The following is a 60,649-nucleotide window of genomic DNA, read 5'->3' on the forward strand; positions in this document are numbered from 1 at the left end:
CCAGTTTTACTTTTTCACAATATAGCAGTGTCTGAAATAATCTTGATTTTTGTGTATACAACATTTATAGTGCACCTACTACGTTCCAGGCATCGTGTGTATTGACCGTCGGATTGGCGCCTACATAAGGTAAGATCTTTAATTGTCCAGGTCATTTGCGTCTACACAGGACTCCCCAGCACTGGGACCCTCACACAGTAGGTACTTCTCTGTTCCGCGCTCCGCCCGGCCCGCCCCTCCCCCGTTCCAGGAAGTGAGGGGGTTCTGGCCGCCTGGCCTACCGCAATGCATTTTGGGAAAGCAGCAGCACCAGATCCAAGATGGCGGCCAGCAGGAGGCTGATGAAGGTAAAAGCCATTCTCTGGCGCTGGCCAGGCGGGGGGGCGTCGTCCCCGGGCCGGGACCCCCACGGCGGGCAGCGGCTCCTTGGGGCGTCGTCACCCTCCATCCCTCGTTGCGTGGCCCCGCAGTGCCGCTGTGCCGCGTGTGGAGGAGAGATGTAACGGGGCCGCCTAGGCCGCAGCCTGGGCGGGAGCGCAAGGCCGCGCCGGGAGCCGTCGCCGCCGCCGGCCCCTCGGATCAGCTCGGGCAGTTCTCGCGCTCCCTCCTTCCGGAGCGGAGCCGGGCCCTCCGTCGCAGCGGCCGCGGTCCGGGTCGAGGACGCCGTTGATGTGTGGGCCGGGCCTGGTGGCCCCAAGCTGGGCGTCCTCGGGGAAGAAAGCCGGAGCCCCGGCTGGGAGTCCGCGCCGCGGAGCCGCCCGGTCCTGGGCCGCGGTCGCCAGACTCTGAGCCCCTTTCCGCCAGCCCACAGCTCCGGGACCGGGAGGCTGCGAGGCCCGAGACGGGAAAGGAAGGAGGAGGGCAGGCGGCCAAAGTTAGGTCAGTTAGTTGGTGGTCTTTTGAAATTGTGTTGGGTCCTCGCAAACTATCGCCTTGTGACTGCAGAGTCACACAGCGGACAAGTTCCACCTCTAGGAAGGCTTGGGGTCGGCCCCCGTCGCAGCTAGGTTCTCCTTCCTATCCACCTCTTAGTCACCCTCATCTCCTTTCCCTGATGAAGCAAAGTGACATTTTTGACGTGGAGGTGGGGGTTGGCTTCTTTGGTTCGAATCAAAACCGGCCAAAGTTTACAAAAATAACTTGGAGTACGCACTTTGTATCTTGAATGTAGCGGACTGTCATCTCACTAAGTGGTTCCTTTGGTGAAGCACCCAGGTTCTAGGTTGATTTCTGTTTTTCACGGGTCCCTTTGCCGACATCCTCTGAAGACAACCCCGCCGGTGTTTGAGTGCTACCAGGTAGTGCGGCGGAGCTACCGCCTGACCGGAAATACAAAAGGCCCGGGGAGCTGGCTCCTGAGAACAGATAGCAGGGCCTCCTCCTTGCCTGCGTTGTATGTGGTTGATGGAGACGCTGGAAACAAAAGAAAACCGTTTGTTTGTTCACTGAAACCTAGAGAGAACATTGAACTAAGAGTAGAGTGGCAGTGGGCACGAAACTGCGATGATGAGCCCCCTCTCTGCCTTGCCAGTGATCCTCCCGTCATTTTCCTAAATAAAGGAGAGCTAATCGCTTCCGTGTTCAAGTCCCCCAAAGTTGCCGTCCCTCTAGTCTTATAGGTTTCAGTTTAGGAAGATAGGTGAATGATGCTGTTTCTCCTGATTTTATTGAAATTACTTTAATTCATCCACCCTCTCTCAGGTACCTTTTTAAATAACTTTTCTCTCACTACCTTTCATGAACTCCAGAGTTCCTTTCTCTAAAGCAAGTATTTAATTTTTTTATTCTGGTTAAAGTCCTCTATGGCCTTATCTGTAACAATTAATTCTAACTTCTTTAATTTTTTTTCACTTTTTATTTATTTATTTTTACTTTAAATTTTTTAAAAAATAATGTACTTATTTTTAATTTTATATGCATTGGTCTTTTGTCTATGTGTATGTCTGATCTGTGTGAAGGTGTTGGATATCCGGGATTGGAGTTACAGACATTTGTGAGCTGCCATGCTGGTGCTGGGAGTTGAACCAGGTCCTCTGGAAGAGCAGCCCAGTGTTCTTAACTGCTGAGCCATGTCTCCAGCTCCCCTAACTTCTTCAAAGTACCTTTCTTTCTTTCTTTCTTTCTTTCTTTCTTTCTTTCTTTCTTTCTTTCTTTTTCCTTCTTTTTCTTTCTTCCTTTTCTTTTCATTCATTCTTTTTTTTTTTTTTTGGACCCTGTCCTGGAACTCCCTTTGTAGACCAGGCTGGTCTCGAACTCACAGAGATCCGCCTGCCTCTGCCTCCGGAGTGCTGGGATTAAAGGCGTGCACCACCACCGCCAGGCCTCATTCTTTCTTTCTTGTGTGTGGATAATATGTTGTGCCACGGCATTCATGTAGAGATTAGAGTCCAGCTTGTCAGGCAGTTCTTCCACTGGATGGGAGCTACATGGTCCACTCAAGGGGGCAGGTTTACCCACTGAGCCATCTCATCACCCGATTCTGACTTTTTAGTGCCCATTACAGACTTTTCTGTTTTGTTTTGTTTTGAGACAAAGTTTTTCCATGAAAGAGAAAGCAGTCTCTTTGGTCTCACTGCCAACTTAAGAGGTTCTGGATGCTTTTGTACCTAATTATTGCAACAACTGCCATTTTTCCAGTTTTATTGTGTGCTTCATATTCATGATCATGTTTAGTCTTCCTTTTGATTTAGATATTATTCCAACTTTGTAGAGGAGAAAAAAGAATGCAAAGAGATTCTTTGGCTTGCCTCTGACTACCCTACAAAGGCTAAGATAATACGTGATTTAACACAGCTCCGTGAGTCCCAAACAAAGCTTAAGGATGGTATTCATTCTGTGCTCTGCCTTTGTATGTGTGTTTGCTTAGCCTGAGAAAAGCTATCTTCTCAATTCCCTTTTCTTAAGGGGAGTCTTTGGGTCACTACCTGTCCCTGGTCTGTGTGAGCCCCCCCCCCATAGCACTTCACATTCCTCTTTGTCACAGTCTGGTGCCTGTCCCATGCTGGGTTTGTGTTTCTGAAGAGCAGGAATTGGCTTTCTTCATTTTTTTATTTTTGCCTCTTATGTTTTGAGACAAAGGCCTTACTCTGCATCCCAGGCCGACTTCAAATAAATACAAAATGATTTTCCTGCTTCAGTCTCCTGACTGCTAGAATTACAGGAGTGAACCACCAGGACCAACTGACGTCATTTCATTCTGGTATCTCCATGGTCTGTCCCCATTAACCCAGTTTGGCATTCCCAGGCTGCCAGACATCTAGAAGGGGAATTACAGTTTTTAAATTGTTTTCTAAAATTTGAGCTCAGGAAAAAGTTTAAGTACTTACTAATTTAAGCTTATTTTACTTAAGTTTGTTTGGTTTTTTTTGTTTGTTTGTTTTCAACACTCAAAATTAGTCTATGGTCATCTTTATTTTTACAAATGAAGCAGTTTTGAGTTTCAATAGATTGGGAGAGTTATAACTATGGAGGAGTAGTAGACCATGGTGAGGTGGGATGATACGCTGAGTCTCCCTGGTTTCAAGTGTGAAATACTACATTCTTCGTCATATTGTCTCCATTTTTTCTCCATGTGGGAGGGGGGAAGAGAGAAGGAAATTGTGGATGGAGAGTCTTTCAGTTCAGGAGGGAAGTCCTTTTTTTTTTTTTTTTTTTTTTTTTTTTGGTTTTTCGAGACAGGGTTTCTCTGTGGTTTTGGAGCCTGTCCTGGAACTAGCTCTTGTAGACCAGGCTGGTCTCGAACTCACAGAGATCCGCCTGCCTCTGCCTCCCAAGTGCTGGGATTAAAGGTGTGTGCCACCACCTCTAGGGAAGTCCTTTTTTTTTTTTTTTCGAGACAGGGTTTCTCTGTGGCTTTGGAGCCTGTCCTGGAACTAGCTCTGTAGACCAGGCTGGTCTCGAACTCACAGAGATCCGCCTGCCTCTGCTTCCCGAGTGCTGGGATTAAAGGCGTGCGCCACCATCGCCCGGCTGGGAAGTCCTATTTTTATGTTGCTGATCATTGGGTTTGAGAGTTTAAGCCTGGTTAGTTGCAAAGCAAAAATTAAACCAGCTGGGCGAGGTAAGTAATCCTAGACTTGAGATGGAGACAAAGATCAGGAGTTTAAGGTTAGCCTCAGCTATATAATGAGTTTGAAGCTAGCCTGGGCTCCAGGAAATCCTGTCTTAAACAAACAAAAGAAAGAAAATGTCATTGCCCCTGGTTGGTCAATACTATCCCAGAGCCGGGCGGTGGTGGCGCACGCCTTTAATCCCAGCACTTGGGAGGCAGAGGCAGGCGGATCTCTGGGAGTTCGAGACCAGCCTGGTCTACAGAGCTAGTTCCAGGACAGGCTCCAAAACCACAGAGAAACCCTGCCTCAAAAAACCAAAAAAAAAAAAAAATACTATCCCAGTACTTCAGACAGAAATAAAGGAATTTCTGGTAGTGAAAAATTGAAACAGTTTGCTGTGTTTTTCTTGTTTGTTTGTTTGTTTTTGTTTTTTGTTTTATTTTTTGCTTTTTTTTTTTTTCTTGGTTTTTCGAGGCAGGGTTTCTCTGTAGCTTTGGTGCCTGTCCCGGAACTAGCTCTTGTAGACCAGGCTGGCCTCGAACTCAGAGATCCGCCTGCCTCTGCCTCCCAAGTGCTGGGATTAAAGGCGTGCGCCACCACCGCCCGGCTTTATTTTTTGCTTTTATGAAACAGGTTCTCACTATGTAGTCCTATCCTGGCTGTCCCGGAACTCACTCTGTAGGTCAGGCTGACCTGAAACTCACAGAGATCTGCCTGCCTCTGCCTCCCAAATGCTGGGATTAAAGGCTTGCACCTGGCTTTTGTTATTAGTGTTTTGCCTGGGTGTTTGTGTACCATGTGTCAGTGGAAGCCAAACTCATGGGACTAGAGTTGCAAACAGTTGTTGTTGTACCACCATGTGGGTTTGGGGAATTGAATTCAGATCCTTGGACTCTTTAACCAGTAAGCCATCTCTTTAGCCCTTTAGCTATTTCTTTAATACAACAGTAATAAAAAGCACAGTTTTGTCAGGCAGTGGTAGCACATGCCTTTAATTCCAGCATTTAGGCAGAAGTGGGTGGATCTCTGTAGGTTAGAGGCCAGCTTAGTATACAGAGTGAGTTTCAGGGCTACACAGAGAACTCTGGTTTCCAAAAAACCACCACCACCAACAAAAAATATATAGTTTCATATATCTTATTTATGTTTATACCTATGTATAAATATGACTGGAAAGTTATTTTAGGAAAAATGAATTTGAGAAAGCTTAGTAGTTGTTTATTTTTTAGATTTATTTTATGTGTAGGATTGTTTTGGATGCATGTATGTCTGTGTGTCATTTGTGTGACTGCTCCCCTCAGAGGTCAGAAGAAAGAGGGTATTGGAGCACTCTGGAGGCATAGGCAGGAGGATCTCTGTTTAAGGTCAGCTTAGTCTACACAGTGAGTTCCAGGACAGGCAGGGCTATGTAGAGACCCTGCCTTAAAAACAACAAATAAATAAAAAGAATATTGGATTTCCTGAAGCTGGAGTTGTGGGCGATTGTGAACTGTCATGTGGATGCTGGGAATTTAACCTGTGTCTTCTACAAGAACCAAATGCTCTTAATTTTTGAGTCATCTCAACAAAGGGGAGTTTTAAGAAAGTTTATCTTTTATTCCCCCAGACAGGGTTTCTCTATAGCTTTGGAACCTATCCTGGAACTCACTCTGTAGACCCTTCTGGCCTCAAACTCATATAGAGATCCCTAGTACTGGGATTAAAGGAGGAGTGAGCCGCCGCCACCACCACCACCACCTTGAAAGTTTTTTGGTTTTTTTTTTTTTTTTTTTTGGTTTTTCGAGACGGTTTCTCTGTGGTTTTGGAGCCTGTCCTGGAACTAGCTCTTGTAGACCAGGCTGGTCTCGAACTCACAGAGATCCGCCTGCCTCTGCCTCCAGAGTGCTGGGATTAAAGGCGTGGGCCACCACCGCCCGGCCCCACCTTGAAAGTTTTGAATTTCAACATTAGCAAAAAAGATTTACAATGTTAACAAAGCAATAAATACATTTTAATTTGCAAAGCCGCTAATTCAGTGTTCAAGGCAACACCTAGATTGTAACCATTGCTTTTGTCAGGAACAAGGAAATAGCTACAAAGCCCAAAGCAAAGACTGTAGAAATTGATTGCACTGGTCATGTGTTGTCCCCTCCCTACATGTTTTCCCTACGGCCCTCCCATTGAGTAGCTTCCCAAAGGGACTTTTCCCAAAGGGAACTTTGTGGATTTACAGGTGGGGAAAGTACATTTTATTAGTTATTATGGTATAATAGTTGAGCCAAGGCACTGAGATTTGTAGCATCTTTTTTTTTTACTGTAAACATTTTTTAAATTTTTTTTCCATGATATTTACTGAGTGCTACATTTTTCTCTGCTTCCCTCCCTGCCTCTCCCCTCCCCCCTTCAGTCCTCCCTCAAGGTCCCCATGTTCCCAATTTTCTCAGGAGACCTTGTCTTTTTCTACTTTCTACTTCCCATGTAATTAGATCTATGTAAGTCTATCTTAATGTCCGCATTGTTGTCTAAGTTCTCTGGGATTGTGGTTTGTAGGCTGGCTTTTTTGCTTTATGTTTAAAAACCACCTATGAGTGAGTACATGTGATAATTGTCTTTCTGAGTCTGGGTTACCTCACTCAAAATAATGTTTTCTAGCTCCATCCATTTTCCTGCAAAATTCAAGCTGTCGTTATTTTTTTTCTGCTGTGTAGTACTCCATTATGTAAATGTACCACATTTTTTTATCCATTCTTCGGTCGAGGGGCATTTAGGTTGTTTCCAGGTTCTGGTTATGACAAAAAAAGCTGCTATGAACATAGTTGAGCACATGTCCTTGTGGCACGATTGAGCATCCTTTGGATATATACCCAAAAGTGGTATTACTGGGTCTTGAGGAATGTTGTTTCCTAATTTTCTGAGAAATCGCCACACTGACATCCAAAGGGATTGTACCAGCTTGCATTCCCACCAGCAGTGCAGAAGTGTTCCCTTTTCCCCACAACCTCTCCAGCATAAGTTGTCATCAGTGTTTTTGATCTTGGCCATTCTTACAGGTATAAGATGGAATCTCAGAGTTGTTTTGATTTGCATTTCTCTGATGACTAAGGATGTTGAACATTTCCTTAAGTGTAGCCATTTTAGATTCCTCTATTGAGAATTCTCTGTTTAGGTCTGTACTCCATTTTTTTTTATTGGATTATGTGATCTTTTGGTGTCCAATTTCTTGAGTTCTTTGTATATTTTGGAGATCAGACCTCTCTGTCTGAAGCAGGATTAGTGAAGATCTTTTCCCATTCTGTAGGTTTTGTTCTGTCTTGTTGACTGTGTTCGATTTGTAGCATCTTTAGAGTGTTTTTGAAGTAGTGTTCACTTGGTGTACTTGCTCAGTCTCTAAGCGTAAGCGTATGCCAGGGAGCAGGAGTTATTCAGTAGCAGTTCATTCCTTGGAAGTAATTGTACTAAGCAATGACCAGTTTTGCTCTTGAATACAGGTTTATATCCTCCTAACTTGGTAATTAGCTATAGAGCATTGACATTGTCTTAAGAGGTGAGTGGGTGTGTTTATGTAGTTCTAGCTACTGAGGAGCTTGAGGCAGGAAGATCCCTTGGAGCTGGAAGTTCCAGGCTAACCTGGGCAACATAGTGTATGTGAGATTCTAGCTCAAAAAAATAGAAAGGTGGGGAGTGAGGCAAGTTTTTTTTTTTTTTTTTTTTTACATGATGTTATACATGGTAAGCCATTATCAATGACTTGAATCCATGGTGGGAATGGATTCTGGGGTTTTAAAATTGAGAAAAGGGCCGGGCGGTGGTGGCGCACACCTTTAATCCCAGCACTCGGGAGGCAGAGGCAGGCGGATCTCTGTGAGTTCGAGACCAGCCTGGTCTACAGAGCTAGTTCCAGGACAGGCTCCAAAAAAAAAAAAAGCTACAGAGAAACCCTGTCTCGAAAATCAAAAAAAAAAAAAATAATAATAAATAAATAAAATTGAGAAAAGTAGGGTCTGGAGAGATGGCTCAGTGGTTAAGAGCACTGACTGTTCTTCCAGGGGACCTGGGTTTAATTCCCAGCACCCACATGGCAATTCATGACTGGCTGTAACTCCAATTCCAGGGGATCTGACACCTTCACACAGACATATATGCAAGTGAAACACCAATGCACATAAAATAAAAATTATTTTTAAAAGTTGAGAAAAGTGTTTTTGTGTGTGATATGTTTGATTTAGTGATGCACACATGTAGAAATCAGAGAACAAGTTTTGGGAGTTGGTTCTCTTCCATTATGCGTTTGATGATCAAACTTACATCAGGCTTACATGGCAAACACTGTGTTGTGCCATCTTGTCAGGTCCTACCCTTGTTTAGTATTTGGTGCTGGTGTTGCTAGAGATTGAACATGAATGCTTAGGCTGGTGTGTTACATTGAGTTATACCTGTCAAATTTGCATTTTTTTTCTCCTAAGGTTATGTCTTCCAGTCAGTTGAGACTAATTCAACCATCCTTAATAATACTAGTGTGGGGGGATGCACGGGGAGGGGGGGTGCAAACGTGTGCAGGAGCACATGCATGCTGGATACCCTGGGTGCACAGTAGGTGAGCATTTTGCCATTTAACTATATGCCCACCCACCCCCTTTTTTTGTCATTTAACTTATCCGTTTGTCTATCTATCTCGTATTTTCAGAACAGGTTTTCTCTGTGTAGCCCTAGTTGTCCTAGAACTTGCTATGTAGACCAGATTGGTCTTGAACTCAAGCGAGTTGTTTGTTTCTGCTTCTAGAGTTCTGGGAGGATATTTGTTGTTTATTTGAACAGGGTTTTGATGTGTTTCTCAGAATAACTTTGAATTCACAATAAGCAGTTCTGCTTCAGCCTGCTATTAAGTGCTAGGGTTATGGAGGTAAGTCACCACCACCACTTTTTTTTTTTTTTAAAGACAGTATCTCCTAGCCAGGCTAGCCTCAAACTCACTGAGGATGACTTTGAATTTATGATCTTCCTGCCTCCAACCTGAATGCTTAGATCACAGATTGTTCCACAAACCTGGTTTATAATAAGCAATGCTGGGATCAAACCTAGGGCTTCATGCATGCTAGATAAGCACTCTACCAATTTAAGCTATATCGCTAGCCTCTACCTACGAGAGACTCTGCTGAGCTATGCCACGAGTTTCTCTTCTCTCCATCTTTGGTGGACCATCTGCACATTTCTAGGATTCCTTATCAGTCAGTCTTTCCTTTTATATACATTCCTGCCTAGCTATATGTTAAAGTAGTATGTGGTCGTGTGGAGTTTGAAAGGGTTTCAGGTGCCCAGGGGCAGCTCAGAGATTGAGATTGAAGGAAGGAAAGCAGGGATGAGGCTGGCACTCTGGTTTCATAAGTTTACATTCCTTCAATATCTGATTTCCCGCTTATCTGCTCCCCACTTGGCCATGGAATCCCCTAAACATAGCATGCTGTTCTCACTGGATTTATTTATTATTGTTGTTGGGTTTTTTGTTTTGTTTTTGTTGTTGTTGTTTTTTAATGATTTATTTAACTTTATTTTATGTGCATTGGTGTAAAGGTGTCAGATCTCGTGGAACTGCATTTTCAGACAGTTGTGAGCTGCCATATGGGTGCTGGGAATTGAACCCGGGTCCTCTGGAAGAGCAGTCAGTGCTCTTAACCGCTGAGCCATCTCTCCAGCCCCAAATACTCATAGATTTAAACAAATTTTTTTTTTTGATTTTTTTTTTTTTTTTTTTGAGGCAGGGTTTCTCCGTAGCTTTTGGTTCCTGTCCTGGAACTAGCTCTTGTAGACCAGGCTGACCTCGAACTCCCAGAGATCCGTCTGCCTCTGCCTCCTGAGTGATTAATGGCGTGCGCCACCACTGCCTGGCATGTTGTTGTTTTTTTGAGATAGGATTTCTCTGTGTAGCCCTGGCTGCCCTGAAACTCATTCTGTAGACGAGGCTGACCTTGAACTCAGAGATTATGTGTGCCCTGCCCCCACCTTTTCCCAGTGCTGGGATTAAGGGCATGCACCACCACTTCCCAGCTTCTCACTGGGTTTAAAATTCTTTAAATTTTATTTTATGTGTATACATGTTTTGCCTACATGTATATCTATCTATGTACTATGTGCATGCCTAGTACCCAAGAAGGCCAGAAGAGGGTGTTGGCTCTCCTGTCACTGGAGTTAAAGGTGGTTGTGAGCTGCCATGTGGGTACTGGGAATCAAACCTGGGTCTTCTGGACAATCAGCCAGTCTTCTTTTAACTGCCGAGTTATCCATCTCTCCAGTCCTTTCTAATTTTTATTTATTTGTTTATTTGCTTTTGCTGCTGTTTTTTTAGGGTTCCCTTTATGTAGTCTTGTCTGTACTAGAATTCGCTATGTAGAAGAGGCTATACCTCAGTTCCTTGTAATGCTATCCCTGAGCCATCTCACTGACCCCTAACTCCCCTTTTTGGTGTACAATAATCTGGGGCCCGGGGCTGGAGAGATGGCTCAGTGGTTAAGAGCACTGACTGCTCTTCCAGAGGTCCTGAGTTCAATTCCCAGCAACCACATGGTGGCTCACAACCATCTGTAAGGAGATCTGGTGCCCTCTTCTGGCATGCGGGTGAACATGGAGGCAGAATGTTGTATACATAATAAATAAATCTAAAAAAAAAAAAAGAATCTGGGGTATTAAGCAGTCAGGCAAGGCACTCTATTCCAGTGTGATGTGTCTATTTTCTCTATATTGAGTGATTTCTTATCCTTTGAGACTCTGCTTTAAGGGGTACCTTCTTTGGGCCCTGGTGAGTGAGTTATGAGAAATGGTATACATCTGTCTCTCAGAAATTCCATCTGGCCGGGCGGTGGTGGCGCACGCCTTTAATCCCAGCACTCGGGAGGCAGAGGCAGGCGGATCTCTGTGAGTTCGAGACCAGCCTGGTCTACAAGAGCTAGTTCCAGGATAGGCTCCAAAACCACAGAGAAACCCTGTCTCGAAAAACCAAAAAAAAAAAAAAGAAAAGAAATTCCATCTGTCCATTGAGTATCCCCCATGTCTGCCAACTCAGTGACACCCCAGCCCCCAACACTGAGGAATAGGTGACATATGGCTTATTCCTTTAAGAATTAAATAAAGTTTTAATAGTTGAAGAGAAAATCCTTGGGGGACTACAGATTTTTCTTCTAGCCAGCCTTGACCTGCCTAGAATATACACTGGTGAAGCTAAATCCTTCTTTTCCCATAGTTGTCATGGGCAGTGTCTCCAAGAGCCCCAGAAACTATCAGCTTCCCAAGCAGGCGGCCCATTTGTCATACTTAGATTTTATTTGGGCCAACCCATAGGTGCTTTCCAGAAGCACCAAGAACTAGCCTGATTTTACCCTTGGGTTGGCTATATAGCATGGGCGTGTCCTCTGCTCTTCTGGGGTGAGTCTTGGCAGGACCAACTTCTAGGCAGCCTCTGGAAGATATGTCACAGAAGGTGATGCTGGTGGACTTAATGACAGATAGCAGCAGATAGCAGAGCTGCCTCATAGCCTTTAGGTTTCAGTCACAGTCCTAGAAGTGCCTGGAGAGGGTGGGGGATAAGAGAGATTGATATTCTCCTTTTTGGACTCCTGAGAGCTAGACTTGGTGATTGGGAGCTTAAAATTCTTAGCCAAGTGGTCCTGAGGAAGGTAACTTCTCTGCCTTAAGTTACTTTTTTTTTTTTTTTTTTAATTTTATTTTCGAGACAGGTTTCTCTGTAGCTTTTGGTTCCTGTCCTGGAACTAGCTTTTGTAGACCAGACTGGCCTCGAACTCAGAGAGATCCGCCTGCCTCTGCCTCCCGAGTGCTGGGATTAAAGGCGGCGCCACCACTGCCCGGCCTTAAGTTACTTGATCTGTGTGTAGGTTAAGTAAGTTAAGATATATTAAGTACTTGGCAAGTGTTTGTCATATACTAAGATATTATAGATTTCATTAATCAACAAAGTGAAACAACACTGGGCATCGTGGTGCACTGTAGTCTCATTGTGTAGACCATGCTGGCCTCAAATCACAGGAATTTGCCTGCCTCTGCCTCTCAAGTACTGGGCACATTAAGTGTGAACTACCACACCCAACTGCTTGCCTTTTTTTGTTTTGTTTTTTGTTTTTTGTTTTTCAGGACAGGGTTTCTCTGTGTAACATCCCTAGTTGTCCTGAAACTAGCTTAATGGGTTTATTTATTTTTTTGTTATTGTTTTGTTTTGTTTTTTGTTTTTTTTTTTGGTTTTTCGAGGCAGGGTTTCTCTGTAGCTTTGGTGCCTGTCCCGGAACTAGCTCTTGTAGACCAGGCTGGCCTTGAACTCACAGAGATCTGCCTGCCTCTGCCTCCCGAGTGCTGGAATTAAAGGCGTGTGGCACCACAGCCTGGTGCCTTTTTTCTTTCTTTTTGTGTATGTGTGCAGTGTATACATGTGTGTTGGTGGTGTGTACACCCATGTACATGTGTATGGAGGCGAGAGATTGTGCATTGTCACTCTACAAGTTATCCCCGTGAGACAGGGTATCCCAGTGAATCTGAAGCTTGCTGCTGGCATGCTGGTCTACATAGAGTTCCAGGACAGCCCAGACTACACAGTGAGACCCTGTGCGCGCCGCCCCCCCCCCAAGAAAAGAAGATTCTCCCCTACACAGTTTCTTTGAAAAAAAAAATAAAGAGGGGCTGGAGAATTGGCTTAGTGGCTAAGAGCTCATCTTGCTCTTTCAGAGGACCCCGTACCCACATGGTGGTTCACATCCATCAGTCATCCTACCCAGGGATCCAACATGTGGTACACATACATGCATGAAGGCAAACAGAAATACAACATATAAAATATAACAGATTTTTTTTTTTTTTTTTTTTGGTTTTTCGAGACAGGGTTTCTCTGTGGCTTTGGAGCCTGTCCTGGAACTAGCTCTGTAGACCAGGCTGGTCTCGAACTCACAGAGATCCACCTGCCTCTGCCTCCCGAGTGCTGGGATTAAAGGCATGCGCCACCATTGCCCGGCTTTTTTTTTTTTTTTTTTTGGTTTTTCGAGACAGGGTTTCTCTGTGGCTTTGGAGCCTGTCCTGGAACTAGCTCTTGTAGACCAGGCTGGTCTCGAACTCACAGAGATCCGCCTGCTTCTGCCTCCCGAGTGCTGGGATTAAAGGCGTGCGCCACCACCGCCCGACTATAACAGATATTTTTAAATTAAATTTTTTTTTTTTTTTTTTTGGTTTTTCGAGACAAGGTTTCTCTGTGGTTTTGGAGTAAAAATTTTTTTTTAAGATTTATTTATGTGTATGAGTATTTTGCCTGCACATCTGGTGTCGTGCCTGAGGAGGTCAGAAGAGAGTGTCATATCCCTTGGGGCTGGAGTTACTGCTGGTTTTGAGCCTTTATGTCGGTGTTGGAAGCTGAACCCTGGTCCTCTGGCCCCACACAGTCTCTGAGGGCCCTTGGAGAGTAGATGCTGATGATGACTTTGATTTAAAGATAAGGTGAAAGTGAGCTTTGGAGTCAGACCTACTGTCTATCTGCCCTGCTCTTAGCACTCTGCTCCTGTTGGCCACTCTTGGGCTTAAAGGACAGGTGGTTTGGATTCATTCATTCTGTTTTCTTTTTAAACAGCTTTGGGAGTAACCCCATGGGTAATAGATAAGATTCTGAGCTACACACTAATTCTTGTGCTAATTTTGACAGCTCTAGGTCTGTATTGATTATTTTTGTTTTCTGTCCTTCATTATTATCTTGCCAGATTTTGCTTCTACCTTAGTAGTTCAGCAGCAGTTTTGGTAGCTGTTAGCCCAGCAGGCACACATTTAACCAGAACAGACACTAAAGCCAGTGCTTATTGGTAGGATTTGTATATTTCTGCAAGGGGATATTGCCTGCCCCTGTCACTAGTAGAGGAAGAAAGTATAACTCAGAAGGCTAATAGCCTCTGAGCTTTTTCTTTTCTTTTCTTTTCTTTTTTTTTTTTTCGTTTTTCGAGACAGGGTTTCTCTGTGGTTTTGGAACTTTTGTTTTTTTGAGACAGGGTTTCAGGATTTCTCTGTGTATCAGCCCTGGCTGTCCTGGAACTCACTTTGTAGCCCAGGTTGACCTTAAACTCACAGAGATTTGCCTGCCTCTGCCTCTCAAGTGCCCGGCTGAGCTTTTTCTAATGTGTTAACTGGCTGTTTTACATCAGTACCCCTTGTTATGAAAAAGTCAGCCTAAGCTTACAGAAGAAACCTGCTTCCTTCCCCTCCCCGCAGCACTACCACAGGCCTTCTTTTTCAACCCCTCACCATGTGTTTGATGTAGGTAGTTCCTGGTCTTCTTGTTCTGTGCCTCTAGGTCTGTTGTGGATAGACTTGAGGCTGGTGTCCCAATCCTTGAGCTCCCAGTTTAGTAGGGGTGCAGGACTCTCAAGTGTGTAATGTAGGTAGGTCAACAATGCCAGGCACACCCTTGTTCAGATGAAGACAAACATTCCAGGAGGTAGGCCTGTGAGAAACTGCCTGCCTGTGGAGCCAGGGTCCTGACTGGGCTTGCCCATGGGTTGTGTAGGCAGCATTTTCCTTTAAGCATGAGCTGTAGCTGTCTTCAGTTATATTCTTTTAGATTGACCCGAGGCCTAGCAGTATGCTGTGGTAGAGTAGCAGGGACCTATGTTTAAATGTTGTTTTCTGCTTTTAACTTGTTTGAATTGTTACTTTGAGACTTGGTGGGTATCCTCATAAAGAGGATAATGAAATGACCTCATAGATTGAGAAAGTAGTAGTATTATGTTAGTTGTAATAATAATTAAGTGTAAGCATACAGCTGATCCATGAGAAGCATGAGTCACTCCCTCCCTCCCCCATTGCTGAGAATTAAGTGAAATGAGATTTACGTTCAAGCATTCTGAAGGATTATGTTTAAATTTGCAGGATATATAATCATATTAAAATCATAATTTTATCGTCAAGCAGTTTCATTGTACACACTTGGAAAATTTCCACTAATGCTAAAATTAGAAATTTTAGTTTTTTTAATACTTATTTTGAGACAAGTCTCACTATGTAGTCTTGTCTACTTTTTTTTGTCAGCTTGGCTGTCCTTGAAGTCACTATTTGACCAGACTAATCTCAAACTCAGAGAGTTCAGCCTTTCTCTGCTGGGATTCAAGACATGAGCCAACACACTAAATTTTGTTTTTTTGTTTTTCTAGACACGGTTTCTCTTTGGAGCCTGTCCTGGAACTAGCTCTGTAGACCAGGCTGGTCTCGAACTCACAGAGATCCGCCTTCCTCTGCCTCCCGAGTGCTGGGATTAAAGGCATGCGCCACCACTGCCCGGCATAACACACTAAATTTTTATTAATTTTTAAAAGTATTTCATTTTTATTTGAAATTGTATACCTGTGTGCCAGTATGTGCATGTGAATACAGTGCTCTCTGAGGTCAGAAGAGGGGGCATTGGATCTCTTGGAGCTGGCGTTGCAGGGAGTTGTGAGCTACCTATCATGGGTGCTGGGAATTGAAATGTGGGTCCTCTGTCAAGAGCAGTATGTGCTTTTAGTTGTTGAGCCATCTTTCCAGCCCACTTTGATTTTATTCATTCATTCATTCCTTCATTCATTCATTCATTCATTCATTTGGTTTTTCGAGGCAGGGTTTCTCTGTGGCTTTGGAGCCTGTCCTGGAACTAGCTCTGTAGACCAGGCTGGTCTCGAACTCACAGAGATCCGCCTGCCTCTGCCTCCCGAGTGCTGGGATTAAAGGCGTGCGCCACCACCGCCCGGCTTTGATTTTATTTTTTGAGAAAGGGTTTCAGTATGTAGCCTTGTTGGCCTGGAACTCACAGAATTATCAGGCATATGCCACCATTCCTGGCAAATTTAGGCATTTTGATGGAGTAACACAAAATCGGGGAGGTGCTGTTTTACATTGTTAATGCTCTACCAGTTATGTTTGTGATGTTTGAACTCTTCTTACATATCCAATGCCAACCTGCTGGGTTTTGTTTTAACCAGTTAAGCGGTGCTTAAAGAAACAAACAAATTCATTATGCCTTCTTTCTCCCTGTATTCAGCCTGGCTTTCCTGCCTAGCTATATTCTGCCCTGCCATAGGCCACAGCAGCTTCTTTATTAACCATAAGAGGGGCTTCCCACATCAGGGCAATAGAGAATGCCTTTTTTGTTTTTCCTTTTTTGTTTTTCGAGACAGGGTTTCTCTGTGGTTTTGGAGCCTGTCCTGGAACTAGCTCTTGTAGACCAGGCTGGTCTCGAACTCACAGAGATCCGCCTGCCTTTGCCTCCCGAGTGCTGAGATTAAGGCGTGCGCCACCACTGGCTGGTTGAGGAGAATGCTTTAATCCCAACATTTGGGAAGCAGAGGCAGGTGGATCTCTGAGTTCAGGGCCAGCCTGGTGTAGAGTAAGTTCCAGGGTAGCCAGGGCTACACAGAGAAACTCTGTCTCAAAATAAAACAAACAAACAAAAAGTGTACACCACTACACCTAACTTCTTTTTCTAATTATTGTGCATGTGTATACACGTATTTACCACTCTCAGTGTGTGTGTGTGCCTCAGAGGACAATTTTGGGAAGTTGATTCTTCCTTCTGTCTTTGGGTTCCTGGTATGAAACTCAGGTCATCAGGTTTGGGTGACAAGTGCCTTTACCCATCTTGCTGACTCATGTTCTGTCCTTTTCTAATGGAAGCACAGCCTTGCCCAGTGCTATATATAGCCACAGTGACTGTGGAAGGGCTATCCTGGCCTTGGTCCAGCCCTGGACCTGCTGTATGAGAATTCTGTGACTTGGGCTTCTCTGAGCCTTTGCTTTTTACCTCTATAGAATGGGCCATTTGTGCCTGTTTTACTCTCATTCTGGTGTTTAAAGCTCTGATCACTGCCAGGTGTGTGATGCACACTTTTAAACCCAGCACTCAGGATGCAGAGGCAGGCCTGGTGTGCAGAGAGAATTTCAGGACAGCCAGGGCTGTTATACAGGGAAACACTGTCTTCGAAAAAACAAATGAACAGCTCTGGTCATAACTCATGTGCTGCATGTTGTAATAGTGTGGAGTGTTGTCAAGATTGTCTGTCCCCACCCCTGCCTGCCTTTCCCTTGGCATGTATTTCTGAATGTTGCTGCACTTTTGGATGATACTCTGAATTGATGCCTTTGATAGATAAATGTGGTAGTGATGGATTTTTTTTAATTGATTTTTATTGAGCTCTACATTTTTCTCTGCTTCCCTCCGTGCCTCTCTCCACCCCTTCAACCCTCTCCCAAGGTTCCCATGCTCCCAATTTACTCAGGAGATTGTCTTTTTCTACTTTCCATGTAGATTAGATTCATGTATGTCTCTCTTAGAGTGTGATGAGCTTTTAGCAAAAACCATCCCATACCTTGTGTTTCAGCTCATTTCAGAAAGTATTGTATTAATAACAATAACACCCTTAGTTTCCTTGTGATATGTTTTGGATAGTAGAAAATCTACATTGTTGAATTTTATATTTTAAGAAACAGGATATAGGGGGCTGGAGAGATGGCTCAGTGGTTAAGAGCACTGCTTGCTCTTTCAAAGGTCCTGAATTCAATTCCCAGCAACCACATGGTGGCTCACAACCATCTGTAAGGAGGTCTGGTGCCCTCTTCTGGCCTGCAGACATGCACACAGACAGAATATATATATATATATTTTTGGGTTTTCTTTTTTTTTTTTAATATTTATTTATTCATTATGTATACAGTATTCTGTCTGTGTTATGCCTGCAGGCCAGAAGAGGGCACCAGACCCCATTACAGATGGTTGTGAGCCACCATGTGGTTGCTGGGAATTGAACTCAGGACCTTTGGAAGAGCAGGCAATGCTCTTAACCTCTGAGCCATCTCTCCAGCCCCCTTTTTTGGTTTTTCGAAACAGGGTTTCTCTGTGGTTTTGGAGCCTGTCCTGGAACTAGCTCTTGTAGACCAGGCTGGTCTCGAACTCACAGAGATCCGCCTGCCTCTGCCTCCCGAGTGCTGGGATTAAAGGCGTGTGCCACCACCGCCCGGCTTCATAGACAGAATATTGTATACATAATAAATAAATTTAAAAAAAGAAACAGGATATAGTTAAGGAAAGAGAAGAAGTTAGTATACATGCTAAGTAGATAAAAAGCTTCCTGTAAGAAATAGAATTTTTTTTTTTTTTGGTAAGACAGTAGAATCTTCAGGTGAGGGTAACACTTGGGGGTAGGTCATATGCAAGCCTAGGCCTATTTGACTCTATAGGCATTGCTTCTTCCTATGAACACTGACAGTTTAGCAGCCAAATCAAAACATTACTTGCAAGTATGATTAAAAAAAGAAATTGATGCTGGAGCAGTTAACAGTGTTTACTGCCCTTGCAGAGATCCTGGGTTTGGGCTGGGAGATACTCAGCAGTTAAGAGCACTGACAAGTCTTCCAGAGGACCCAGATTTGATTCCTAGCACCCATGTGGCAGTTCACAATCAACTGTAGCTCTAGTTCCAGAGGATCTGAGTCTGCCATTGGTTTCTCTGAACATACGGTAAACATACTAATGTAGACTGACACATAAAAAAATCCTTTGAAGGAGAGCAGAGAAGGGTATATGGAAGGGAGAAATGTGATTAAATTATAATCTCAAATATAAAAGCAATTTAAATAAATCTTTATAAATTAGTATTGGAGTTAGTTTTAGTATAGAGATGCTCAGTGCTAAGAGGTGTTACTGCTAGTCAGGTTAAGAGGGCCTGACTTTGATTTCCAGCAGCTGTGTGAGATAGCTTACAACTAACTGCCTGCTGTGTGAGTTCCACCTCCAGGGGAGTGTTGATACCTCTGACTTCATGAATACTCACCTGCACACTCCTCCCCAACTCAGAATTAATACTGAAGAAAATGGTGGGGATTGGATACTCTCTTTTTTGGGGGGGCGGGGGGAGGTTCGAGACAGGGTTTCTCTGTAGCTTTGGAACCTGTCCTGGAACCAGGCTCTTGTAGACCAGGCTGGCCTCAACCTCGCAGAGATCTGCCTGCCTTTGCCTCCCGAGTGCTAGGATTAAAGGCATGCGCCACCGCTGCCCGGTCAGATGTTCTCATCTTATTGTCTGTAACAGTCTTCACAATTGGAGGACGTGCTACTGCCACAGAACGAGTGAGTGCTGAAATTTAGTATACAGGGCCTGGAGAGATGGTTCAGTAATTGAGAGCCCTGGCTGATTTTCCACAACCTGAATTAGTTTCTAAGCACCCACATGGTGGCTCATAACTGTCTGTAACTCCAGTTCCAGGGGAGTTTTTCTGACCTTTTTGGGCATCCGGTGTGACCATGCATACAGACACACACATATAGGCAAAAAATACATAAAGTAAAAAAAAAATTCGTCAGAGTATGTTGTGGAATATTAATTTAACTATGTAAAGGTGTGTTGCATTTGTTTACACTGCATTTGTTTAGCTATGTAAATATGTGTTGCATTTGTTTCACCTTGCCTGCCTAAGGTACCTGATTGGTCTAGTAAAAGGCTGAATGACAAATAGGCAGAGGGAGGATAGGTAGGTCTAGGTGGGCAGAGAGAAGTAGGAGAGAGAACAAGGGAGAGACCCAGAGCCAGTCAACACATGAAAGAGACAGGAAAAGTAGTTCATACAGAATGAAAGAAAGGTGAAAAGCCCCAAGGCAAAATGTAGAGAAACAGGTTAGATTATAAAAGTGGGACAAGCATAAGATAAGGCCAAACATTCATAACTAATAATAAGTCTCTGTGTCATAATTTGGGGGCTGGCAGTCCGAGAAAGCCTGCTACAAGATTTCTAGCTAGGTGGCTGGAGAGATGGCTCAGAGGAATAGAGCACTGGCTGCTCTTCCAGAGGTCTTGAGTTCAATTCCCAGCAACCACATGGTGGCTCACAGCCATCTGTAATAAGATCTGGTGTCCTCTTCTGGCCTGCAGGATACATGAAGGAAGAAACCTATATACATAATAAATAAAAATCTTTTTTTAAAAAAAAAAAAAGAAGCCGGGCGCTGGTGGCGCACGCTTTTAATCCCAGCACTCGGGAGGCAGAGGCAGGCGGATCTCTGGGAGTTCGAGGCCAGCCTGGTCTACAAGAGCTAGTTCCGGGACAGGCTCCAAAGCTACAGAGAAACCCTGTCTCGAAAAACAAAACAAAACAAAAAAAGAGTTCTAACCAGTTTGATGGCACAGAAAGTATTTATTGCTGAGCCTGATCTGAGTTTGGTCTCCAGAGTATGCGTGGTGAAGAGAGAAAATAAACTCCTTAAGGTCTTGTGATCTTTGTGTGTATACATACCTGTAAGTGAATAAAAATAATTGTATCACTATATTTTAAAGTCTTTAGTATAGGGCTAGGCATGTAGCTTGGTTGGTAGAGTACTTTTCTTTTATGCACAGAGCACTGGGTTTGATCCCCAGCACCATATAAAACTGGGTGTGCTGGTACACATCTGTAGTCATACATGGGCGGGGCAGGAGGATCAGAAATTCAAGATCCTCTTCAGGCTGCATAGTGAATTCACTCAGCCTGGAATACATGAGATCCTGTCTCACAAACAAAATCTTCGGAACAGCAGTGGAAAAAGAAATGAAAGTCATACTAATCCCCAACTCTCACCAGGGGTTCTCAGTGTAGCCCTGCTGCCCCGAACTCTCTTTGTAGACCATACTGGCCTTGATCTTGGAGATCTACCTGCTTCAGCCTTCTGAGTGCTGGGACTATATATAGGTGGACACCATTATGTGTCTAGCATAATAGTGTTTTTTAATTTTTACTTTTTGTTTTTGTTTGTTTTCCAGACAGGATTTCTCTGTGTAGCCCTGGCTGTCCTGGAACTAGCTTTGTAGACAAGGCTGGCCTTGAATTCACAAAGATCTGCTTGCCTCTGCCCCCTGAGTTCTGGGATTAAAGTCGTGCATCACCACCACCCGACTAATTTTTAAATTTGAATTGTATATGTGCATGATGTGGGTGTCATGGCATGTCAGAGGACAGCTTTCAGTGTTTGGTTTTCTCCTTTCATCATTTGGGCTCCAGGAATTGAACTAGGTCATCATCAGGCTTGTGCAGGTGCTGCACCTGCTGAGTCAATGAGGCGGCCCCATACTACTTTTTCTCTTTCCTTCCCCTTTCTCCTGCCCCTTCTTCCCTTTTCCCTCCTCCCCCGCTTCTTTTCCTTCCCAGGGGTTCCTGTGTGTTCCAGCTGGGGATACATAGCTTCCTAAGTGCTGGGATTAGTATTTATTAAATTAAAAGAATCAGAAAAATGACAGTTTCTCTGATCTCAGACTTATAGTCAAAGGTATTTTTTAATTTTCATTACTTCCATGTGGCTACTAGCTCAGTAAGTAAGTAGCACAGAACTCTAGTGCTACTTAGGATTCTCTAAGGAACAAAACAGGTAGAATGAAGTAATATCTGTGTATTAGTAAGATTTATTAGAGTGGCTTACAGGCTGTGGTTGGAGTAGTCTGATAACAACTGTCTCTTGACAGAAAGCCAAGGATCCTGTAGTTGTTCACTTCAGGAGACTGGGTGTTTGAGCAGTTCTGGTCTGGTGCTGATAGAGGTCCCCAAAGGTCCTGGAGAGCACCAGTTTTCAGTCTGTGTTGAACAACAGCCAAGGAGTGGGTCAGGATAGATGAACTTGCCTGTGAGAGTAAGGGCAGGCAGGCAGAGAGCACAAGTTTCATTCTTCTATGTTCTTTTATGTGGGCTGTCACCAGAAGTTGTGGCCCAGATTTGGGGTGGGTCTTCTGGCCTTCAAATGACCTGTTTTTATGGTGGATCTCCCACCTCAAGTGATCTAACCAAGAAAAATCCCTCACAGGTGTGTGCCCAGCTGCTTGGGTTTTAGTAAATTACAGATGTAGTCAAATTTGACAAACAAAATTAGCTATCACAGAAAATTTTGCTTTTTTTTAAAATTTAGGTTTAATTTTGGAATTCTTTTTTTCCCCCACCACTATACAAATGAGGAATTTTGGATTTCTTAAAGAGGATCTTGGTTACATATTATTCAAAAATCTCTGGCTCTTTATGGTTTCTTAGACCTGGCCTTGCCTGTAGATAGTACTGGGGAGGTTTTGAACACTGTATCTGTTTGCTTTTTCTGTCTTTATCTTTGCCCCCTTTTCTATGTATAGTCCAGCTAGCCTTGACCTCATGATGATGATCCTCCTGCTTCTACCTACTGAGTGCTGGTGTTGTAGGGATGCACTTAAACTACCAAAACCAATGTTTCATGATAGGACACAGTTTTCATACCCCCATCAAAACAACAACAAAACTTGGTGGGTTTTGTGTGTGAGTTCTGTCTCAAAACAAAACAAAACAAAAAAAAACCATAAGGTTGGCTGTGCAGGATAGTCTTTTATTTTCCCTAATCTTTTAAGGATTTGGGGAAATTGCTTCCTTTGAGAACCCAGATCCAGCTTTCCAATACTGCCAACTGTACTTGGCCTTGCAGTTGGCATGTGGCATTCAGTTTTCTGGTCCTACTTGAGAAATGGGCATTACCCCTTAAGTGGACTGTCTGTTGCTGTGATGAAGCGCCATGACTAAGGCAACTTATAAAAGGAAACATTATTTATTTATTCATTCATTTATTTATTTATTTTTGAGACAGGGTTTTTCAGTGTATCCCTGACTGTCCTGGAACTCACTGTGTAGATCAGGTTGGCCTCAAACTCAGAGACCCACCTGCCTTTGCCTTCTGATTGCTGGGATTAAAAGCATGCACCACCACCACCACCCTGCTAAAGGAAGCATTTAATTGAAGGCTTTCATCCAGTTTCAAAGGACTACTCTATTATCATGGTGGAGAGTATGGCAGCAGGCAGGCAGGCAGACATGGTGCTGGAGAAGTAGTTGAGAGCTCATTCACATCTGATCTTCAAGCTGCAAGCAAAGAGAGAGTGAGACTGGACCTGGTGTGGGCTTTTGAAACCTCAAAGCCCACCACCCCCAGTGACATACTTTCTCCGACAAGGCCACACTTCCTTTTTAAAAAATTAATCAAATCATTCATTCATTTTGGTTTCTCGAGACAGCGTTTCCCTGTGTAGCTTTGAAGCCTGTCCTAGAACTCGCTCTGTAGACCAGGTTGGCTTCGAATTTAGAGCAATCCACCTGCCTCTGCCTCCCATGTGCTGGGACTAAAGATGTGTGCTACCACTGCGTGACAAGGCCACACTTCCTAATCCTTCCCAAACAGTACCACAAACTAGGGCTAAGCATTCAAACCCCCATATGAGTGTATGGGGGTCATTCTCATTCAAACCACCACAGGCTATAATTTAGTGGTTGAGTGTTTGCTTGCCTAGCACGTTTGAGGCCCTGGAATTTCTTTGTGGTTTTTGTTTTTTGTTTTTTTTTGGTTGGTGTGTGTGTGTATTAAGAATAGAGTGTGTACTGCTACAGTTATTGAGGCCCTGGGTTTGATATCTAGCATCACCCAAAACAAAAACAAAACCCCCACAGAAACTGAGGAGTACCCTGTGTTTTTTCAGATTCCTTCTAAAGCTGGGAGCAGCTGGATTCAAAGAGGGACCTCTTTTGGGCTTTTCCCTGTGTGCTGCTTGCCCTCTTGCAGAAGGGACTAAGGAGTTGACTGGTTCTGCTTTCTTTTGGCTCATCTCTTGGCTGTCAGCATTGCACCATCAGCCCTGAGCAGCTGACCCCAGGTTGCTTTTGGCATTGAGCAGAACTGAAATAAATCTTTTGGGGAAGTGTATTCTGTAAGCGCATGCCATTCTTGCTTAGATCTTTCAGACTTTATTCTCTCTCTCTCTTTTTTTTTTTTTTTTTTTTTTTTTTTTGATTTTTCAAGACAGGGCTTCTCCGTAGCTTTTGGTTCCTGTCCTGGCACTAGCTCTTGTAGACCAGGCTGGACTCGAACTCACAGAGATCCGCCTGCCTCTGCCTCCCGAGTGCTGGGATTAAAGGCGTGCGCCACCACCACTTGGCCAGACTTTATTCTCAAAGAGCTGGACTGCTGCTGTATTCTTTTCACTTTAAAATTACGCTTTACTTACTATAATTTGTATGTGCCCGTGTGTGTGCACATGTGGGTACTCATGTCAAAGTGTGGACGTGGAGTTTAGAGGACAGTTAGCAGGAGTCTCTTTTCTGCTTTCACCCTGTGTATCTTGGGGATGGAATTCAGGCTGTCAGACCTCTATGGTAAGCACCTTTAACCTCTGAACTGTCTCATTAGCTTTTCTTAGTCAGTTCCTTTCCATTGTTATTAGTAATAAAGCCTTTGGACTTCAACCTCTGAGTTTACATGGGTTTCTTGAAATTCTTTACTAGGTTGTTGTTATCCAGACCATTCTTAGTTACAGTTGTGATTTTAGATATACCATCTTGAGAGTTTGTGTAATTTTCTCTCAGGTCTTTAGATAGAACCTCTGAATGAGCAGTTGGCTCTTCAGTTTGCTTTCCTCAGTGAAGGAGGAGGCAGCACTTGTCCTTAGAACCATCTTGGGCAATAATGGAATTCTAACATGCTAGCCATTCTTAGTGCTCATTGTTCTCAGCTAGGGCTGCAGAGGGTGTTAATCTCAATAGGACAGGGCCAGATGTCTGGCATCTGTTTTTTGTGTAGGACCCAGAATGCTGAGCTGCATGATTCTGTTTTGGATCCCATTGAGAACCGCTCTTCTAAAGGATACCCAGCATTCCCGGATGCCAGGGCTTATTTGTCTTGGCTCTCACTTCTGTCTTATAATGGGTTCTTTGGTTAGAACTGTTCGACAGGAAATTACCTTTCCTTCTTGGGTACCTTAACCTGACAGCAAAGAGAGTTTATCTGATCACTCTGTTTTGAACTTCCTGAGCCTCCAGCTCAGCACTCATTAGTGGCACCCTTCCTTCTGTGGCCGGAAGGCTTGGGGCTTTTTTTAATCTTTGTTCAGGTATCTGCTTGATAACTTGGCACTGAGGCACTTGCTGTCTTAGCACCTAGGAACAGAGCTTCATGGGTTTTCTTTTTTTTCTTTTCTTAGACAGAGTATTGTGTTCCCCAGGTTAGCCTTGAAACTCACTCTGTTCCCCAGGATGGGCCTTGAATTTACTTTTTGGAAAAAAAAAAATTGAGGGCTGGAGAGATGGTTAAGAGAACTGGCTGTTCTAGAGGACCTGAGTTCAATTCTCAGCACCCACATGGCAGCTCACAACTGTCTGTAACTCCAAGATCTGACACCCTCACACAGACATGCATGCACACCAATGCACTAAAAATAAATAAATTATAAAATTAATTGATGAATTTTGTGTGTATGGGTGTTTGATCTGTGTGTGTCTGTACACCCTCTGGGCCAGGAGAGGGTATTGAATGACCTGGGGTTGCAGTTAGAGGTGGTTGTGATCTACCCTGAGTGTGGGACTTGAACTCAGGGCTTTATAGGTGCTAGGCAAGCATTCTATGAATTGAACTACAGCCCAGAAAACTATGTGTAAATACTTAGTGATTTTTGTAGTGCTGGGATTGAATGCTGTAGGATCTTGTGCTGCCAGTTGGCCACTGCCCTGCTGCTAAGCTTATAGCCCAGTCTGCAGTCCTTAAACAAGGCTGGGGTTTTCTTTTTTTTTTTTTTTTTTTTTTTTTTTTTTCGGTTTTTCGAGACAGGGTTTCTCTGTGGTTTTGGAGCCTGTCCTGGAACTAGCTCTTGTAGACCAGGCTGGTCTCGAACTCACAGAGATCCGCCTGCCTCGGCCTCCCAAGTGCTGGGATTAAAGGCGTGCGCCACCACCGCCCGGCCAAGGTTGGGGTTTTCTGCCCTCTAAAAACTAAGTTCAGCTTGCCCCATCTTTGTAATTCTCATGAAATATGCCTTATGTCTATCAGCCATACTTCATATTGTTCGTATAGAGCACCGAAGCTGTCAAGTATGTTTGTACACAGGCCATTTAAAGTTGTTTTTTTTTTTTTTTTTTTTTTTTAATGAACATTCAATATTTCCTTCTTTCCTTCCTTGTTTGGTTTGTTTTTTGATTTTTTTGAAACAAGGTTTCTTTGAGTAGCCCTGACTGTCCTGTAACTTGCTCTGTAGACCAGGCTGGCCAAGAACTCAGAAACCCGCCAGCCTCTGCCTCTCAAGTTTTTTGGTTGTCTAGATTTCAAAGTTCTGTTTGGAATATTTTATCTCCTGCACCTGTCCTGCCCTCATGAAGTTGAAGAGTAGTGGTTAGTGACATATGAAACCTTCCCCTTCTTGAGTGTGTCCATATTTCATAGTTACTGAGGAGTTCTGAGTGGCAGCTGGAAGACCAAGATGGTAACTGGCAGGTTAGAGTATTCTCTCAGGTTCCATGATGTTTTCTTGTAGAGCAATCAGGCTATCTCACCATATTGTCCCCTGGTGTAGATTAGAGGCTTGCAATATTGCTAGACCTTCCTTAGAACTGAACTGGTTAAGCTTGGTAACACCCTTTCCCTTCTTGTGCCACTTAATAAAAATTCCCATATTCAAGCTCTAGCCACAGTTGCTGGACTAGAATTTCTGGAGTTGGTCCAGGTGCTTATAGTAGGCACCTGAGGTTGCAAAACAGGCAGCATTTCCCTACATTCTCCTGTGGGATACCCAATTCCATCCATTTCTTCTTTCTCAGCTCATCCTGAGTTAGGCCTCTCACATCTCTCCAACTCAGAACTGGTACACTGACTCTGCGTCACTGTGCTTTGAGAATTACTCCTTCCGTGATTTTCTAGCTCTACTAACTAGAAATAGTGTCTTCTAAACTATTGTGGCCTAGTGGGAATGTGTGATACAAAGGATCTTTTGGTCTTGGTGACATAGAAGCCAATAGGGTGGCCTTTGCCATTGTGAATCATGGCTGCTTAAGGAGGGAGCCTTTCCTGTATTAGAGGGCATGTGGGCTGGGAGAGAGGAGCTGTAGCCTGGTAGATGAGACAGGGTCAATGTTCAGGTTGTAGGTGAGAAGGCATCTTGGGTGGATGGGAGGCTATCATCTCATTGGTTGTGAGGTCTGATTGAGGTAGTAGTGGGGAGTGGCAGTCTAGGAACTTGGGGGAGGTGACCACATATATGTGGACATGAGTCATGGTATTTTCTGGGTGGCTTGGGTAAGATGCCTGCTGTATATTCATTGTTGTTGGTGAAGCAGTGGGAAATGTTAGGCTGATACACAGTGGAAAACCAAGTGACAGACAGCCTTAAAGACATCTTAAACAGAATTCTGAAATAATCTGTTATGGTGCTTGTGCTTTCTGAGTGAAGTGCTACATTATCTACTTATGAGAACTCCCATAGATTTAGTCTGTCATGATGTAGTTTCCCGCTCATTGTTTTTAGTTCAGGAACTTATTGCACCATTGATAGCTGAAGAAACTGAGCTTCAGTGCTGATTGGTTTCTTGTTCCCCTCCCCATCCCATACTGGTCAGTTGTACTCTTTGCCTGTGCCTGTCCTGGGGTGGAGTACTGAAATTGCTCTTAACATGTTAGGTAGGAAAGACTTGTGGGCACCCATTTGCCTTTGTTTGCCTTCGAGTTCCAGCCTTAGTCATCTTTAGAGTGTACATTGCTAGTGCTTGTTTGAAAAAAGTTAGGTCTGCAGACATCTCAGGGCCCTGTGTAGCTAGGGGATGGCTACTTCATTTGTTTATTTTCAGTTCTTCCATTTATTTTTCCTTTTTTTCCTGTTTTTCTTTGACTTTTTTTCTTTGTTTAATTTACTAACTGATTTATTATATGAGTGCTCTGTCTACATGTACACCTGCATGCCAAAAGGGGGCATAAAATCTCACTATGGATGGTTGTGAGCCAGCATGTGGTTGCTGGGAATTAAATTTAGGACCTCTGGAAGAACAGCCAGTGCTCTTAACTGCTGAGCCATCTCTCCACTCCTTTTATTTTCCTCCCTCCCTCTGTGTCCCCCTCCCTTCCTTTTTGATACAGAGTCTCACTTTGTAGCCCTAACTGGCCTTGAACCCACACCAGTCCATCTGTATTAATCTCCCAAATGCTGGGATTACAGGTGTGAACTACCTGGCTCTGCTGAGGGTATTTAAACAGGCAGCATGACCAGCCCAAAGAGGAGGTGGTATATCTGTAGCAACATGGTACCTCTCATTGTATTCAGTGGGTTGCTTGAGACTGGGGCTTGGCTTGGTCTGGGGCAAGGGTCTGTAGAGGCAATGGCATTACAGATGGGACTACCCTGGCTCCATGCCTCCTTAACCTGATAAATTGTATTCTGGTGATGATGTATTAGTGATGTTGTCACCTGTTTTAATTTGAGGGAGTCAGGAGGGATCTTAATATGTGGTGCTTTCCTGATTTGACACCCCTTTATGCTTTGTTAATCAACAGGAGCTTGAAGAGATCCGCAAATGTGGAATGAAAAACTTCCGTAACATCCAGGTTGATGAAGCTAATTTATTGACTTGGCAAGGGCTTATTGTTCCTGTGAGTATTGAACACTTCCACTTCTTATTAGATTATTCTTTCAGGTGGTGTGCTCCTACTGCTGGTTCTGTGTTCCTCAGTATGTTCATAGTCTGGGCAGCCCACAGATGGGCAGAAGTGGGCAGTGGCTACAGGGTGACAAGTAGGGTAGGTTATGGCCTTGGGCTCTTGAATGGAATCTTAGCTTTGCACTGGTGTTTTAAACCTGTAGCTGTCCAAACCTTCCAGATGTGTAGTTCTTGACAAAGGAACAGGAGCATGCATCTGTGCTCCCGTTGTTGCCTACCTGCCCTGGTTTTAAATGATTCTCACTGTTTATCAGGTTGAGACCCCTCTGTTGGTTTTGGAGGAGAGCTGGCTTCCCATATAGCCCTTTGCTGGCTTTCTCCATTGATTTTTTTGCATCTGTGACTAACCTGTGCTTTATTCTTGGTACATTCCAGTAGGTGCCTCTGTTTGTCTTGAATCAGTGTTCACGATTGCCTGTGTGTTCTCACTTGCATTGTGCTTTCCAGAACCTTTTCTCTAGCATCTACCCCAGATAGCCCTACATCCTTCAAGGACGCCTTCCCAGAGGCTCGGTTCCTTCTTGGGGCTTTGCTCTGCTTCTGTCTTGTTTCCTTATCTTAATTCCCTATCCCTTCCTGACACTTGACCTGTGCTTTACTTCAGCACACATTTCTCCCACTCACCTGAAGTGCTCACACCAAGCATATGGGGCCCTCTCAGTTTACATATATCCCATGCTTGCCTCTGAAGCTTTGTTCCTTTGGCAGGGTCCTAACCCCTGAGCTTGTAGTCAGTTTCTCTACTTTGCTGATTTGCTGCTGCTTTCTCCACACTCTACAGCTTGAATTTTGTTAGTATAGCTTTCTTTTCCTTTGGTTCATCCCTGGGGACCCTTCTAGTATATATGAAAGAGTTCTACCCTTCTCCTCCCCTGCCTTCTCTCCCAGAGCTGCACTATTTGTCCATCGTACAGCCCTACTTGGACGTTGGTAACTTCTAGTCACCTTAGCCTACAACTTTGATCTACATTGATATGCTCTCTTTCCTTCTGTCTGCCACATTCACTATCTTCTTTCCCTTCTGCTTTGCCCATTTGAGCCTCAGGTTCTTTCCCTGTACCTGACACTCCTTCCATTGTTACTACTTACAGTGTTTCTTGTGGAGAGACTGTCTGCTTTACCAAAGAAGAATATAGAGTATACTCACTGCAGATGCATTCTTCTTGATTCTGCTTATTAGATTAGGCAGCAAACACTGGCTTAGAAGTTTTAAATCTGGGAATTTATAGTCAAATTTGGAAATATAGTCTCTGGATTTTTTTAGTAAGGTGAGTAGACTCGACAAACAGGGAGGATGGCTGCAAGCTTTTTAGCTACTAAGGTCTGGCCTGTGTCTACAGTTCTTGCCTGTCATTGTGACCTATCGGGTAAGTAGGACTGCTAGAACCATCTGATCCGTCTGTCCCTGTCCCTCTTCTCTTCTCTTCTCTTCTCTTCTCTTCTCTTCTCTTCTCTTCTCTTCTCTTCTCTTCTCTTCTCTTCTCTTCTCTTCTTCTCTCTCTCTCTCTTTTCTTAATGGGGGGAGGATTCAAGATGAGGTTTTTCTGTATAGCTTTGGCTGTCCTGGGACTCACTCTGTAGACCAGGCTTGCTTCAAACGCAGAGATTCACCTGCCTCTGCTTTCCAAGTCCTGGGATTAAAGGCAGGACAGATAATGGCTGGGTGGACCACCACATTAGGCTTTATTATGTTTTTAAACATAAATTTAAATAATGTGTTTGGTTTTATTTTATTTTGTTTTAGACAGGGTTTCTCCATGTAACCCTGTTTGTCATGGAACTCTCTCTGTAGACCAGGTTAGCCTTGAACTCACAGAGATCCACCTGCCTCTACCTCCTGAGTGGTGGAATTAAAGGCGTGCACCACCACCACCACCTGGTTTGGGAATTTAGGGATTCTTGAAGGGGTGCCATGTAATAAGAGTAGGAGCTAGATAGTGGTCCATGATTTAAGTCCCAGTCAAAGGGAGACAGAGCTAAGAGTTAGAAGCCAGCTGGCTATAGTAAGATCTTGCTCCACACCAAAACAAACAAACAAACAACAACAAAACAGGTAGGAAGACTGTTAAAGATAATTTGTTAAGATAATTTGTTCTTGTATAGTGAAAGGATTTTTCTTGGATTTAACTGCTATAAAATAAATGGCTTTGTGGCTTGTAGATTAATACTAAGAAATGAAGAATCTGAGATGTTTACCCTTTCCCAAACTGATGGGGAAGCCTGTCATTTTATTTGGATGCTCATCACACATGAGACCTCAGACAAACACAGATTCCCATGGTACAGCAGGCATTTGAACATTAGTGCATTTGCTCAATCACCTTTGAACCCAAGTTCCCTAGAATACACAAACATGGATGCTTGCAAGTATTGCAGGTCACATTAAAGGAGAAGAACTTGGGTAGTTTAGGGGTTTTAGGCTGGTTATTCATCTATTGGTCAGACTTCCAAATGTAGATGATGACAACATTTGCTTGTGAGACTTGCTCTAAAACTGATGAATTGAGATGGGACAGAAAAATCACTGGAATTTCAGTGATGTGATAGAGAAATGTTTTTTTTTCTTCTTTTTCTTAGCTATTCTGTTTGTAAATAAATATTTATAAAATAAGTAGTTTTTGTTGTTGTTAAATGGTTTTATATGCTTTGAGATCTGATCTCATTATGTAGCTTAAGCTGGACTTGAATTCTCTGATCCCCTTCCTCAGCTTCCTGAGATTATAGTGTTTTAGAATTATATGCATGCATACTGTCTTAGTCAGTCAGCGTTCTATTGCTGTGAAGAGACACCATGACCACGGCAACTCTTATAAAGGAAAACATTTAGTTGGGGCTTGTAGGGAGTCTTTCTCTGTTCTGCCAGCCAGCTCCCAAATAAGGACATTGAGACTGCTTTTTAATTATGAAAGCTTGGCCTATAGCTTAGACTAGTTTTCTTTTTTTTTCTTTTTTTTTTTCTTCAGAGTGAGGTTGGATATTTATTTAGTGGTTATGGAAGGGAAGGGAGAAGGGGAGAAGAACAGAGAGGCAGAGAGGAGAGACTGAAGCTGCCTCTCTAAGAGGGAGCAGGAAAGGAGAGAGAACTCAGACTGGAAGCTGAAGATCAATTGCCTCAGCGGATGGGGGAGGGAGTGACCATGGCTTGTCTCTTAAAGAGACAGAACAGATCATTACATTCCCATCTCTTTTTTATAATAAAAAAGCGGGAGGTTAGGCACCACAGGTTGGGGTGGCAGTACGGAAGGGAGGGGAGAAGAACAGAGAGGAGAGAGACCGAATTTGCCTCTCCGAGAGGGAGCTAGAAAAGCTTAGACTGGTGCTTAAGTAGTTCTTTTGGTTTTTGGTTTTTCGAGACAGGGTTTCTCTGTGGTTTTGGAGCCTGTCCTGGAACTAGCTCTTGTAGACCAGGCTGGTCTCGAACTCACAGAGATCCGCCTGCCTCTGCCTCCCAAGTGCTGGGATTAAAGGAGTGCGCCACCACTGCCCGGCTTAAGTAGTTTTTTTTTTTTTTTAAATATTTATTTATTATGCATACAATATTTTGTCTGTGTGTATGTCTGCAGGCCAGAAGAGGGGACCAGACCTCATTACAGATAGATGGTTGTGAGCCACCATGTGGTTGCCAGGAATTGAACTCAGGACCTTTGGAAGAGCAGGCAATGCTCTTAACCACTGAGCCATCTCTCCAGCCCTTAAGTAGTTCTTATAACTTAAATTAACCCATTTCTAGTAATCTGTGTGCTGCTATGTAGCTTGTAGATATTACCTCTACTCCTGCATGTGTTGCTTGTTCTCTGTCTCCTGGCATCTCTCCTCTTTCCTCTCAGCATCCTCTCTGTTCAGAAATCTTGCCCTGCTATTGTCATTCAGCTTTTAATTAAACCACTCAGAGTAACACATCTTCCACAGTTTACAGAAAAATTATTCCACAACATTTCCCCATTTTTGTCTAAATAGAAAGGAAAGGTTTTAACTCTTAACACAGTAAAACTATATACAATAAGAATAATTATCAGGCAAGAATTATATTCAGAATGTCCAGTCCATTTGTATTTTGGCATATTTAGAGAAAATATTTTATCTATACCATTTTTATCATAACTTGTATTACCATCTTAAAAGTATTTTGTAGACCTCAATTTTTTTTTGGTGGGTTTTTTTGTTTGTTTCTTTTTTGAGACAGGGTTTCTCTGTAGCTTTGGAGCCTGTCCTGGAACTAGCTCTGTAGACCAGGCTGGCCTTGAACCTGCTGGGATTAAAGGCGTGCGCCACCACCGCCTAGCCCTCAAAATATTTTTTAAAGAAACAATTTTAAGTTTTATTGTCTTTCAACCTTATAAACTTTCATCTCTTATGTAAATTTATGAATTTGGTAACAAGGCAAACTGTAAAACTCTGACTGCTTAGTCTTTAATCTCCATCAGAGACCTAAGAAGGATAAAATATTACTTGAGAAACAGGAAGTGCAGAGAAAGCAAATTTTAAAACTTAAGAGATATCTGGCCAGTTGTGGCACGCGCCTTTAAATCTCAGCACTTGGGAGACATAGGCAGGCAGATCTCTGTGAGTTCGAGGCCAGTCTGGTCTACAAGAGCTAGTTCCAAGACTGACTCCATAGCTATTGAGAAACCCTGACTTAAAAAACAGAGATCGGGTGGGGAGGAGAGATTTTCTTTTTATGGCTGCCTTGAAAGTCACCCCAAGGTTCCTCGCAACATTGGGGCATCCATTTTCAACCTATAGGCCGAAGATATCTGACAAACTTTCCTATAAAGCAAGAATTTTTAAAAATATTTATTTATTTATTTATTATACACTTTCCAGGATACAGTGCCAGATCTCATTACAGATGGTTGTGAGCCACCATGTGGTTGCTGGGAATTGAACTCAGGACCTCTGGAAGAGCAGCCAGTGCTCTTAACCTCTGAGCCATCTCTCCACCCCTAAAGCAAGAATTTTAAAGGACTGTCCTACCTTGTCTTGGTAAAGTTCAACAATCGCTTTCTTTTGTATCCTGCTTGCCCATTGTGGACAGCATACTGTCAGCAGTTGAGACAAGGGTAGTTTCTTTGCCCAGTGGTTCACTTTTACCACATAGACAGCAAACTCCATATGGAAGTTTGTCAGTGCACAACATCCCTTCCTTTTTTAAAAGTATATTGGTGCTGTCAGGAGCAGACATGTCTCCTTGTCATGAAAAGCCTTTTGTTATTAAAACATTTTAAGTGCCATATTCTGTAGGTCTTTGAAGTGTTTGAAGATCACCTATCTATCTAAAGTATATCTTTTTTTTAAAGATTTATTTATTATGTGTACAGTATTCTCAGTATTCTGTCTGTATGTGTGCCTGCATGCCAAAAGAGGGCACCAGATCTCATTACAGATGGTTGTGAGCCACCATGTGGTTGCTGGGAATTGAACTCAGGAACTTTGGAAGAGCAGGCAGTGCTTTTAACCACTGAGCCATCTCTCCAACTGCCTAAAGTATATCTTTGTGTGACCTTGAAAGCATACTTAGCATGACTATAAGTTTGATTGTTGTAAATCACTAGTGATCTGTATTTATTATCCTAAATAGTTTTCTAGGACTAAGACTTTACATTTTGAAATGAACTGCATAGGCACAATATCTTAAACAAGAATAGAAACATGTATACAGTATAACAAAAAAACTTAAATTTTTTTCAATATACAAAAATCCATACCAGTGTAAACTATTTGAGACTAGTGGTTGTTCAAAAGTAGACTCAACAATCCACTTATTTATCCAATTATTTCTATACTATATTCCCCCCCTTTTTGCCTTCAGAATGAGATCGCTCAATCTAATCTCCTTTGTTCAGTTTTTGTTTTCTGACTATGACCAGTAACAATTTGTAACCAACCCCCTTAAGCCATGGCAAACATCCATAACCCACAGAATGACCAAAAACCTCCCACTTCATCTCTTGGGAATGTGGATGTTTTGTTCTTTGAACTGCTTCTTGTTGCCTGAGGGCTTTGGCAGCTTTGGGGGATCCTGAGAAAATTAAGATAATGGTCAAGTCCTGGCTAGAATTGTCTGTGAGGCCCTACCATCTCAGCCAGCAGCCTTGAAGCTGTTCTAGATGCAGAATTCTGAGGAAACTGCAACAGAATCACTCTGAGAAAATGGATCACCTGGGCCACCTGTTTTCACTGGTGTCTGATCCTCTTGCTCTGAAAACATAGACTTTCAAAGATAACATATCTTCATTAACACAAGTTTGGACTATGTGTTGTACACAAACCAGCTAAAGATGATATGATTTTTTGTTTTATGTTTGAGCAGATAAAATATGCATCGCCTGTCTTGTAGTTTTTTTTTTTTTTTTTTTTTTTTTTTTTTGGTTTTTCGAGACAGGGTTTCTCTGTGGCTTTGGAGCCTGTCCTGGAACTAGCTCTGTAGACCGGGCTGGTCTCTAACTCACAGAGATCCGCCTGCCTCTGCCTCCCAAGTGCTGGGATTAAAGGCGTGTGCCACCATCGCCCGGCGTCTTGTAGTTTTGTAGGTTTATATCTGTACCCAGGGTTTTCAGTAGTCTCCCCCAATCACATTTGATCTCTATCAACCTTGAAGGGATCCACAGTCTTTTGTTTCCTGTGGAAGCAAAAGCACAACCTCTTCCCCAACATGACATTTTTTTACTTCCATTCTGAAATTAAAACATTTTTAGAATATATAGGTTAGCTTAATTTAGTAGTCTGTATAATGTAATGTTTCTCAGAAGCTATTGTCTGCTCATCAGTAATCAAAAAAGTACAATACCATACAGTATCCAGATTTCCTGTGTATTTACATCTCTATGTGGCTTATTCTTTTTTATTATTTATGAACGATTTACTTTTTCCTATGACTGCCTCTACCCATTTTCTTTGCTGTCTTAAGCCTGTGCACATTTATAAATACACTGTAACCTGTTTATAGAGTATTTTTCCTGTCTGAATCTGTCTTTATGAAGCACTTGCAGTGTTCTTGGATTGTGTGAGACAAATCTTAAACTGCTATTCCAGCTACTGTTGTGTTTCAGCATAGCACACGCACTGGCGACTGACTCCAGCCTACAGGTAGTCTCTGTACACTGTGCACGCCCTAGAGACCTTGTTCAATAGGAAGCTATGCTGGTAGCACATTTGACTCCATGGTTTGAACCTTTTTTTTTCCCTTCAATTTTCTTAGGCTTTAAGTGGATATAGGTTTATAAGTTTTATGGCCATAAGTTGGGTGACATATGTAGATGAATTTTGATTTTTGAGTTGCCAGCTCACAAAAAATGACATGGAGACTTATTACTGATTATGAAAGCTCGACCTATAGCTTAGACTTGTTCCTAGCTAGTTCTTTTTATTGTTGTTGTTGTTGTTTTTGTATGTGTGTGTTTTTTTTTTTTTTTTTTTTTTAATTTTTGAGACAGGTTTCTCTGTAGCTTTGGCTGTTGTGAAACTCACTCCGTAGACCAGACTGGCCTCAAATTCATAGAGAACCACCTTCTTCTGCATCCTGAGTGCTGGGACACATATAGCTTATAAAAAACATGAGGATACAAATAAGGAGATATTTTAAGCAAAGCATGGATGTACTCAGGGGTATGAAGATTTCTGATTGCAGAATAAAGACATAACCGACAGAGAATGAAGTTTGACCTCAACAGATGAGACTGTTTTGTTTGTGTGTCCGTCTGTACCCCCCAACAGCAAGGACAGATATTTTCCATCTGGAAAGGGGGAGGGAGGGTGATACTTGGAGTTTATGTAGGCCCTTGGGGATGAAGACACTGATGCAGCTGAAGGGACTACTTCCAAGCCTTTGGTCCCCCTTCTTGGGACTATTTGCTCTATTGAGACAGACTATCTGGGAGAGATAGACATTTCTTTTCTTTGGCTCAGTGATAGTGATAGTTTGAGCAAGGGCAGCTGTAACCTCATAGGAATTCTGTCTTTATAGCCAAGGCTGTAAAGGAGCACAGAGAGCCCATGCCTTCCTTGAGCATACTCTATACTTCTCCCAGGAGCCTCTATATGTTCAGATGTCCGGAAACTTGTGTCCCTGGTTTTGAAGTTTTATGGCTGTTTCATGCCTAGGAATGGATGGATAGGAACCCAGAAAGTCTCATCTGTTCAGATGCTTCATCCCTTTTTTTCTTTTGTTTGTTTGTTTGTTTGTTTGTTTTTTGAGAGACAAGGTTTCTCTGTGTAACCCTGGCTGACCTGGAACTCACTCTGTAGACCAGACTGGCCTTGAACTAACAGATCTGCCTGCCTCTGCCTCCTGAGTGCTGGCATTAAAGGCGTGCATCACGACTGCCCAGCTGTTTCTTTCTCTGTAGTATTTCTTTTTTTAGGGTTTGGGGCAAGAGGATCTTTCCTCTTTCCCTTCCCTTCTCTTTAGATAGGGACTCACTGTGTAGCTCTGGATGGCCTGGAACTCTCTATGTATTCCATCTTAGCCTCAGCCACACGGATGTCCATGAGCTTCTTCCTTCCTGGTGCTGGGATTATGGATGTGTACCACCACTGCTGGCCCATGTAGGATCTTATAACCTACTACCACACACAAAATAGATGATGTATTTATTGGCAATTCTGAGGGAAGATTAAGAGTTTCTTTGTAAGATGGGCTGTGATAGCGCACACGCCTTTAATTCCAGTACTCAGGAGGCGGAGGCAGCTCGATCTGTGTGAGTTCAAGGCTAGCTTGGTCTACAGAGTGAGTTCCGGGACAGGCTCCAGAGCTCCAAAGTTGGGATGACCAATTCTGAATTGAATGACACCATCATGAGCCATATGGGATGAAAGGAGAAAGCTGAGTGCCAGCATTCTCTCCATACCTGCTTCCTGACTGCTGTAATGTGAGTTGTTCTGCCATTTCTATCCTGTTAGGGTAGACTGATCTCCCTGATACTGAGCCAAAATAGATCCTCTCTCAAGTTGTGTCTCACTTTGTTGCAGGGATGAGAATTGTAATTATTCCTGCAACTTTACCCAGAAGACAAACACTTTGAATTTTATGCACTTTCACCAAAAATAACTTGGTAAAGCTGGATGTAGTGTCAACTCCCGTGATCTCAGTAGTAGACCAGTGTGGGCTGCCAGTCTGTGATTTGTACACACCAGAGCCAATGCTTTGCCGACACAACTGTCTTTGGGTCTATTGTTGTGAAGAGACACCATGACTATAGCAATTAATAAAGGAAAATATTTAGTTGGGGTGATTTACAGTTCAGAGGTTTAGTTTATTATTGCCATGGCAGGAAGTATGGCAGGCATTACATGGCAGAAATGGTGCTGGAGAAGTGGCTGGGTTGGTAGGCAGCCTGAAGAAAGAGAGAGACACTGGGCCTAGCTTGAGCATTTGTAACCCCAACCCCACCTCCAGTGACACACTTCCTTTTGCAAGGCCACACCTCCTAATAGTGCCGCTCCCTCATGACTTAGCATTCAAATCAATGAGTTTATGGGGCCCATCTCTTTTCAAACCACCACAACAAGGAAAGAGCCTTATAGTAGTTAGGTGAGTGTGGCCATGAGCCCTTGATGAGGATAGCCTCTGCTCTTGTAGCAAGAGAGTCCCTTTGTGCCAGGCGCAAGAACTTCACAAATCCAGTTTCTCATTGTCAGTACCGGCTCTTGCTACTCCCATTTGCCACGATTGAGCATGTTCTTAGACTTGTCTCTGGCTGGGAAGTAATAGGCCGTGTTTAGATCTACTGGGACCACTCTCAACTCTCCAGCTTCTTGCACAGAGAGTGATGAACAGCAAGAAGCAGAAAGCTGATCAGTCCTAGATGATGAGTAAAGACATTTATTTAGCAGCTCTTATCAGCCAGCAGTCTACAGGAGCAAGCAGCATAGACAGTGTTTTTAGTTAGTTGCACCTTTATCCCATCCTCTACCTCTCTACTTTGATTCAAAATCAAAAGTGGCGAGACAAAGAGTTTAGTTGTCCTGATGAGTGAAACAGTTCAGAGTATAGACAGGACAAGCTTTTGGAGTGATCTAGAAAACTATTCCTTAAAGAAAGAATTGGGGGGGGGGGGGCTGGAGAGATGGTTCAGAGGTTAAGAGCATTGTCTGCTCTTCCAAAGGTCTTGCTGTAGAATTTTTTCTTAGGCTCAGGGTGTGAGGAGGTAGGATGGAGTATGGGAGCTACCATAGTGCTGCTGTGCATCTCACAAACCAGGGAGCCCAAACATAAGAAGAGTAGTACAGTGTAGAGGGATTCTTCAGTTCTGGAGGTGAGTAGAGTAGAGGTCCCAAAGGGTTCATTCTTGGGGTCTGGAGGTATGGTACTGACTCATGTCCATCAAACAATAATAAGCTCATGAGCAGAATGCTGGTCTCACCTTGGAAGACCAAGCTTTCTAGAAGTCAGAGTGTAGACTCTTCTCTGACCTGCTACCACTTAGTGTGTTCTGCTCTGGGTTATTTAGCTCTGGTGGCTCTTTATATCTTCAAAAACAAAAGCACTTATCTGTGAAGACTCTTGGAATTCTGCATTGAGAAAAAAAGGACCATTAAGGAGGACAAGCCGGGCGGTGGTGGCGCACACCTTTAATCCCAGCACTCGGGAGGCAGAGGCAGGCGGATCTCTGTGAGTTCAAGACCAGCCTGGTCTACAAGAGCTAGTTCCAGGACAGGCTCCAAAGCTACAGAGAAACCCTGTCTCGAAAAACCAAAAAAAAAAAAAAAAAAAAAAAAAAGAAGAAGAAGAAGAGGAGGACACATTGGAAACCAGAGAAACAGAGTGATGCTGTTGGAAATAAAGACTTTGCCCCAAATCTTGGCCTGGAGGAGGGGAAAGCAGGTGTATGAGAATATTTCTCCTCTATACAGGAATAGCCATGTCAACACAAGAGCTCTTGCCAGTCTCTGAAAAATAAGGTGAACACACAAAACTGTGGCACCACTTGTGAATATTCTGGATCCTTTCATAGTTTCTCTTCCAGTCTGCAAATAATAATAGGCCCAGAAGTAAGAGAAGTTTGACTGGTGACCCTGAAGGTAGTTTAGTGGGGGAAGGGTTAGAGGCATTTACTGTCAAGCCTGATATCTGAGTTCAGTCCCTGGTGTAAGGAGATGATGGGATGAAGGATGGGACTGCCATGGTGCTCCTGGACACCTCACAAACTAGAGAGCCCAAATATAAGAAAAATAGTACAGTACAGTGTGGAGGGGATCTTCAGTTCTGGAGGTGAGTAGGGTGGAGGAAAGGCCAAAGGGCTGTCACATGGTAGAAGGAGAAGATTGACTTGGATAAGTGCTCCGCTGATCTCCGTGTGCATACATACAGTGGCGCACGTGCATGTGCGCGCGCATGCACACATACACACATACACATAGCCTGGGCTGTGGTGGCTTTAATACTAGTTCTCAAGAACCAGAGGCAGGCAGATCTCTGTGAGTTCGAGCCCAGCTTGGTTTCCAGAGAGTTCCAGTACAGCTAGGAGTACACAGAGAAAATCTGTCTCAGGGAAGTTACTACCTTCGGGATGGACGTGGGGAGAGGGAGCTAATGTAAAATATGAATAACAGCAAAATCTTAACTCACAAATGAAGGTGTACAGGCAAAGCATGGTGATGTGTATTTGTAGTTCTAGGTCCTTGAAAGGTTGGGGCTAGAGGAGCTCTTGAGCCCAATATTTTAGGGATATCCTGGGGTCTGGGTGAGACCCTTCTATACTTTTAGAAGTAGGGCACAGTAAAATGGAGGTGGCAGCAACTAAGCTTAGATGCGGTGGCATATGCCTGTAATCTCAGGGCTCAGGGGAAAGAGTCAAGAAGACTGCAAGTTCAAAGCTAACTTCAGCTACATAGAGGGGACGGGGCAAAGAAAGAGGACTGGCAGGTGAGATGGTTCATTCTGTGAGAGTGCTCATTGCCAATTCCCTGGAACCCGCAGGTGAAGGAAGACCTCCACTTGTACATGCATGTGTGCCCACACATACACTCACATAATGGTGTTTTTTTTTTTAAGAAATTCAAAGAGAGAAATAGATGGCAAACTTAATGTTTGTCATTAAATAAAACAACAATAAAGTGCCACTCCACATCTCTTAGTGTGACAATAAAAAATATTGACAACTTTAAATGCAGATAGCACTGAAGCAACAGAAATGCTCATTCATTGTGGAGGAATGCAAATGGAACTTAGGTTGGGCAGTGTTGCGGTTTGAATTTGAAGTACTCTCTACAGGGCCTGGAAAGATGGCTTAGTGCCCACATCCAGTAGCTCACAACAACCTATGTAACTCTGGCTCAAGGATCTGGTGCCCTCTTTGGCTTCTCTGGCTACCCACACATATGTGTGCATATATGCACACACAAGAAAAACCTTTAAAATTGCCCTCCACAATTTCATGTTCAAACTGGTGGCTCTGTTGGGGGGACTGAAACTTTTAGGGCTTGGCTGGTGGCAGGAAATCACTAGGTTTTAGTCTAGTCCTACCTCTGCTCGCTCTGTTTCCTTATCTCCCTTAATGTGAAGTGTAGATGAACGCGATAAAGTGATAAAGTAGTCCCACACTAGCTCAGAATTGAGTATAATAAAGGGTTTTTAATTTGGGATAGATTTATAGATTAGCAATCCTCTCCACAAGAGGGGAACAGGAACCGAATCCAGCAGCAGAGAGAGAGAGAGGGAGAGAGGGAGGGGGGAGTGGAGGTGGAGGAAAAGGAAGAAGGAGAGAGCACAGTTTTACACCTGTTTTTTTATAGTACCCAAGGCCATGCCCAAAGTGGTCCGGCATCTCAAAGGCTATTGGCTGAAGGAATTCCCCCAGCAGTGGAGTGTGAGCCAAATAAACCTTTTTAAGTTGTTTATCTCAGGATTTAGTCACTGTAATGAGGAAAACATAGGCACTTTCATATAAAACCAGACTCATAACATGAACCAGCAATGGTGATCTTTATTCTTTATATTTATTTTTTTGAGACAGGGGTTATCTGTGTAGCTCTGGCTGTCCTGGAACTCTGTAGCTCTGTAGACCAGCTTTCTGGCCTTGAATTTAGAGATCTGTCTGCCTTTGCCATCTGGGATTAAAGGCATGTGCTCCACCGCCCGACTTTGTTCTTCATATCTGCACAGAAACATACACAGAGATGTCATATTATCCTGGAAAAAAACCACTCAGAAAGCTATTGTCTATGTTTATTCAGACTGCTGTAACAAATTACTGTCAAGTGAATGGCCTATAAACAACAGAAACATTTCTCCAAGTGCTAGAGAGATCCTGAGAAACATTAGTTCAAATCATTGATAGATTCAGTGATTGATGGTTCCTGTTTCTTGATTCTTCCTCACACATTAAAAAGGACATGTCAGCTCTCTGGGGTCTCTTTCATAGGGACTCCACATCCTGACATGGCATGCATGGGCAGGTATATATATACCAGTGTGGGAGGTTTTGATACTAGAGATTGAACTAGGGCCCTTGACATGTTCTGCCACTGATCATAGTCCTGATGATTTTATTATTAGTGTGTGTGCAAGAGAACAAATGAGTTAGAGAGTAGGGGACATAGTTGCTATAGCACATGGAATTTTATGAAGTCAGTTTTCTCTTTCCACCATATGGTTCTGAGGTTCTAACTGAAATTGTCAGGTTTGTGCTGCAAGTATCTTTACTCACTGAACCATCTCATCAGCTCGCTCATGATTTGTTTTTAATGGGTGAATTTGGGGACATACACGTATGACTCAAGTTCTAAGATATAACTATGCAAAACCCATAAAATGAATAACTTTCAGTGGTAAACCTAATAGGAGCTATAGCCTCCAAGTGATACAGAAGTGCAGTGTAGGTAGGTCCATGGATGGTAACATTTTACTCTGTTAATGAAGAATCTTAATAGTGAGGGAAGAGTTGCATATTGAGAGGAAATTAGGTCTCTGGGTTTTTCCCCCACTACTTTCAGCTTTACTGTTTAAGCTGCTCTAAAAAAGAAAAAAAAAAAAAAAAAACCAGTCTGCTTTTCTTATTTGTTTCTACTGCTGGAAAGAGTCTCTATGGCCAAGGCAACTTATAGGAGAATAAGTTTATTGGGGCTTACAGTTCTAGTGAGTGCGTCGTGACCATCATGGGAGCAAGGCTGCAGGCAGGCAGGGTGGGCAGGGGGTAGGCATTGGAGCAGTAACTGAGACTTTACATCTGATTCACAAGCATAAGGCAGAAGGAGAGATAACTGGGGATGGCATGGGCTTTTGAAAGCTCAAAGCCCATCCATAGTGACACAGCTAACCCAACAAGGCCATACATACCTCCCATTCTTTTCCCGACAGTTCTACCAACTATTCAGACCAAACATTTAACTTGAGTCCATGGGGACCTTCATTCAAACCACCACACTACTGAAAAAATAAGGCTATTGTGACATTGACTTCGGACCTTTTTGAAGTTTACCGAACATCTTACCTAGAAATACTGGTTGGTTGTTGGATTACCTTTTGTATGACAGGCCTTCAGTTGATGTACCATTGGGAATAATTAATGAAAAGTTAATGCAGCCCTGACTTGGCCATAGGTATATGGATTACAATATCTTCATTTTGATCTGTTTCCCCCTCTTTTTTTCTTTTAGGACAACCCTCCATATGACAAGGGGGCCTTCAGAATTGAAATCAACTTTCCAGCAGAGTACCCATTCAAACCACCCAAGATCACATTTAAAACCAAGATCTACCACCCTAACATTGATGAGAAGGGGCAGGTCTGTCTGCCGGTAATTAGTGCTGAAAACTGGAAGCCAGCCACCAAAACCGACCAAGGTGAGCCACGCACCTTTCTTCTTGTTGCCTTAGAAGGGACTCTTTTCTGCTAATGGGTGCTCGAAGGTTCTCTAAAACCCTGTCAGGCAGAGTTGAAAGAAATAATGCCATAGCAACTCAAGTGCATGTAGAAGTACTGCTGAGACCCCCCCATCCTGTGGGGCTGCCTGCTCTCAGCTGAAGTGTCAACTGCATGGGCACTGGCCTGGGGTGGTAAAGGATTCTGATATTGCCTAGATGGGAAGGTGAGGATGGTGGATGCACACAACAGTTAGCTTTTGAGATCACTTAGAAGAAAGGTTAGTGAGGACATTCCAGACTAACAAAAGGACTTACGCCAAGTCCTGTAGCTCCCAGTAGGTGGTTTGGGGGTTCAGGACAAGACAGTCAGATTTGGGTGCTTGGGTGGAAAGCACATAGTTGACTGCAGTGTCTGATTCTTAGAATTAGATGCTCATTTTCTTAGAAAAGTATTTTATTCTGTGTCACAATTGTTCTCCGTGTTGTCCCTTTCTTGCTACTTCCAGTAGACTTTGCTTGGATTTTGTCTAGTATTAGTCATATACTTACTTAGATTTTATGGAACAGGTCTTGCCATAAGCTTTCACATTGTCCTGGAACTTGCTCTGTAGAGCAGGCTGGCCTCAAACTCATGATGCTTCTACTTAAACCTCCAGAGTGATTACATGAGTGCACCGCCACACCTGGTTCCAGTTTTTATTAATTCCAGACTTGCTTTTTGAAATTCTAATTTCGTATTTTTGGTGGCTTTCTACTAAGTAATTAATTGAAGCAGTGTAACATTAGGTTAGATTCCAGTGAGTGAATGGAGGTGGTGTTCGTGAGATTGCAGGTGGCTTTTCCTTACTGGTGGAAGCCCTGGAAGATAGAGAAACCTGACTATCAGGTTCCTGCAGTTCGAAGGAGCAGATGCTAGATGTCTAATCAGAGAGTAGTTTCTAGCAGGATTCACCTTCACAGTGCATGAAAGCACTGCTGTTTAGGACAATGTGACTGAATTCTCAGCTCTAGTGGCCTGATTATTTTCCTGTACAGTCTCTTAGCTCTGTGTTGGAATCTGACCTTCATTGTGTCAGTAATACAACTTCCAGAGACTAGGCTGAGTTGAGTCCCTACTCAGTCACCTCTACTCCAGGCCCTCGGACACTCACCAGTTTAGAGTCTCCTCCTTTACCTGAGAACTGATGGCATGAAGGCCAGGGCTAGGAGACTCTCAGGCCGTCCTATTTTATCTTCACATCTAGATACATAACCTGCTGCCATTTCAGGTTGGGGCTGTGCCTCCAAAGAGTCAGATAGGTTAAGACTAGTTTTTGGGTTTTCAAGACAGGGTTTCTCTATACGGCCATGGCTGACCTGGAACTCTCTCTGTAGACCAGGTTGGTCTCAAACTCACAGAGATCTACCTCCTCTGCCTCCTGAATGTTGGGATTAAACTCCCCTGTAGTTCCAGGTAGTTCTTTTATAAAATATTCTTATTTGTTATTAAGAATTTCGTTTCAAGTATAGTGACAGAATTATTGTTTTTGTGATTTGGGACAGCTTAGGACTTCTTCCTAGAAAACCAGTTGCTTGTTGTAGTCTTTGTAACGTGACTTTGATTCTGTCCTCTCAATCAGTAATAGCACTCGATGCCATATTTTCCTATTTTCTGTTACCTGTGGCTGTATCATAACCCCTATTGAAACTCCAGCCATGGTTTGCAACTGGAAGCTGTTCCAGAGGACCTGGATTCAATTCCCATCACCCTTATGGTAGTTCACAACCGCTTGTAACTCCAGTTCCAGGGGCATGTCTTCTTCTGGCCTCCAAGGGTACTCTAATCGCATAAAAGTAGGGACTTGAGAGATGGCTCAGTAGATAAGAGCACTGACTGCTCTACCAGAGGGCCGAGGTTCAATTCCCAGCACCTGCATGGCAACTCACAGCTGTCTCTAGCTTTAGTTTCAGGAGATCTAACATCTTCACACAGAAATACATACAGTCGGGCTGGAGAGATAGTTCAGTGGTTAAGAGCATTGACTGTTCTTCCAGAGGACCTGAGTTCTATTCCCAGCAACCACATGGTGGCTCACAACCATCTGTAATGAGATCTGGTGCCCTCTTCTGACATGCAGGCATACATGGAGGAAGAATGTTGTATACATAATAAAAAATAAAAATCTTAAAAAAAAAAAAAAAAAAAAGAAATACATACAGTCAAAACACGAAGGCACATGAAATAATTATCTTTTTTTAAAAGTTAACTAATTGAGATAAAATGGAACAAGGCTTAAAGTAACAGTTTATTGCTCATTCTGTATATTGGTTGTCTCAAACAGGGGTGCTTATTCTTGGGATACTCTCATTGGAGGTAAATTGTCCCACTTGGCATCCTTCACATGTGTGGCAGTTGGTGCTGGCTGGGTACTTAGCTTTCTTTGTGTTGCTTATTTTCCATGAAGTGGGTTGGAACTCTTCATAGCAGTGGTGGAGCTCTAGTTGAAAGCAGAAGCAACAAGCTATTTACAAGTCTGTGTAGAGCTAGTACTATTATTATTGTGTCCCTTCTGGCTCCTATTGGCCAAACAAGTACAGTCTTGAACAGGGAAGTAGACTGAGTCTTAAAGGAGTTGAGGCAGGATATTGAGGGTGGGAGAGGTGGGTACACAGGCAGAGGAGGAGCCACTGGCACTGAGTTCCTTACTGTCTCTACATGCTTTTTTTTTTTGTCTTCTTCTTTTAAATGTGTTTGCTTGCCTGAATGTATATCTGTGCACTATATGCATGCAGTGTTGAGGTTGGAAAATGGCATCAAATCCCCTGGGACTGGAGTTACAAATGCTTATGTAATGCCATATGAGTTCTAAGGAACTAGGTCCTCTCTCCAGCCTCGGTCTCTCTACATACTTATGTGTGTGGCACTAATGTGGCCACATGGCAGATGCTATTGTGTTCATTGTCTTTTGTTTGTCCTATTTCCTGACTCCGTTCCAGCCATCACCATCTTTATCATCTTGTTTTTAAATGTCTTGCAGTTCTGCATTTCCTAAAGTTGTGAAGTGAATGCATCACTTGTTCCTTAATAGCATCTGCTTGTGGTTTCATGTCAGTCATCCACCATATACAGCCTTTTGTTGATCTCTAGATTCTCTTAAAGAGTTTTTCTATTTAGAGAGCATCAAAGTTGTGTTGTGTTATTATGCTTATGCCTTCGTGTATGTCTGCACATTGTGCATGCCTGGTATTTAGAGAGGCCACAAGGGAGTGTTAGATCCCCTCAAGCTAGAGCTGCCATCTAGGTGCTGGGAGTAGAACCCAGATCCTCTGGAGGAGCAGCCAGTGTTCTTAACCACTGAGCCATCATGTTCTCCTGTCCCTCTAAGTTGTGTTTTATTAGGTATGGAAAATAAAAATGATAAGATTGGGGGCTGGAGAAATGGCTCAGTAGTTAAGAGCATTTGTGCTTCCAGAGGACCTTGGTTCATTTCCCAGCATACATATGGTGGCCACCAACCATCTTTAGCTATAGTTGCAAGAGATCCAGTGCCCCCTCAGGCATCCATAAACACTATATACTCACAGTGCTCAGACATATGCAGGAAGAATACCCATACACATAAAATAAAAATAGATAATTCTTTTTTAAAAAGAAAAGAAAGTTAAGACTGTTGACAGGAAAGTTAAAATGTTCTTAGTATGGGAGCTGGAGAGATGACTCAGTAGTTTTTTTTTTTTTTTTTTTTTTTGGTTTTTCGAGACAGGGTTTCTCTGTAGCTTTGGAGCCTGGCCTGGAACTAGCTCTTGTAGACCAGGCTGGTCTCGAACTCACAGAGATCCGCCTGCCTCTGCCTCACAGCTCTAAGGCATCTGATACAGATCCCCAAGGTCACCTGCACAAATGTGTGCATTCTAACACGAAGACACAAATTAAACATAGTGGAAAAGCAACATAAAAAAAAAAAAAAAAAAGCTCTTGTGATCCAGCAGGTCAACTTTGAGTTGTATATGCCCCCTGAAATGAAAGCATGGATCCATACAAACATTTTTATTAAGTGCATCTGTGTGCATGAGTGTATGTCGCAGCATGCATGTGGAGGTCAGAAGACGACTTAAGGGAGTCGGTTCTCTCCTTACCCGTGGGAATGCCAGGATTCAAGCTTGGAGGAAAAGCTTTTATCTGGCAAGCAAGCACCCCTCTGTCCTGAAACACTTGTATTACTGTTTGTTGCGCTAGGCACAGAGGAGAAGCAACTCAAATGGATATGCACACTGTGGTATCTAGTCTGCTTTCTATTGCTGGGACAAAGACTTCGTGACCAAAAGCAACTTGGGGAGGAAAGGGTTTGTTTCAGTTTACAGTTTATAATCCGTTATGAAGGGATATCAGAGTAGGAACCTGGAGGGTAGAACTGAAGCAGAAGTCAGGGGTGGTGGCACACACCTTTGGTCCTAGTACTCTAGAGGCAGAGGTGGATGGATTTCTGAGTTCCAGGACAGCCAGGGCTACCCAGAGAAATGGTTTCAAAAAAATTAAAAAATAAAAAGAATTGAGGTACATAGAAGCATACTGCTTACTGGCTTGCTCTTTGTGGCTTGCTCAGTTTGCTTTCTTATAGAATTCAGCACCTGCCCAGGAGTGGCACAGCCCACAGTGAGTGGGTTCTCCTATATCAACCATTAATCAGAAAAAGGCTTTAGGGCTGGAAAGATGGCTCAGCGGTTAAGAGCACTGGCTGCTCTTCCAGAGGACGTGTGTTCAATTTCCAGCTCCCACTTGGCAGCTCACAACTGTCTGTAACTCAAGTTCCAAGGGATCTGACACTTTCATACCAACGCATATAAAATAAAGTTAATTAAATCATTTTTAGAACAAGAAAATGCTCTATAGACTTGCCTACAAGTCAATCTGGTGGAAACATTTTCTCTGCTGAAGTTCTCTTCCCAGATGAACCTGGCAAAACCCACTGTGGAATTTCTGTATAGTGACATACTGTGTAGCCATTAAAAAAATGTATAGATTCATGGTAGAAGATATACAAACTTTTAAAATACTGTGTTACACAAAACAATTACTCACAAAAAGACTACATGGCAATGTGATTTTGTCTACAGTTTATGGATTCTGACTATGTAGCCCAGGCTGGCTTCAGGCTAAGAACCTTCTTATCTTAGGCTTTTTTTTTCCCCTTCAAGACAGGGTTTCTTTGTGTAGCACTGGCTGTCCTGGAACTCCCTTTGTAGACCAGGCTGGCCGTGAACTCACAGAGATCTGCCTGCCTCTGCCTCCCAAGTGCTGGGATTAAAGACGTGCGTCACCACTGCTTGTCTTATGCTTTGAAGTGAACTAATTTCAGCTGTGATGCCGTCACATCTAGTTGAAGAGTATGAATTTGGGAATTTGTATGCTTTATAATTGCTCAGTCGATACAGCACTTTTCTGTGTAAATCCTGTCTTCCTGTAGTTCCTCTAAGATGTGCTCATTGGTCACAGACAGGTGCAGCTTCATAATATGTTTTTTCTTTCTCATGATTAAAAGTGCCCTAACTGAGCAAAGTGTGTCATACCAGACCAGAGTCAGGACCCACCACCCACAAGTGCCTGGAGAGGTGCCCCTGTGCCTGGAGAGGTGCCCCTGTGCACAGACACATATAGATGGGAGCAGGCCTGCTGTCTCTAGAGCCCAGGGGAATGGGGTTGACAAGGGCCAGATGTTCTGTGCTGCAGACAATGATGTATAATGGCCGTGTTTTGAGTGAGTGAGTTTATTAAGTGTGCAGCAAGCCAGAGAAAAAGAATAAATAGTGCTAGTTGGGAGGTGCACACCCTTAGTCCCAGAACTTGGGAGGCAGAGGTGGGGAATCTGTAAGTCTAAGCCAACCTGGCTACTTAGTGAGTTTCAGGCCAGCTAGGGCTGTATAGTTGAGACCCTGTTTAGAAACATCAGGGGATAGCTAGTATGACACCTACATGGGTGTGTGTGTGTGTCATTTTTTAAAAAACATTATTTCTTTATTGATTCTTTGGGAACTTCATATCATAAACACAAATTCTACTCACCTTCCAGTCCCTCCATATCCTCCCTTCACCCCCAAAAGAAAAATTTAAAAATCAAACCAAAACAAAACATACACAGGAATAAAACAACACTCTCCCCCCCAAGAAAAAAAAACCCTCTTCACTTCTACATCTTTCCTGCCTTTCTGACACCTTTTCATTTACCCTGGTAGCATCCGGAACACTGTGTCAGGGAATAAACCCTTTTGTCCAGTTGGCTTTACTAGCACATGTTCACTGCAATGAATCATTGGTCTACTTCAGGGCCTCTGGTTTCTGGCAGGGGTGTCCTTCTTTAAAGGTAGCCAGTTGGAGTCTGCAAGAGAGAGTCCCAGGCAGAGCAGTCTCCTCAGGTGAGATTTCCATATAAAAGAACAAATAGCAGATACAGAAAACATCAAACATCAAAACATCGCTGATGAGCCGGGCGTTGGTGGCGCACGCCTTTAATCCCAGCACTCGGGAGGCAGAGGCAGGCGGATCTCTGTGAGTTCGAGCCCAGCCTGGTCTACAAGAGCTAGTTCCAGAACAGGCTCCAAAGCTACAGAGAAACCCTGTCTCGAAAAACCAAAAAAAAAAAAAAAAAACATCGCTGATGGATGGGAAGTTGTATCAGCTAGAGTTTCTAATTGAGCTTTCTTTCCATGGTTGAGTTTTTCATGGCTGAACTTCCAACTCTCCACCTCCTTCCCATCGCAGGCATTTTTATATCATGAGATAAACAGTAGTAACTTGTGTTGGAAATTCTTCACCTTCTAGCTGTTGACAAGGGCATGGTGTGTTTACTCTTAGGCTGTTTTGTTGTTCTCTGCTCCCTGTTACTGAGTACTACAATATATCCTTAGATAAGGAACCTTGGAAAACACTTGACATAATCATGCTTGGTTCTGAAATTAGAGGGGCTGACTACCCCTCTTCCAGAGCCAGTTTTTCAATTCAAAACAACATATGACAATTTACCAAGAGAATGTACATTCCACTAAGTTTCAGGCCTGGAAGGCCTCTCTGAAGCTGGGGATTGGTTAGCTGTTTGTTAGCTATTGTCGTCTGTCTTCGGATAACAGAAGGGTTGAGTTCGGGTGGTCAGAATAAACAGACGGCTGCTTTGTCTTAGCACATTGTGGGCATGGGATATAGCTCACTTGGGACAGGACCAACCTTACCTTCATAAAGCCCTAACTCCAGAGCACCAGATAGAGTGGCACTGGGCTCTACCCCCAACACTCAGCAGGGCCAGGATTTCAAGGTCATTCTCTGATATAGATCAGAAAGTGAGCAACCAGGGTTGAGTCAGTGTAGAGAAGGAAGCTTCTTTCCTGAGGTTAGTAACATCTTACCTGTGCTATTTCTGTTTTAACCCCAATGTCTTATCCTTCTTTTGGCAGTAATCCAGTCCCTCATAGCACTGGTGAACGACCCCCAGCCTGAGCACCCACTCCGGGCTGACCTAGCTGAAGAATACTCTAAGGACCGTAAAAAATTCTGTAAGAATGCTGAAGAGTTTACAAAGAAATATGGGGAAAAGCGACCTGTGGACTAAAATCTGCCATGAGTGATTCCAGCAAGTTTGAGCAGAGCCCCCGAGCAGTGCATTCAGATACCCCGCAAAGCAGGACTCTGTGGAAAATTGACACGTGCCACCACCTGGCGTCCGCTTGTGGCAGTTACTAACTTTCTACAGTTTTCTTAATCAAAAGTGGTCTAGGTAACCTGTAAAGAAGGATTAAAAAATTCAGATGTTCTAGTTCTGCTTGCTTTGTTTTAAAAATCACTGCTTTAGTCTACTTCGAAAGAATGCCATTTCTTTTCTTGCCCAGACTCAAAGTTACTGTTAGCCCAGAAATTTTTTTAAAAAAGTTGTGATTCCCTCTCCCCATCACCTTCTTCTTTTTCAATCCCACTTCCACAGACCAAGGCCCCAGCTCCCCACAGAAGCAGCAGCCCTTCTCCTGTGCCACACTGCCTGTGGGTGATAGCTCAAATCCCCTAATGCCATCTTAGTAATGTACTTACAAAAGATTATAAAACAATATCAACCTCCCCCCCCAAAGAATGTCTGTGCAAAGGGAAGCTGCTTTTACATAAAATCTTAGCAAAATGTTTCCACAGTAACAGACTCAATGGGCAGACCCCACACTCTCAACCCGTGGTCAGGCTGTCTTTGTAGAGAACCCTGCAATACCAGGTTTGTGGTGACCTTGGAGGGAGGGTCTGCCAGCAGAGAATGCCGCGCACTTGTGTGATGAATTCTCTCCAGTCAGCAGCCCTCCTTGCAGCTGTGGTAGACGACCTGCTGGTTATCCCAGGCAAAGCAAAAGCCAGAATATTCTTTTGAAATCTCAAGCTTCTCCACCACCAAGCTCTGCTGAGATGTGCCAAGGAGCCCCCACTCCTCAGCACAGTAGGCCACCACTGTCGTTCTCCGCATGGTTTGCATCTTGTGGGAATTAGCATTGGTGGCTTCTGCTTTGTAACCAGCTGCCCCTTCCTCAGAGCAGCTGCTGGTGCAGCCCAGGAACAGGACGGCTTTTCCCTCCCTCTGGATTCAGCCTTTCCAGGGTCAAGCTCACTTGAAGCTCACTCAGTAATATCCTTTCAATGTGTTTTATATTGTTTCCATTGCCTTTTTTTGTAGAAATAAAATTTGACCTTAGAATTTATCATCAAATGAACTTTGTCAAGATTTGAATGTTAATGTCTTTTCAAGGCAAGTGGGACTGTCCTTGAAGCAGTAGTGACACCCTGAGGAAGCTGTTGGCCTGACTGCCTATGTTCACCAACTCTTTCTACTAGGGGTCTAGAGCCTGTGGAGAAGATTGCCTCGAGAAGTCTTGCTTTCTGTTTTAACCTTAGTTCTTCACCTTTAGGGCTACCTAAGGCGCACAAACTTGGAAGACAGCTCTGGGTTTTGCCTATGAACAAGGGAAACAGGTCCTCTCAGGCAGTGTAACACTATTTAGTTTTCCAAGTGTTTGGTTTCTGTGGTGCATAAATGAACTATGCTTTTAGTTCTAGGTGTGCATGGGGCAGGTTTCTGGAGACGTCCATGTGCCCAGGATGGTCAGAGTACTGGACCTGCATTTCTACGTCTGTCTCTTCATTGGCAGAAAAGTGACAATGGATCTTATTTCATTCACATTCAAATTTGTAATAAAATGCCAAATTCTGTCAGAAGTTGTCCAAACAAGCTACCATTTGTTCTTGTTGCTTTTCTGAATCTAGAGATAGTCCAACTGTCTCATTGCTTAGCTCTAGCTGCCTGTTGCCCCTTACTGCTCTCTGCTCACTATGGGAGGGTTCTCCTATGCTAGCAGCCCCTCTCAGGGACTCTCAGCCCCAGGATTGACAACCATGGCCTATCCTGGAAGCAGAGGCCTGGCTTGGAGTCAGTGGTGTCCCTCTGGGCTTGCATGCCTTGCTCTTTCCAGCCCTGCTGTGGAGCAGGCTTTGAGCAAGCTGGCAGGCAGCTCTGGCTGCTCGAAACTCAAGAGCTGGATCCTCTAGAAAAGGGGAGATATGTGGAGCAGCCAGCTACCCACCCATCCTTGACACAAGTTGGCTCAGGAATTCACATCCTCCCTGGTTCCTTGAAGTGCCCGGGTCTTGTCCTGCTCTTTCCATGATGGCAGAGAATAGACTTTCTAAGATGCTGTGACCCCATTCTGTCCTTAATAAAAATGTTCTCAGACACTAGTTTGGGTGTATGGGTTTCTTTGGGGATGGACATTGCTGGGAGCCTATGTTCTTGGAGACTAAAGAGAGTACTGTCTAGGCCTAGGCCCCTGATCATTTTCCTCCACTTGCCTGCCTCTAAGAGGCATACAGGTGCTTCTCTCTTGCCAGGTAGAAATAGGTGGGGCTGTCAACACTGGGAAAACTGCATGGATATCAAGGAGACTGACCGACACATGAGAAGTCACTTATCCTTGTAGCCCCAAGAAAATGTGAACTGCAGAGGTGAGGAGGATTTGATCAAAGGCATGAACTGAAGAGCACGCGCCACTGAGTTTTGAAAACAGCTACTAAGGCACTACAGCACCAGCCAGGCCTGTGACATGCAGGCACCAGATGCAGTCAGAATACTCTCTGGAACATCACTTTACTTTGGCTTCCAGACAGTCCTGGAGCACTGCTGGCTTTGAACTCACACAGTTCTCCTCCTCTCGGAGCCCACTTCACTATCCCTCCCTTCCTTGTTTCCCTTCAAATAAGTATTTAGTTCATAAGTCTCATACTCCCTGGATCCTGACTGTTACTGTAGCCAAGACTGAATAAGCTGAATAAGCAGATTCAGCTTTTGTTTGGGATGTCACTTCCTCTAGCCTTAAGAGATGTTTTCCCAGCCGTGCAGTGGTGGCGCATGCCTTTAATCCCAGCACTTGGGAGGCAGAGGCAAGCGGATCTCTGTGAGTTCCAGGCCAGTCTGGTCTACAAGAGCTAGTTCCAGGACAGGAACCAAAAGCTACGGAGAAACCCTGTCTTGAAAATCCCCCCCCCCAAAAAATAGATGTTTTCCCCACACACATGTTGTGCAGTCTAGTCTAGGGAGAAGTCAGTTTGATTTTTCCTGCACTGCCCACATCCTATGTGAGCAAACAGCACTACCCTCAGAGAGCAAAGTTGAGGAAGATTCTGACAGTACAACATGGTGCTCAGCCCAGGTCATTTCCTGGATGACTCAAGACAGCAGTCCTGGGAAACCAGACAGTACAGACCGCTTAGCCAGCGTCATGCTTAAGGTCCAGAAAAGGAAACTAGCTCTAGAGAACCTTCCTCTTCTCCAGTGTGGCCCAGATCATAGTGATTTGCCATCTGTAGGCTGGGGACTATCCCAGCAGAGCAGAACTCAGCAGAGCCTTCTCTCCTGAGCATTCGGGTGTCAGTCAGACTCCTGGGAGTCTTGTACTGGCCCTCCAGCCGGGCAGCCAGCAGAATGTTCCTGCACCACAGGAGCCAAGGTGAGGAGATGAATGGAACACAGCAGGGGGATCAAACTCAAAATTCTGGACCACAGGGTGTTGAACCTGCCCAAGTCAAGGTTGAGTAAGGTTATTATAGACTGAAGCCAATCAAGGGGAGGAGAAGGACAAGATCCCTTCAAGAAGTCATGCCTTGCCTTATCAGAGCTTACTTTCCAGGCCTCTCCCCACCCCCATTCCAGGATGGATGTAGGCTATGTCAGGTAAGTTTAAAGCCTTGCTTACAACCCCTACTTGTAAGTTTGTGGTGGGGCACAGAAAAGTTGACAGAAATCTTAGACAGCATGCATAAAACTCTGGGCTTACTCCTAAAAACCATGTAAACTGGGAGTGATGATGCACTCCGTAATCCCAGCATTGGGAAGTGTGTAAAAGTTCTTGTGTTTGCATCCCAGGACTGGTGGAAGGAAAAGACTCAACTCCTAAAAGTTGTCCTTCAACTGCCGCACACCTACATTCACACAATCCTATCATAGTAGTTTTAACCTGTTTGTGTTCTAACTGCAGGAAACAGACTGAAAGAGGCTCTGTAAGCTTGTATAGGAGGGTGTACATGTTGTCAGGAGAGGCAGTCTTCTGCAGAAGCGAGAAACTGGGATTCTAGCTACATCTGATATATGGATGCTCTACAGGCAAGGAGTAGGTGAGAAGATGGCGGAACACAGCCTTACACCATTTTGGAAGATGGAAAGGCAGATGGAATACCACATGATTTGTTTTTTGGTACTGGGTTTTTTTTTTTTTTTTTAAGTTTTCGAGACAGGATTTTTCTGTGGTTTTGGAGCCTGTCCTGGAACTAGCTCTTGTAGACCAGGCTGGTCTCGAACTCACAGAGATCCGCCTGCCTCTGCCTCCCAAGTGCTGGGATTAAAGGCGTGCGCCACCACCGCCCGGCGGTACTGGGTATTGAGCCTATAGTTTCACACGTGAAATCTAGGCCAACAACTGGGCTGTCTTGAGACTCATATCGCCAAGGATGACACTGAATTGATACTGCTGCCTCCACTTCCCAATGCTGGGATTACATGTGCTTGTTTGTGTTGAGCCCTCAGACAACCTCTTTTTAAATCAAAATTACAGTTACCATATGCCTCCCCAAAACACCCTAATGAGGATCTTTTGTTCCCCTCCCATGAAAAAAGAAAGAAATGGAAGCCTTGCTAGGGCACAGTGGTGTGTGCTTGCAGTCCCAGCTAGCAGAAGGTGATGGAGGAGGATCTCTTGAGCCCTGGAGTAGAAGGCTAGGCTGAGCAATGTGTTAAGACCCTCATTTCAAAAACAAAACACATATAGATCATGGTATGCATGCATGTACTTCCTCAACACAAACAAGCACATGTAATTTTTTACCTAAGGGATTTAAAACATGTAAGCATGAGCAAAATTAGAAAGTGAAGATTTTTGTTTGTTTCTGTTTTTATTTCCAAAACAAGGTTTCTCTGTGTAACAGTCCTGGCTGCCCTGGAACTCGCTTTGTAGACCAGGCTGGCCTCGAACTCACAGAGATCCGCCTGCCTCTGCCTCCCAAGTGCTGGAATTAAAGGTGTGCGTCACCACGGCCCGGCCCATTTTTGATATCTTGGTCTGAGCCTCTCTGTGCCTAATATTTCTGCGAAGGATACCTGGACACTTTATAAATCAGCCAAATCTGAAAGACATTATTTTATTAACACACCAACATTTCTCCACTGCTCCACTGAACAAGTGGTTGTAACTTGCACATGAATTGGCACCAAATGCTCATCAGACCCTAAGTCCAGATGTCTCTGACTAGCCCTGCCTGTCTGCAGGCAGGGCTGCCCAATACTACTCAGTCGCAAGGACCTGGTTTAGTGACTTGTCACTCTGTAAGCCAGACCCTGCTATAAGACCTGGTTCCAGGCTTTAGCCCTGGCCTTCCTCCACAGTGAGAGGCAGTTCGTAGCTGGCCTTTGGTGTCAGGGTGGGGAAGGCTTCAGGAAGGGCTCCAGAGTTGCCTCACAGGGAACCCCTTCCCCCGGCCTTTTGGAATCCAGGTCGTCTATGGCGCAGAGCTGCACACCATTCTGGGCCAGCCGAGCCCGCAGGGTAGGTGCCGTGAGGACATGCAGCTCATGCAGCCGCTCCCAAGAACAAGAGAAAGCATCGGGGCCCTCACCGCAGCCCCCTGCTGGAGGCACACTGGGGTATCCTGGGTGTGCCATCAGTTCGGCAGTCAGGGGGCGGCCAGCAGGGATATCTTCCAGGGCCCGCGCCAGTGACGCCAAGACTCGGTGAGCAGACATGTGCCGGCCACAAGTGCTCAGGCCCACAAAGGCATCGGTCCACCTGTGAGTGCCAGGATAGAGGTGTTGCCTGAGGACCGGCAGGGCTAGGCAGAGGGTGAAGCAGGACAGCAGATCAGTTCCTAACTTTGGACCTTTGGGGACCCGGCAGGGTTGGATGGGGTGGGGGAGGGCGGTGCTCACCGCAGGCCGTGGCGGGAGAAGGGGCCCATGGCGGCCCGGGCATCGCTCTCCACAGCGCAGGCGAAGGCACGCGCTGGTGCTTCCAGCCACGAGCAGCTGCCCACGCCGCGTTCCACTGGCAGCCGCGTGAAACGCACCCCGAACGCCTGCAGGGCCTCGGCGAACACCTGACACACGCCTGCTTAGAGGGGTGGGCTCAGCATCGACCTCCCACCAACCTAGGAAAGCAGCCCCCACCCCCACCCAGACCTGGACGCTTCAATCCGCGTACCTGGGAGCACGTGCACGTGCTGGTGCCCGTCCACGTGCGTGGGGGACCTGCCCAACAACTCCCGGAAGCGGTTGAGTTGAGCTTCTAGTTCCTCCCGCACCTGGAGGGGCACAGATACCTTGAGTTTCTGGAAGCAGCCACAAGCGAAGAGCTCCGTCTGGTGCCACGGTGTGACTGCTCCAGGGTTTGAACTAGCACTAGCAGCTTATCCAGCGCCCGCGTTTGCCCCAACGACTTCCATGATACCCTCTGGGCTGCACTTTGATCAGTATCCGCCTGTCTGCAGCCACGCCTCCGCACCTCAGGCAAAGCAACGTCTCCAGCCTCTAAGGCCTTCCGAAATCCCATCTTCCCAAGAAAGAAGCCTTCTGAGCTGAGGAGCGACGAGGCGGTGTGCCGGGCGGGACCCACAGGACGGCCCTCAGTCAGGTTGGCGTGGAGGCCCGTGGGAATGCTGTGCCTGCGGGCGGAGCGCGAGAGCAAGCATTGTCTGCCACAGACCGGGCAGCCCCCCAAACCTGCCCGTTCATGAAGGGGGCCTCCCTCACCTGCGGGCCAGCTCGGCCGCGCTCTCTGCGGCTGTGCCGTTGGCCAGCAGTGACACGCTGGTCACAGTTCCTGCCAGGAAGGCCTCCACGATGCCCTTATCGCGCCGCGGGCAGTAACCAAAGTCATCAGCTGTGACAACCAGCTGCACACGAGGCCAAGCCATAGCTGCCAAACGTTGGCTGGAGACCAGAGAGAATGGACTGCAGCATCCAGACCCCGCCCTTGAACGCTGCCGAGGCCCCACCCCGACGCACGCGACTAAAAGCGACTGCACGCCGCCATTGTTTTTGCTACCAAGAGGTCTCTGAGTGTCTTGCAAACGGCCGGGTTAACTGCTCTGCAAACTTCTTTTTTGGACTATGTCTATAACCATGTCTGTGTGTGTGTGTGTGTGTGTGTGTGTGCACGCGCTACGTTTATGCCTGGGCATGCAGAGACTAGGAAAGGGAATAGAATCCCCTGGAACTGTAGTTAGCAGATAGTTGTGGTCCACATGTGAACACATACTAGGACTCCAGTCTTTTGCAAGAGCTGTAAACTCTCTTTACCAATGAGTTATCTCTAGCGCTCAAAAAAAAAAAAAAAAAAAAACAAAAACCATTTTTTTGAAAAGTATTTTTTTTTAAATGAAGAAAACAAGAGAAATACTCAAAAATTCCCCTTGCTTTCCCAGTGTTTACCATCACCATTGCTCAGTTTCTGGGCAGTGTACTGTCCTTCCATTACTTTCCCTAAGAAAAGAAACGCCCTGCCGGGCGTTGGTGGCACACGCCTTTAATCCCAGCACTTGGGAGGCAGAGGCAGGTGGATCTCTGTGAGTTCGAGACCAGTCTGGTCTACAAGAGCTAGTTCCAGGACAGGCTCCAAAACCACAGAGAAACCCTGTCTCGAAAAAAACCAAAAGAGAAGGAAGAAAAAAAAAAAAAAAAAAGCCCTCCTCCTCTCCATTACTCAGGGATGATGGAAACGTTATTTAAGGCCAGAAGAGGGCGCCAGACCTCCTTACAGATGGTTGTGAGCCACCATGTGGTTGCTGGGAATTGAACTCAGGAGCTTTGGAAGAGCAGGCAATGCTCTTAACCACTGAGCCATCTCTCCAGTCCTGCTTTGCTTTGTTTTTACGCAGTGCCTATGAGCCTTTTTTATTAGGAGTTCTTACTTTTTTTTTACTTTTTTTTTTTTTCAAATAATCTCTTCCTCACTGGTTCTAAGGGGAGGCTTTTTCTTTCTTCCTGAGACAGGTTTCTCTGTGTGTCTGTGTGGCCCTGGCTGTCCTGGAACTCATTCTGACCAGACTGGTCTTGAACTCAGAGATCCACCTCTACCACCATTGCCTGACTGTAAAAGTTCTACATAACAAGAACACAAGCATGCAAACCAATGGCCACACTGGAGAAAGCGTTAGCCCATTTTCACCTTGAGCTTCAGATAACTTTTACGTTCATCACCTTACTTTTGCTCTTTGTCCAGTCTTGATGTTGTTTTGAAAAACAGACTTAGGGGCTGGAGAGATGGCTCAGAGGTTAAGAGCATTTCATGCTCTTCCAAAGGACCCGAGTTCAATTCCCAGCAACCACATGGTGGCTCACAACCATCTGTAATTAGGTCTGGTGTCCTCTTCTACCCTGCAGGCATATATGCAAACAGAATATTGTATCCATAATAAATAAATAAATAATTTAAAAAAAAAAGAAAAACAGACTTATATATCCCAGGCTGGCCTCATTATTCATTCAGCTGAGGCTAGCCTTGAACTTCTGACCCTGTGCTTCCACCTCTTCAGTGCCGGCTACAAGTGTGTGCCATCACACCTAGTTTATGTGGTGCAGGGAGTTGAACCGAAGACTTCAAGCATGTTAGGCAGGCACTCTGCCAACTGAGCATGCCCAACCTGTCTTGGTTTCTCTTGTAAAAAGAGTGTTACTGGGTCAAGCCTGTGATCTTGGTAATTTTGTTTGTTTTACAGTCAAGGAAGCTGAAAAATCACCAGAGAAGTGGAACAGGAACTGTCCCCTCCAGGTGGAGCCTGACCAGCTCTGGTTCCCTCCAGCTTATCTGACCCCCTGGATTACAGGCAAAGGAGAAAGTATAGTTTAATCCCAAAAGTACTGATAATGCTTTGTAAGGGTTGGAAGCCTCAAAGAACCTTCAGTAAAGTGCCTGGGGTAAGACTGCTATGTCCTGTCATAGTGATTGTTGAGCCATCAGGGGTCATCCAGCCACTGTGCCCCCCAGGAGGCTGCCATCAGAACGGCTCTGGGCCCTGATAAACAAAGAGGGAGAAGAGGAAACTACTAAGCTCCTACTGTGTTGGAAATGGAGTCGTTAGATTAGGACTTACTGCCCTGATTCTTGATGAAGTGCCAGCTGTTAGACAAGACAGAAACAATGTGGCGTGCAGGATGGACTTGCTATCAATCTAATTGGGAATGACAAGCTTCTAGGATGAGAGGAAAAGAACAAGGTAGAGGTGAGTTTATACGGAGTTTCCATAAGGTGTGATGTGTATTGAAAGAATATTTATGTAGCCAGGTGATGATGGCATGCCTTTAATCCCAGCACTCAGGAGGCAGAAGCAGGCAAAATCTCTGTGATTTTGAGAAACCGTCTCAAAAAACCAATATGTAGATATAGTTACATAGTTATATATAACTATATATATAATGCTATATATGTGTGTTTATATATGTATGTATGTATGTTTGGATAGATAGATAGATAGATAGATAGATAGATAGATAGATAGATAGATAGATAGACAGATAGATAGTAATACTTACTTTTGGAAGAGGATGCTCTGCTTAATTTACAGATAAGGAGTCAGTGTTGAGAGGCTGAGTCACATCAGGAAAAAAAAAATCAGGGACAGGAATTGAAGTTAGGTCTGTGTGGAAAACCAGGACTCTTCACTGCTTCCAAAAAGAAAGAGTAGAGAAGGAAGATGCTGGCTAGTCCACACTGGATAAGGGAAAGAAGTCCTGGAAGGAAGCCAACAGAGTTGGAGGTTCAAGTCTGTGCAGCGCCCAGGGGTGAGCTGAGGAAGGTG

The 60,649-nt window shown here is 44.2% G+C and overlaps 2 protein-coding genes across 4 annotated transcripts; one reads left to right on the top strand and one right to left on the bottom strand.

Annotated features, from left to right (window-relative positions):
• Window positions 1–286: 286 nt before the first annotated feature.
• Ube2l3 (ubiquitin conjugating enzyme E2 L3) lies at window positions 287–51,101 on the top strand. Its single transcript, XM_057765427.1, has 4 exons — window positions 287–347; window positions 28,354–28,449; window positions 43,113–43,299; window positions 50,743–51,101. The coding sequence occupies exons 1-4, from the start codon at window positions 321–323 to the stop codon at window positions 50,895–50,897; spliced, it is 465 nt and encodes a 154-aa protein (XP_057621410.1). The 5' UTR covers window positions 287–320; the 3' UTR covers window positions 50,898–51,101.
• Window positions 51,102–55,833: 4,732 nt separating this feature from the next.
• Ydjc (YdjC chitooligosaccharide deacetylase homolog) lies at window positions 55,834–57,777 on the bottom strand. Of its 3 annotated transcripts, none has more exons than XM_057765276.1 (5): window positions 57,603–57,777; window positions 57,355–57,514; window positions 57,055–57,154; window positions 56,784–56,961; window positions 55,834–56,643 (listed from the first exon to the last, which is right to left on the bottom strand). In XM_057765276.1, exons 1-5 carry the CDS (start codon window positions 57,764–57,766, stop codon window positions 56,274–56,276), a joined length of 972 nt encoding a protein of 323 aa, XP_057621259.1. In that variant the 5' UTR covers window positions 57,767–57,777; the 3' UTR covers window positions 55,834–56,273. The 3 variants fall into 3 exon arrangements, with proteins under 3 accessions (XP_057621259.1, XP_057621258.1, XP_057621260.1); XM_057765277.1 differs by having other exon boundaries at window positions 56,325–56,643; window positions 56,784–56,950; XM_057765275.1 differs by having other exon boundaries at window positions 55,834–56,950.
• Between the last annotated feature and the right edge of the window lie 2,872 nt (window positions 57,778–60,649).

This window comes from Chionomys nivalis, chromosome 3 (genome assembly GCF_950005125.1).
Source record: "Chionomys nivalis chromosome 3, mChiNiv1.1, whole genome shotgun sequence".
NCBI lineage: Eukaryota > Metazoa > Chordata > Mammalia > Rodentia > Cricetidae > Chionomys > Chionomys nivalis.

Coding starts and splice junctions, on each gene's coding strand:
- Ydjc (XM_057765275.1), bottom strand. CDS start 57,766: ATGGCTTGGCCTCGTGTGCAGCTGGTTGTCACAGCTGATGACTTTGGT. Junction 57,155..57,354: donor GAGACGTTGCTTTGCCTGAG/GTGCGGAGGCGT, acceptor GTGCCCCTCCAG/GTGCGGGAGGAACTAGAAGC. Junction 56,951..57,054: donor GCACGTGCACGTGCTCCCAG/GTACGCGGATTG, acceptor GGCGTGTGTCAG/GTGTTCGCCGAGGCCCTGCA.
- Ube2l3 (XM_057765427.1), top strand. CDS start 321: ATGGCGGCCAGCAGGAGGCTGATGAAG. Junction 348..28,353: donor CCAGCAGGAGGCTGATGAAG/GTAAAAGCCATT, acceptor GTTAATCAACAG/GAGCTTGAAGAGATCCGCAA. Junction 28,450..43,112: donor GGCAAGGGCTTATTGTTCCT/GTGAGTATTGAA, acceptor TTTTTCTTTTAG/GACAACCCTCCATATGACAA.